The 72,089-nt window shown below is 38.3% G+C and overlaps 2 protein-coding genes across 2 annotated transcripts; both read left to right on the forward strand.

Moving 5' to 3' along the window:
* Positions 1-10,011: 10,011 nt before the first annotated feature.
* On the forward strand, positions 10,012-19,227 carry LOC307065794 (oxygen-regulated protein 1-like; the record flags this gene model as incomplete). The annotated part of the gene is made up of 3 exons (XM_079722745.1): positions 10,012-10,650; positions 11,324-11,498; positions 13,619-19,227. 3 exons carry the CDS (start codon positions 10,012-10,014, stop codon positions 19,225-19,227), a joined length of 6,423 nt encoding a protein of 2,140 aa, XP_079578871.1.
* Positions 19,228-35,813: 16,586 nt separating this feature from the next.
* On the forward strand, positions 35,814-52,513 carry LOC307065291 (uncharacterized protein; the record flags this gene model as incomplete). Its single annotated transcript, XM_079722130.1, has 6 exons — positions 35,814-35,900; positions 46,797-46,875; positions 50,980-51,055; positions 51,908-51,984; positions 52,085-52,116; positions 52,280-52,513. 6 exons carry the CDS (start codon positions 35,814-35,816, stop codon positions 52,511-52,513), a joined length of 585 nt encoding a protein of 194 aa, XP_079578256.1.
* Positions 52,514-72,089: the final 19,576 nt, after the last annotated feature.

Genomic DNA, 72,089 nt, shown 5'->3' on the forward strand with positions numbered 1-72,089 from the left:
TCTGATGAGAAATCTGCTGTCATTCAAATTGTTGTTGTCTTGTACGTAATATGTCATCTCTAGTTGCTTTCAAATTTTTTTCTTTGCCTTTAGTTTCCTGAAGTTTGATTATGATGCATCTTGGCGTGAATTTCTTTGAGTTTATTGTCTTTGGGATTCAATCAGCTTCTTGTATCATAGTTTTTCTGTTGTAAGATATGGGAAATTTTCAGCCGTTATTTCTGGGAATATTTTTTTTCAGCTCCACCTACTTTCTCTTTTTCTTCTGCAACTCTTTTTTTTTTTTCATACACACACACACTGTATTTTATTTTTACAGGAGATAAATAAACTGACACCAAGAATTGTAAATGGATGACCACAACAAAAGCAACAATGATTGCAATTACCAAACACGAAACACACTCATACTATGTCATAATATTGACATTCAGTCCAGTAATCCTCCACTGTAACAGCTCCTTTACTTTGCAGTGAACATTGATTTGTATATTTTTTGCCTCTGAGTCCTTGTGGGATTTTCTTATTTTTGTTTTTATTCTTCTGCAACTCTTGATGACCCAAATGTTAGCTCTTCTGTTATAGTCCTAGAGGTCCCTGAGGCTCTGTTAATTATTTTTTTTTTTTATTTTTTTATTTTTTTGCGGTACGCGGGCCTCTCACTGCTGTGGCCTCTCCCGTTGCGGAGCACAGGCTCCGGACGCGCAGACTCAGCGGCCATGGCTCACGGGCCCAGCCGCTCCGCGGCACGTGGGATCCTCCCAGACCAGTGCACGAACCCGTGTCCCCTGCATCGGCAGGCGGACTCTCAACCACTGCGCCACCAGGGAAGCCCTCTGTTAATTATTAAAAAATCTATTTTTTTCTGTTGTTCAGATTCCAGAGATAAAGAATCCATAAGTTATGAACTGTGCACCATTCTGAGTAATGTGATGAAATCTGACACTGTCAGCTCCATCCCACCTGAGACATGAATCATCCCTCTGTCCTGTGTGTCCCACCCATTAGTCACTTAGCAGTTGCTTGGTTATCAGGTCGACTGGTATGGTATCACAGTGCTCGTGTTCAGCTGACCCTTATTTTACTTAATAATGGCCCCAGAGCACAAGAGGAGTGATGCTGCAATTCAGATATGCCAAAGTGAAGGTTCACCAGGAACCACATTGACTGACGCTTTGATCTTGGACTCTCCAGCCTCCAGAACTGTGAGAAATTATGTCTGTTGTTTAAACCACCCACTTCATGGTATTGTTACAGCAGCCTGAACTATGACAGATGCCCGTTTCAAAATCCAGGAGATCAGTAGTGTGGGAAATTGTTTCCAAGGTAGAGACCATCCAGGTTTAACATCTAGTAATTTAACTTCATCAGAATGGACCTTACACAGAGTTCCATGTGGGCTGGATGGGAATGACAAAGGGCATGTTCCATACTAACTGCTCCAAATGATTATGCTTCCTGAGGAAATCTGAGCCCTTCCCTGGGCTCCTTGGATCTGCCTAGAGAGGTAAATTCTAGCAGTTAAAATGAGGCAGGGTTCTTCAGGCATATATATCTCTATAACACACTGCATTAAACCCAAGCAGAGGATCATTCCTTTTGCAGATACTTATCGAGTGTCTGGTGTGTACGAGGCACTGAGCTGTTTCTAGAAATTCTGAGGGAATAAATTAGTTACACTTCTGGTGCTTAATGAGCGTATTGACTAAGAAGCCACCAATGGCAGTGTGGTGACAAGTGTGTGAGAGAGAGTATATATTTATACAGATAAGTGAGCACAGTGGAGGGTATCTATTCAGCAGAGAATGCTTGCATAGTGGGAAGGCAAGGGTGAAAGAAAAGTTCCTGAGATGAGCTGAGTATTGAAGGAAGGGATGGAAAGGTGGACGGTAATGTAGGGCAGGGGGTTAGGGCTAGAGAAGGCATACTGAGTAAAAGATACAATGTGTGCAGAAGTGTGGAGCCGCATTTAAGAAATGTCAAGTGATTCAAACTGTTGAGTAAGACACATGAGATGAAATTGGAAAAGTAAGCTGGAGTCAGACCACAAACGATGTGGTACAGTAGGGTGTGGGAGTATTTACTAAAGGATGTGAGAACAATGGAAGTGTTTTAAAAGAATACTGACATGGCAAAATAAAAATTTACATTTATTGAACACATTAGGACATTAGGCACTTTGCCTAGCATGTAATATATATTTTAGTCTTTACAACGAGCCTAGAAGGTGGGTGTTTCCCGCTATTTTACGGCCAGGGAAACAGTCACAGAGGAATTAAGTGAATGGTCTGGAAGGAAGAGACAGGATTTCAACTGAGGTCTGACTTTAGAGCACACATGCTTAACCTCGGTGCACTGGCTCCCCGCGGTCTGGCTGCTTGGTCAGTGGTGACCAGACAGAATGGGACAGATATCCCCAGGTGATCTGTGTGTATGATCAAGCTTGAGAAGCGGTGGTTTAGACTTCCTACAGTGGCGTCTGCCAGAGACAAGGGATGCTGGGAAGACAGCATGGTGGCATGATTGGGCAACCGGTGTACTGGTCCCTGTTCCTGACTGGAGTCATGGGAGCGGAACGTGTGTTAGGGGGGATGCTTGGAAAGGGAGGGCCCCTTCATGCTGACTTATATGTATGAAATTTTACTTTTTCTAGAAATGCCCCAAAGGAATTCCTTTAGTTGAAATTCCTTCATTGTTGAAATAGAACCAATGGATGTGAATGGTTTATCTGACGTGGATTATAGGATTCATTAGTCCTTAGCTATTTAAGAGCAGATTATATCTAACTCCAAACTTTTAAAATTGACACTTCAATTTTGAGCTGGTAATAATGCCATTCATGCCTATTGCTACCCTGTAAACATGCATTTTTTTTTAATGATGCAATTGCCCTGTCTTTGTGTGGTGGTGATGGTTATAAATGGAGGTCTGTATCAAGTTAAACACTACTGTTTCTCCTTTCTACTCCCCTCCCTTCCTTCCCTCTGTCTTTCCTTCCTTCACTCAGTGCCTCTCTCTCTCTGCCCTCCCTCCCTTCTTCCCTCCCTCCCTTTCTTACTCGTTTTACTTTTTAATTGGTCACTTGTTACAAAGGCAGCACTTACAAGGCAAACCGTGCAGCTTTATAATCTTTTTCCTTTTGTGATCTGTTTGGAGGCAATGTCTGGCAGCACAAGCGTGAACCTGGTCCTTCTTTCCTAGAGGACCTTGTCTTTGCGGTTCAGAGCTGAGGCGGGAAGCCTGGTAAATCTGATTAGGTGAGGTATCTTCAAATCAGATTAGGCTACAGGTAGCCATCAGAGGCAGTGCGTGTCATCTGGGGACTGCATGTGGGACAAAGCCCTGAAACACGTTCAAACCCCATGATGATTAAGCAGAGCGGTGGGAGAGCTGTGTGTGCAGAAGTGTCACATCACTTCTCGGTGGTGCCTCTCTCATGTGTCCCAGTATGCTGAGTAGCCAAATTGTTACATTTACAGCCATTTTCATAGAACTACATTGATACCATAATAAGCAAGAGTGCTTACATTAAAAACAGAGGCTGATTGTATATTTTGGAGATTAATCCTTTGTCCGTTGCTTCATTTGCAAATATTTTCTCCCATTCTGAGGGTTGTCTTTTTGTCTTTTGTTTATGGTTTCCTTTGCTGTGCAAAAGCTTTAAAGTTTAAGTAGGTCCCATTTGCTTATTTTTGTTTTTATTTTCATTACTCTAGGAGGTGGGTCATAAAAGATCTTGCTGTGATTTATGTCAAAGAGTGTTTTTCCTATGTTTTCCTCTAAGAGTTTCATAGTGTCCAGTCTTATATTTAGGTCTTTAATCCATTTTGAGCTTATTTTTGTGTATGGTGTTATGTAGTATTCTTTTTTTTTTATTTTTATAAAGCTATTTATTTTTGGCCGCATTGGGTCTTCGTTGCTATGCCCTGGCTTTCTCTAGTTGTGGCAAGTGGGGGCTACTCTTTGTTGCTGTGTGGGGGCTTCTCATTGTGGTGGCTTCTCTTGTTGCAGAGCACAGGCTCTAGGTGCACGGGCTTCAGTAGTTGTGGCTAATGGGCTCTAGAAAGCAGGCTCAGTAGTTGTGGCACACAGGCTTAGTTGCTCTGTGGCATATGGGACCTTCCCGGGCCCGGGCTCAAACCCATGTCCCCTGCATTGGCAGGCAGATTCTTACTAACTGCACCACCAGGGAAGTCCTGTTAGGTAGTATTCTAATTTCATTCTTTTACATGTAGATGTCCAGTCTCTTATTGAAGAGACTGTATATTCTTTTTTTTTTTTTTTTTGCGGTATGTGGGCCTCTCACTGTTGTGGCCTCTCCCGTTGCGGAGCACAGGCGCCGGACACGCAGGCTTAACGGCCATGGCTCATGGGCCAAGCCGCTCCGCGGCATGTGGGATCCTCCCAGACCGGGGCACGAACCCGTGTCCCCGGCATCGGCAGGCGGACTCTGAACCACTGCGCCACCAGGGAAGCCCGAGACTGTATATTCTTGCCTCCTTTGTCATAGATTAGGTGACCATAGGTACATGGGTTTATCTCTGAGCTTTCTATACTGTACCATTGATCTATATTTCTGTTTCTGTGCCAGTACCATACTGTCTTGATAACTGTAGCTTTGTAATATAGTCTGAAGTGGTGTGTGTGTGTGTGTGTGTGTGTGTGTGTGTGTGTGCATGTACACACACACACACACACACAGAGTGGAATATTACTCAGCAATAAAAAGGAACGAAATTGGGTCATTTGTAGAGATGTGGATGGATCTAGAGTCTGTCATACAGAGTGAAGTAAATCAGAAAAACTAATATATATTAATGCATATATGTGGAATCTAAACAAATGGTACAGATGAACCTATTTTCAGGACAGGAATAGAAACGCACATGTAGAGAATGGATGTGTGGACACGGTGGTGGGGAAGAGGAGGGTGGGATGAATTGGGAGATTAGGTTTGACATAAATACACTACCATGTGTAAAATAGATAGCTAGTGGGAACCTGCTGTATAGCACAGGGAGCTCAGCTTGGTGCTCTCTGATGACCTAGATGGGTGGGATTGAGGGGGGGAGGGAGGCCCAAGGGGGAGGGGATATAAGTATACATAGAGCTGATTCAGTTCATTGTACAGCAGAAACTAACACAACATTGTAAAGCAATTATACTCCAATTAAAAAAAAAACCTAGAGTTTTAAAAGTAAAGCAACAAAACAAAACAAAACAAAAGCAAAAGGCTTAGGTCCTTTTCTTTTTAATGACTACCATGAGTAAATACTGACTCAGACTTGCTTATCAAAGAATGACAAAATGTCATTTTTAGCAGCGTAACAACATTTTCTCTTTAATAAAAATAAATGAGGACTTAAGGCTGTCTGGGAGGGAAATGCTTATGAATTGGTGAAGTATTTTCTCCTGAGAATGATACTAGGTAAGTAAGGTGCAATGCAAGGGCAACTAATTAGGAAGATTTCAGAAGTGTGGAGCATGCTGGGAACTGGCTTGTTTCTGGCTATGGTCCCCTTAAGGTGAATTCTGTCTGGTGATTAGCATCACCTCGGATTAAATTAATTGGCTGTACTCAATCCCTGAGTGGATGCACTAAGAATAAATCCAAAGACATTAGTTTCCTTGCACGAAACAAGCAGGTTACATATCCGGTAACATTTATGGGAATTTTTCAAACAACTTAACCCATCTTTTCCTTTGTAAGGGAAGTTTCAAGTTCTGGTAAGTACAAAACTATTTAAAATCTTTATTTTGAAAATAATCTGTTTTAGCCAGTTGTACTTTACTTTACATATCTAGCCTACATGTTTGTGTTCTGTATGTAACCATTAGAAAAACTATTTAAACACTGCTCATGTTATCTTTACCCAAATATGCAAGAAACCTTCACAATATGCTGATATTAAAGTAGGAGGGAACTTCAGTATCAGGAAATCAAGCAATACGAGTGTATTAAAATATGGGTAAAGTTTTGTTTACTTCTGATTATAAAAGCTCTATTAACTCTTTAGAGCAATCTGTGCAATACTTTAAGGAGAAAGCTGCTTGTGCTTCAGCAGTGCTGTGGCTGCCGTGTAATTCTCTTCTGAACCCTCACCCCCAAGGCCACCCCACAGCGTTATGACCTGTGAGATGAACTACTTTTTCTTGCAGCATCAGATCTGAATTACTATAGAACATTATGAATATACCTCTCTTATGTTTTGTTTTCTACTTCATTTTTCTTTCTGAATTGCTTGAATTCCTACTACATGCTAGAAAAGTAAATTAAAAATATAATTAGGACATGATGCACCTGCATCTTGTGAGTCCGTCATCTGTTTTGTCAAGTGAGTAGTGGAGAGAAGGTACAGCCCTCTTAGTAGAGGCAACTATTTAGCTCTGAGCAGCACTGATGATTCAGACCAATGAAGGCACGGATCAGCATAACAATGGTTGAACCTAGTGAAACCAAGGGTGTTAAAAAAAAAATCCGCTTTATGTTAAAAAGCAATGCAAGTATCCATGACAGGCCCGTGGTCTGACTGTAGGCAATGAAGAGCTTGCAGAGAAGTGGGGAAGATATCGTCAGGCCATTAGAAGATTTCAATATAATTTGGGCTGGAGGCAAGAGACTGTTAACTGGGTCCTTTGCTACCTCTAGGGCAGTCAGTGGTGAGGAAAGTAGAGAGCCTTAAGATCCTAGCTTCCTCTTTTCCCTCTGTCCACCTCCCCTTCTCCTCCCTCAGCATAACCTGCTGGGAGAAGAATTAGACCACTTTAAGTACTCAGTTTTTTTGTTCCCTACATAGCCCCTAAGTATCCTACTGCATTATCCGATTTCAGAGGGCAAAGAATAAACCTTGTTAACTAAAATGTATGTAAAGGAACATTAAAATTTTTTCCATCCAAATAATTCCGATTAGTCTTTAAAGCTGATTACGAAAGGTGCACAACTAAGACAGGGTAGCTAAAAGTTGTGGAGGCTGGTAGCTGTTTCACAAAAGCGGACACCCTACTGTCGAGGATGACCGACCGCGTCGCTGGTCTGCTCGCGTGCACTGGCAGAAGCTGCGCTAATCCCTGCCTTCTTCGTGGAGGGCATCCCCCCACTCTGTGCCTCTGGCATCTCAGCTGTACACAGCTCTTCCTCTGGAGACCGCCACCTCTTCCCACCCTCAGCATCTCTCCTTGATGTTTTCATGGTACCGTGACTCTTCCTCAGTTGTGCTACTGAATTACTTTGTGATTTTCCCATGGACACTGTAGGACATACATATGATGACGTCAAGGCGAAGGCTGAAACACTCCCTCTGGAACGAATCAACTTTGCACTCTGTTCCCCAGTGACGATACTGCGCACTGCATGCACAGAGATCCTTTTATTCACCCGTAACACTGACTCTTCACCATGCTCTGTGCAGTGCCCAACTCACCATAGGCTCTTAAACCCTACCCACATGTATGCAAAATCTCAACCCTCTCCAAAACTTCCCCCAGTGACTCCTAGGAGTTCCCAGAGATCCTCTTACATGCAACTAGGGCCAGAGGAACTTGTATTTTCACTTTGCTTTTGCTACAGCTTCCTCCTCAAGGTGCCTGGCAACTACCCTGCTGCAAGTACTTGCTCTGTAAATCCTCCTCCACTGCTGGGCATATGGCATCTTCCCAGGATGTGGTAACTTTAGCTTCTTCCCTTCATGCATCAGGTTCAAAACCAATGATCAGGACTGGGTAGCAGTGGGATAGGGACAATGGGGGCCATTTCTTTCCTCCAGTTGACCCTATCTTCCATGGTCTCCTTTCTGGTCCCAGCACAAAATCTCCTTTCTCTTATTTTAGCCCAAAACGAAGAAGTCAAAACCAACAAAACCCCCCAAACAAAATCCTTAGCATATCGGCTCACATAGCTGTGTTCTCAACATGACGACCAGGTCAACAGCTCTCCAAATAGTGAGATCCAGGCAGAAAACTACCGGAATTAAAAACCTCACTACGCACTTCCATATAGATAAATATAATTTCCAAAATTAGGTGAAAAATGTGTCTCAAACATTATTCATGTAAAATATTTTCAAATAAATACTAAGTAAACCAATCTAAAAAGTAGTTAGAGGCAAAGAGTTCTGAAGTCTTTTGTTTAAATACTGAAGGGATTCATCCCTTTCACAGTTGGTGAGGGCCTGGAGATTCAGGGCGTGGCACAGTTTATCAGCTAAGGATGAGGGGAGATTGAGGTTTTGCTGACTCCACTGCAAACCTGGATTCCCCAGCTCCTGATGCGCATGCCTGCTACAGCTGCCTTTAGTGTCTTAAGTGTTATCATTACTTTAAACTGCTTGGGAAGAGAGAAGGGGAGACACATCTAATTTCTAGGCTGATCTTTGAATGCATTTTCCTAAGTTACATATAAATGAGATTTGTAAATCGTATTGGAGATAAATGAAGAGTCTTAGAAAACAGCTTGCAAACATTTAACTAGGTGATTTGGGCCAGATTTATAGCTGATTTATAATGACAGACATGCCTTGTTCATCTCTGTAATACTGATCATATTTATTTAGTTTGTTCAGTTTGTCTTCAAGGCTGCAGGGCATTCTTACCCTGTCAAAAGACACCAATAATTACATTGACTTAAAACAACAGAAAATAGCCACACTATGCTACCAGTGAAAAACAAGCCCAGCATCAGATAAACCCTCCCACAAGCTGCTCAGTTGTCAGTCAGACTCTGGCTTCACTTGGAAAGTGGAAGAGAGAAAAACCTCAGTGATTGGTGAAAATGGCTCTTAAATTCCCACCCTGAAGTGCTCACTTTAGAACCACTATGGGGAGTAGCAACCAGATTGCACCATTTTAAGCAGCCCATAGTAATGTCATTCATTCTAAAAATATTTGTTTAATGCAGCGTTTCCCAAAGTAAGATTAGTAATGTGTGAGATAATTTACCTGCATGTTCTACTATCTGTAATGGAAACGTCTTACACTAACTTAACATGGCCCTTATTTAAGGATATATATGATACATTCCTTCTAGAATTTAATGTCAGGAGCCAATTTCCTCTAGATGAGTTCATTTGATTCCATCCAACAGACAATTTGAACTTTATAAACATTTCCTGTTTTCTCCCTTTTCTTTAACTGCCAGGACATGCAGAACTAAATTGATCAGGTGCAAAACTCTCTTTTCTCATTGGATGATGGTTTCTGATTTTTTTTTAACTGTTCAATAATACCTGCTAATTTTAAAGATTCACAAAATCGGGGCTTCCCTGGTGGCACAGTGGTTGAGAGTCCGCCTGCCGATGCAGGGGACATGGGTTCGTGCCCCGGTCCGGGAAGATCCCACATGCTGCAGAGCGGCTGGGCCCGTGAGCCATGGCCGCTGAGCCTGCACGTCCGCAGCCTGTGCTCCACAACGGGAGAGGCCACAACAGTGAGAGGCCCGCGTACAGCAAAAAAAAAAAAAAAAAAAAAAAAAAAAAACTTCACAAAATTTGGCAATGTATAAAAAACACAAACATTATCCATAGCTCTGCCATCAGAGATAACCACCATCAACAATGGGCTGTATATACTTCAGACTTTCTCCTTCTAGTATAATAAATATTGTACTCATTGGCAATGGCATAGCATGTGTATCCTATAAGCTGCTTTTTCACTTAGTAATAAATAGGTCATGACCATTTTTCTATGCCAATAAATAAAGTCATGTTCAACGGCTCATAGTTTTCCATGGGTGTATAAATCATGATTTATCTACCTAGGCCCTTATTAGTGTCTTTAGGTTGTTTTTAATGTTTCAATTATAAATACACTTACTTAACTGCTGCTTTTATGTCTTATTTTAAGCCCCGAAAGTTATCTTTCAAAATAGGTAGGTATAATGAATGAAGCAATGAATGAATCAATGAATGAATGAATGAAATTCGAGGAACAGCTATCGGTAGCTGGCTTTAGCATTAGCACCTAATCTTCACGGTGTGAAGATGAATAATTTCCTTCCCTCTCCAGGTCTCAACCAAAATGAGTGAAACTCCTTCCACCAGTTTTTCCACGATTCGTCGGATTTCTTCTGAAAGTCAGGCTCCTTCTCCTCGCCAGTTGGGCGTCACTCAGCCTGTCGTGGCCAAAAGGATCAGCTTCTACAAGAGCGGAGACCCGCAATTTGGCGGTGTCCGGGTGGTGCTGAACCCTCGTTCTTTCAAGACACTGGATGCTCTGCTGGATAACTTGTCGGGGAAGGTGCCCCTACCCTTCGGGGTGAGGAACATCAGCACCCCCCGAGGAAGGCACAGCATCACACGCCTGGAGGAGCTGGAGGACGGCCAGTCGTACCTGTGCTCCCACGGTAAGAAGATGCAGCCGGTGGACCTGGAAAAGGCCCGCCGGCGCCCGCTTCCCTGGCTCAGCAGCCGGGCCCTCAGCGCGCACGCGCAGCGCGCACGCGTCGCCGCCGCTTCCTCCGCTTCCGCAGCTCCCGCCGCTCCCGGCATGCTGCGCGCGCCGCGGCGGCTAGTGGTCTTCAGGAATGGCGACCCGAAGACGAGGCGCGCAGTTCTCCTGAGCAGGAGGGTCATGCAGAGCTTCGAGGTCTTTCTGCAGCACCTGACGGAGGTCATGCAGCGCCCGGTGACCAAGCTCTACGCCACGGACGGAAGGAAGGTGAGCCTCGTGAGGGACGTGATGGCGGCCCCGGGGAAGGAAGGCTTTTTCCGCGCCTGTGCGTATGCGTGCGTGCGTGCGTGCGTGCGTGCTCCCTGCTCCCCCACCCCACCGTGGCTGTTCTTCGTTTCCGGGTCAATGCAAGGAGGCGTGGGCCCCGTGGGCCTCTTTTTTTTCCCTCGCATGCGCCATTCCCTGAGTCTCGCGTTATAGAATGTGTTGGCACAGAATCTGTCTAGACGATATTTCTTTAAAAGGCGTGGCCAAGAGTGACATTCTGTTGGGTACAGAAAGCCTTTTCCTGTGACTTGTGTGTCACTTTCCCGGTCCTGGTGTGTCCGTCAGGCCCTTTCCCAGCTGGATGCTTGGGTGGGGAGGACAGGGGCATTACCGTGTACCCTTGAAAGGTTTCTTTGGTTATGATGGCAGAAGACCGGTCGGCCTGTGCCAGCTGTGGGCTGAAGACGGGTGTTGGTCTAACACCCCCTTCCCTCTCCCCCTTGGTTCTTCGGTATTTTATTTACGTCATTTGGTGCCCAGCGAGTGGTGGGTGATTATTACTTTCAAATCCAGGAGGCTATTGAGTTAATAAGTTATAAACTCACCGTATGGAAAGAACAAAACTTCGTGCTGCTCATGTCAGGACCATAACTCTTTGATTTTTCCCCCCTAGGTTCCCAGTCTCCAGGCTGTGATCCTGAGCTCTGGAGCTGTGGTGGCAGCAGGAAGGGAGCCATTTAAACCAGGAAATTATGACATCCAAAAGTACTTGCTTCCTGCTAGAGTACCGGGGATAATCTCTCACCGTGTGTACCCCAAGGGGAATGCTAGGTCAGATAGCAGAAAGAGTAAGTCACTTAAATATATAGCCCTTATTTTTAGCCCTGAGTTTTTTTTTTTTTTTAACCTCAACAACAACAAAAATTCATCTTAAATGACCGATTTCCTTCATCACAGAAAAGGAGAGGATCAAAACCTTCTAAACTGAAATTTGTTATATTTGTAGCTGGAGAGAGTCGTAGAGATCATCTGATAATTTTTTTAAAAAGATTTTTTTGAAGTTAATCAGTCAATGATATACCTGTTTAAATTGATGGGTTTTTTTTTGTTTGTTTTCTGTTTTTGTTTTTGCATCTAATACCTAGATAAAAGATCGAAGTGCCACCATTGATTTAGAGAGGAATTCTAAATTCCGTGGAATATGTCTAAGTGACTCTCTGGTAGTTGCAGAGTTTTCTCTAAATAATACCATGCAGATGATAGCTGAGCTCAGGTTATTTGATCGACGTATTTAAAAAAAATCCTGGAAATTCCCTGGCTGTCCAGTGGCTAGGACTCCACACTTCCACTGCAGAAGAGGGCACGGGTTCAAACCCTGTCCAGGGAACTAAGATCCTACATGCCGCACTGTGTGATCAAAAAAAAAAAAAAAAAAAAAAAAAAAAGAAACCTCTAACTACATACATGCTCTACTTTCTGAAGTTATTCCAGTAAAAATCACAGGCCCTTAAATCCACTTTTTATTTATTAAAAAATAAAAGGTTCATATAGCCAGTTCATGCTGGTTAACAGTACTCTGGGTTGATAGTTCCTTAGGAAATGCCGTCCAATGAGATGTTATCCTTTGGATAGGGGAGGAGTGCCTCTTGACACCCAAGAGTGTGGGATAGGCTGTAAATTCCCTTTTTCAGGCAGAGCTAATCTCATTATTTACAGTGCTCAGTATTTTAGCTCCAGGCGAACGTGTTGATTGCCATTTACACTTCCTTTTTAATTTTTATTTTATGTAAACATGGAATGATAACACATTTTAAGTGGTGTTAATTCCTTTACTTATTGCTAAACTAGGCAGACTCAACTATTCCTTAGTGTTGTTCTTTAGTTATTTCATGGATATACTAAATAGCCAATTGTTCATGTGTATGTTTCATAGGCATCAGCTGCCCAGTATCTTATGTGCAGGGTAGTGCTAGTTCACCTTGGTCATTTCATCAAAATGATTTTATTGTCTTCTGTCTGATGTGGGTTTCTGAGCATGATTTTTAATGGCTTCAGGGAATCTGAGGGCTTTGTTAAGTTTTACTTTAAAAAATGATGAGTGAGACATTTTCATTTATAATTTTGGTGAAAGTATACTAAAAATAAGAGGAAGTATCTCTAGGCTTATACTTTGAAACTAAAGTATTTAATTGATGGTAAGCATGTGCACATCTATACAAACTACTAATTTGACTGAGTTTAGAAAGCATGAGTTCCAAGGTTATCTCTAGAGGTACACATTAAAAAAAATACCTAGATATCTGGGTCTTTGACTAGATCTGTTCTCTTTTGTGACTGATATTAAATTAAATGCACGGATTATACAAAATGAATGCTAAATTAATAATTATTACTAGATTAACCTAGCCTTTAAAATACATTCTAAAAATGTTTTTACTTTCATAATGGTATAGATATCTCCCTTCGATATACACAGGTAGGAAAATGAATACCACCGTAAATTATTACTTGCTTATATGAATAGGTAAGCAGCACTCGATTAAACCCCAATTTCAGTACTGGTGAACAGAATAAAACAACAAAACCAAATCCCACAAAAATCTATTTTTGCTAGAATCCTTAGCAATTTCTACTTTATACTTTCCTTTTTAAAATTGCCTTATTAAACTCGTTAAGATTAAAATTCTGTGAATTTCCTCATTGAAGTAGAGTTATAAGTTCTCTTTTAAAGAGTAGTTTGTAGAAATGTACCAGATATTACAGTGAACTAAATTGACCCATGAATATATAGAGGTGAGAAACTTATTAACAACATCTTACTATGAAATTTAGAAAATATGTTATTTTTCATACTAATTATTTTTTGTTTTCTTTCTTTGCTGCCTCTTCTATTGGATATTTATAACTTCTCTGTCTTCCACATTATATTTTGATGTGGGGCATCTGTTACTTTTAAAAATCTTGAAAGTGAGCACACATGTACCTTCAAGCCCAAGGTCTCAAATTTATTCTGTTTCTTCTGACAAAATGCAGAGTAATGATTGCTACTCAGACCATTCTTTTGCTTCTGAAAATTACTTGGCCTTAGAAAAAAATGATTCTCAGAATTTATTGATATATCCTTCTGAAGATGATGTTGAGAAATCAATTATTTTTAATCAAGATGGTACTATGACAGTTGAGATGAAAGTTCGATTCAAGATAAAAGAGGAGGAAACCATAAAATGGACAACCACTGTCTGTAGAGCTGATCTTTCTAATAATGATGAAAAGAGTGAGATAAGCAGTTTCCCAGGAAGAACAGATGATGGATCATCTGGTTTAAAGATTACAGCATGTTCATTGTCTGCCGATGTCTCACCTCTGGAGAAAGGCAATAATCAAGAGGGCAGTTTGGCAGAGGAGATCAACAGTCCAATGAGAGATCAGGATACTGAAACTTGCAATTCTACTAGTTGGGAGAATGCTGCTGTGGACACAAATGCCACCCTGGGAACTCAGGATCAAGTGAAACATCATTTTTATAGGCCCCCTACACCTGGACCAAGGAGAGTCAGACAAAAGAAATCTGTGATAGGGAGTGTGACCTTAGTATCTGAAACTGAAGTGCAAGAGAAAATGATTGGGCAGTTTTCCTATAGTGAAGAAAGGAAAGATGGGGAAAACAAATCTGAGTATCACATGTTCACACATTCTTGCAGTAAAATGTCATCAGTATCCAACAGACCCGTACTTGTTCAAGTTGATAATAATGAGCAGGTAGAGTCATCTTTAGAAAGAAAAAAGGAAAGCAGACTGCTCAAATCAAATGCACTAAGTGCTGGTGTTGTAGAAATTACAAGTCAGAAGATATTAGAGATGTCCCATAATAATGGCTTGCCACAGACTACATCAGAAAACTCAGTTGTGGAGGAAGGTATAGTTGATAGTGTAACAGCAGACAACAAAACTAGTGTCAAGAATTTAAGAACTTATGGAAACACCAATGATAGATCCAGTCCTTTTATAGCAGATGCAACTCATTCTTCAGGTAACAACTCTGGAACTGACAAAACTATTTCAGAGACCCCAGCTTCAGTAGGATCCTCTACTGTCACCACAAGAATTGACAAACTAATTAGTGAGTTTTCTCAGTGTGGTTTAACAAAACTTCCAGAAAACGAAAAGCAGATTTCATCGTCTGTTGCCAGCAAAAAGAAGATGAAATCTCAGCAGCATATGATAAATTCCAAGCATCAGGGTGGGGAGATTGCAAGGAAAGGAATCCCCAGGAAGAGTAAAAGAATAAACACAAGAGGTAGAGTTGCACAGGAAACCATGCTGCAAGATTCACGTAGTCTCCTTAAAGGAGAGATACTTTGTGAGAAAGACCTCCATGCAAGTGATATGGTAATTGAATCAAATTATTTTTCTTCCAAAAGTAATAATGCTGTGAATTCCAGGAATCTCCCTAGAAATAAATTAAATACTATTCATAATCCTAAGGTTCAGGGACTTTTAGCCAAAAGAAAATCCAGACCACTAAACAAAGTAAACTTAGGAGGACCTACAAAAGGAGAAATTGGTCAAGGAGAAAAAGTGTTTTCCCATAATGAATTCAGATATTGCAAAAATACTTTTGAAAATCAAAATTTATTTCATATGTTTAACTTTCTTGAGCAGAAACCCAATGCTTTTTGTGGTCCACAGGCTCAAGCAGAAATAGCATCTTGGTATTTGAGAGGAACGTCAAAGAAGAGTTTAGTTTCAAAAGTTAATAATTCACACATAACTTTAAGAAGCCAGAAAAAACAAAAAGGGGATAGGTTGAAATCAGATACTATTCTAAGTAAACAACATGTCACAACCAGGGCAAATTCCTTAGCTTCTTTGAAAAAGGCTGTTTTTCCTGAGGCTATTACCCATCATTCAGTTCAAAATTATGTACAGAGATGGTTGCAGAATATAAGTTCAGATTCAGCTATGCAACCTAGACAGTCAGCTCCAATATGCACAAAGGAAAGGAGTGTGGTAGGTTATAACAGTTGTTTTCCAAGAAATAATTCCCACAAAAGTTCTGGAAAAGGAAATAATTTTGTCCTGGAAGGTAATAAACATATAACTGAAAATGCCAGTTTGACAGGAGATAATCTAGGGAAAGAGGTCAGTACATGTTTTGACAAAGATAACAGTGAAGAACTTACCAAAGATCTCTATGGGAGCCAGGTTGAATCTCTGAAGGATGCTTACTTGCTTTCCATCCATGAATATCATACTTTGTCACAGTCAGCTATTGATGATGCTAATACTAAAAGTCAGGTATCTGCTGAAAAGTCAGGACAAGAGGTAAGCCTTGTTTACAAAGACATAAACCTAGGTACAAAAGGGCAAAGTGTAGAGGCTGCCATTCAAGTAGATCTTATGGAAGAGGACACTCCAAAACACCTGTTACCAGTCTGGTTGCTTCGCCAACTGCAAGCTTTCATTCCTAGTAGTCACAAGACTCAGAATGGAGTTGTTCAAATGCCAGGTTCACTTGCAGATATTCCCTTTCCTTCTCCGATATATAATTCATCCACTAATGTTCTTCTAGCTTGGCTCGTGGTGCTAAACCTAAAGGGAGGTATGAATAGCTTCTGTCGAGGTGATGCTCACAAGACTACCAGCAGAACTTCAGAAATACTTGCGTTGTTGGAGGTTCTGAAGCACGTTGCTGTCACAGAGGAAGCAGATGACTTGAAGGCTGCTGTTGCCAGTTTAGTGGAATCAACCACAAATCACTTTGGACTCACTGAGAAAGAACAGGACATGGTTCCAATAGATCTTCCTGCAAATTGTTCTACACCCAACATTCAGATAGTTCCTAAATGCATTGAAAATGAGAAAACACAGAAAGTCTCTTTAGATGGAGGCTGTTCTGCCAGTGAGGACAGTGTCTCTGAAGTCTGTGTTTCAGAGGTGACTTGCTCTCCATGTGAGATGTGCACTGTGAATAAGACTTATCCTCCAAAAGAGACTTGGAACCTCAGTGATGATTCTTTCCCCAGTGATGGCTGTACCACGGATCAGACCTCCATGAATAAGGCTTGTTTCCTATTAGAGGTCTCTTCACTTACTGACACTGTGTCTTCTCATAAGGCTTGTGCTTATGAGGAAAACCGTATCTGTGAGATGGCTCATGCAGTTGATGAGGCCTACATTCCCATCAAAGTCTGCAATACCAGTGACTTTTTAAATTCCAAAGAAAACACATATACTGATAATTTGGAATTGACCAAAGAGTTAGAAAGAGTTGGTGAAGTTCAGAAAGACCTAAATATTTTGGCAGACCCTGGGTGTAAACATGGCTTTAGTATATTGGTGTCACACCAAAATGTCAGTAATTTAAGCCACGGTGGCTTTTTCCAAGATGCAACTGAACCAGAACTTCATAGGAAACGTAGTTCTCTAGATGAATTTGAAAACTGTTCATTAAAGAAATTTCAGGATAAAAATGCATATACATCTTTTGATAAGGAAGACTCAAAGACTTCTGAAGAACCAGGCTCAATAACCAACAGCATGACATCAAGTGAAAGAAACATTTCAGAATTGGAATCTTCTGAAGAATTAGAAAACCAGAACACTGATACCTTTAATACAAAGATAAATTCAGGAGAGCAAGCTACTGAAGAATTGATCCAAAAGGAGTTAGAGGCTAGTAAAAATTTGGAATTGATCAAAGTTTCTAGCAGGAACATTACAGAAGAAGAAGGAAGGAATGGTGTCATTTGTGAGACAATCAGTAGGAGGCTGGCAACACCACCATCTTTAGTATTTTGCTATGATTCTAAGCAAAATACTGAAAAGCAGCTCATTGAAGGAGAAACTGAAATGAGAGTAAAAAAGATGGTGGAAAGCATGGAAACTGGAAGTTTTGCAGAGTCTCTCCTTAATTTTAAAAATGACTTCAAAAGGTCAGGGACTTCTGGTTGGTCAGATTATAGACAAGACAGTGAGAATGAACAGTCATATAAAACATCCAGTGATGGTGGTGAGGAGATGGCCCAAGAGAAAGAATATAATAAAGGATTTGTCAAAAGGACGATAGAAAAACTTTATGGTAAAGCAGAGATTATGAAACCATCTTTTTTTTCTGGGTCTACACACACATCTCAGGTTTGTCCTTATGATTCTGTGGAATTTCGGGGTGCTGGGAAAATAGGTCTTTATGATTCTGAAGGTCAGTCATTTGGCTCTTCTGAACAGGTATCTAGTAATTCAACTGTGTTGCAGAAATTTCAGGAGGAAAGGCGAGATAAATGTGATTTTAATAATGTGAGGGCCAGTTACCATGGGGAAGACATCGTAGAACATGGTACTGAACAAAATGGTCATAACAGAATTTTCAGAGACATGGAAGAGGGGGTACTGATTGACAAGGGCAAGTGGCTCCTGAAAGAAAATCATTTGCTAAGAGTATCATCTCTTGAAAATTCTGGCATGTGTGGCAATGCAGACACCACATCAGTGGATACTCTACGTGATAATAACAGCAGTGAGGTACCGTATTCACATTTTGGAAATTGGGCCCCAGGCCCAAACATGGCTGAACTCTCCTCTTCAGAATTGGAGGAACTGACTCAACCTCCTGAACTGAGATGCAATTATTTTAACATGCCTCATTGTAGCGACTCTGAGCCTTTTCGCGAGGATTTGCTGGATGTTCAAAATAAAACTTGTTCTCAGGAGAGAATACCAAACCACCATGCAGAAGAGAAGTGTAATCATAGGTCAGAGAGAGTATGCACATCTGTCACTCATGTCTTCACATCTGCTGGTAACAAAGTCCATCCTGTCTCTGATGATACTATTAAAAACCAACCATTGCCTAGTAATAATGTAATTCACGGTGCACTTCAGGAAGGTGACTCTTTGGATAAACTCTATAATATTTGTGGTCAACATTGCCCAATACTAACTGTTATTAACCAGCCTGTAAATGAGGAACACCGAGGATTTGCGTATTGCAAAGATTCTGATATTGAAAATTCTTTGAGTCTCCAATTATGGATGAAAATACACCCATGTTTACTACAGTCAAACAAAAACATGTTCAGAGATAAAAACAATAAAGCAAGTAGTAGAAAAGCATTTATTGATAATGCCATTGGCAGTACATTTGACTGGCTTTATTTTAATAGCACATTTGACTTGATGGATAAAAGGAGAAAATTAAAAAGAATTAACTTCTTGGGCTTAGAGGAAGAAAATAATTTAAATAAGTTTCAATCATATTTAAAGAATTTCTTGCACGCATTGTTGCTAGTTGTGGGTCATGTGAATTCAAATATACAAGACCCCAGAAATCAGACAAATGAAATCTTTGAAGTAGTTGATGGGAATAACAACGTCGTAAATAACAGATTCCAGAACTCAAGAACAAACCTCAACCAAGTAGTAAGAGAAAATAACTATCATTGCTCCTTTGAAATGCTTGGCCAAGCCTGCCTATTTTGCCAAGTTGAGGCATCCTTAGATATCAGCAGCAGAAGCACATTAGAAATATTTTATATTTTTGAAGATGAAAATCTTTTCATTTGGGAAGAGGAAAACTGATTACATTGAACTGATCTTGAAAGCCGTGATGAATGAGAAGATCTCTCATTTCGATATCAACACGGCCTTTCTTCATGAGAAAGATGAAGCACATGGGATGGATGTGGATTAGATAACCTCTAGGAATTTGCCACTTCTTCAAAATGAGCTTACCCTAGAAATCTTGCCACTGGATTATCCAACTTGACTTTCATCATTTCTGTGTTCTTCATTTTTTCAGCAATTACAGACTCAGTTTCTATTCTGTTATTTTTGAAGTTTCTGTGTGTTTTTTTCTTGAGCATGTATAATTTCTTGTTTCTGTTATTTTTCTCCTAAGACATCATAAATGCCCTGAGGACAGGAATTATATCCCCCTCTTTTTGTTATGTTGTCAGCTTAGTGCAAAATGTGTATTGAAGATATTGGTGAATTAATGGAATAGACATAGCCTCAAATTACTTCATTTATTAATTTTAACTGCTGATTTGATAAAAGTATGATTGTAAGATCTCAACAACAATCTCATAAGTTTTTTTTTTGTGTGTGTGCCAAATGTGTTGAATCTGGTTTCCTCAGAACATCTGTCTAATGTACTTGCAAGCATTTCCATGGGAGAGGATTCACTGTTTTTCCTCATGACTAGAAAAAGATGCTGTACTACTAAGCTGGCTCTCCAGTACTTTGCCTAGAAATTAATGATCTCTTAAACATTAGTAAAATGTCAAGAAATTCAGATAGGTCAGAAAAAAATGGAAAAGTATAAGGCATGCTCTGTGAAGAAAAATGAAAGGAACTGGAATGATTTAACTTGGAAAAGAAAAGAGAAAGGTGACTTCACCCAGAGTTCTCAAAATTGAAAAAGAACTGCTGTGGAGAGAGGAACTTGACAGATTTCTTTCTGTGTCCACCTGCATTAATAAAATATTTAATTAGATATAAATAAAAACATGTTGCTTAGAAGGATAAATAAATTTGATTAGACTAAGAGCCATAAATTGTCTCTTGAATACTTGTTATTTTTGCCTGGGGCTTAACCAGGGTATCTTTTAAGGTTCCTTGTTCTTCATGACTATTTGATGGTATAGAAACAAGTCTTATAAAACGTGGAAATTTATGTCTCTTGTCTGGAACTGACTCAAAATAGAAAAATTAATGTTTTTGGAGCCACACATGGAGGTGCTAAAATAACATAAATTTGGCATTGGGGAACTAAAAGTAATTACCTATATAAGGAATACCTTTGGTTTCAGTTCAGCATGAGTCATAAATTCATAAAAAATTATGAGTTGCTATTTATTTAACCAGAGGAAGCCTACCTCTACATAGAGTATGACTTTTCTACATTGTGATGCACTCTTCTAATTGAAATATGGAAGTTATGTAAGCTTCTGTAATGAGCAATGAGAAATTTTGGTGAAATAAAAGGGCTAAAACTGTGGAGATACGCATGCACTTAGCTTTACTGCACTTTGCAGATACTGCTTTTTTCACAGATTGAAGGTTGGTGGCAACCTTGTGTCGAACAAGTGTGTCGGGCACATTTTCCCAACATTTCCACCTGTTCCCTTTGTGTCTCTGTCATATTTAGGTAATTCTTGCAGTGTTTCAAACGTTTTCATTATTAATATTTGTTGATTTGTGATTAGCGATCTTTGATATTACTGTTGCAATTTTTTTGCTTTGTATTTTAAAATTATGGCATGTATATTAGTTTTTAAAGATGCAATGCTATTACATCCTTAATAGGGTATGGTGTAAACATAACTTTTATGTGTACAGGGAAACAAAAAAATTTGTGTGACTTCCTTTATTGTGACATTCACTTTATTACAGTGGCCTAGAACCGAACCTGCAGTATCTCCCAGGTATTCCTGTGATAGAAAGGGGAGGAGAATTAACACTAAAGTTGTGCTAACTGTATACCAGGGGCTATGGTAATCTTACGGATTTATTATCTGTAACCCTTCCTCATAAAGACGCTGTGAGTTTAGCTTTGTTGCTCCCTTTTTATAGATGAGAGAACCCAGAAGCAGGGAGGTAAAGTACTTTTGTCAGTGGTGCACAGTACATGTGTTAGGATTTGAACCCAGTCCCTATGTGCTTGAAAGTCAATGCTACTTTTACTACATTTTTATTCTTCTCACGTGAGGAAGAAGGAGTACGATGTTTTAAAAATTATTAGCACTCTCCCCAGAGCAGAGAGACAAGGAAATTATTTTTCTTTTTAATTTGGAAGGAGTGATATTTAGATGTACCAAGGAGATTGGGGAAATCACTCACAACAACGAGGAGTTTTTAGGAAAATGTGGCATGTAGCATATGGTTTTTAGTAATACTACATCAAATGATGTCCTAGGAGAGCCAGGCGATATTGGGAAGAAGAAACTGGGAGTGACAGACATGAAAGGGTAATGCACGACTGTGTAATGTACTTGTCTAAAATGAACATGTTCGGAGGCACTGAATTCTGTCTGAGCTTTGGAACCAGGTCTTACTCATGTTGATATCCCAGATCTAGCGTATTACTTGGGACCTGGTAAGCACCTAGTAAATGTGTGTTGAATGGATAAGAAGTGCTTTTGAGCACTCTTTCTTTATTAACTTCGAATCCACACATGTAGAAAGATATGTAAAGATGCTGAGGGAAGAACTAAGTTTCTTATGTTTTTTGAAGCAATATTCCAATCATCTTTAAAAGAACGTGAAAATGGTTTTTTTCTTTTAAACATTCAAAGGATTTTTTCCCACAAGGCTTACATTTAAAAAACCTTGAAACGCTGTGAAATTTAGAAGACCAAATGAGACATTAGAGGAAATTTAAGAATATTGCCCAGACCTGCCCGCCTTCGAGATAAGTGCTTGCGGCAGAGGAAGGGGCGCTAGCCTGCTGCGTTCAGGGGAATGTCCCCAGGGCGGGCTGATGCAGTTCCTGCTTGCGCCCACCAGATGGCAGCTGTGCCCCGTGCGGCCGGGAGCTCAGGCCCCCTCGGGGGGAGGCTTCCCGGGCTCGCGGGAGCATCTGCAGCGCCTCAGGCCCGGGGCGGGCGGCAGTCCGGGGGCTGTTTGCTGCCGCTTCAAAGAGCTGAGGACCCAGTTGTGCAGGCAGCCCCAGGTCTTAAAGCCCGGAGGTATAGAAGTGTTCGGAATGAAAGGAAAGGCGCTGTCAGCAAGGAGTCTAAGTTCGCAAATGGAGGGGCTCTGACGGGTAACGCCGGCTGTCAAGGATCCTCGGAGCCGGCGCCAAGGAAAGCCTGGGGAGAGTGGGAGCAAAGCGCAGACGGGCCCCTACGTCGAGCGGAAGCTCAGTGAGCGAGCTGTTGGCCCGGCGGGTAGTGGTCGCGCTCACATGAAGCTGTCAGACGTCTTACCTCTTCACCTTTCAGTGATACGCAACCCGTGTCCCATTTTCAAGGTTTAGCGTGGGGTGTTGACGCCGGGGTCCACGCGGGCGGCGCTCGATTTGTCGGTTTCCTCATCCGTAAAATGGGGCCCCGTGAGGAGCCGCCTCGTGGGACGGCGGAGAGGCTCTGGCGAGAGTGGCTGTGAGGCTCGAGGCCCAGAGCTTGGCCCGGAGCACCGGCTACGTCTCGCGGCCCCCGGAGGCGATGCTCCCCATCCGGCCCCACTGAAGGCACCTTCCGTCAGGGACTCTCCGTGCTGAACCCAGCGCTTTTCAAGCTGCCGCCCAGGTGCCGGGACCTGGACCAGCGCCGCAAGAGCGGAGCCTGGCTTCTTCTGGGTGTCAGCTCTGCTGTTAAAAGCCAGGCGTGGGGAGGGCTTGTTTCCTGGGGCGATTTCGCTGGGCTCGGGAGCTCGACCCGGGCTTGGACCCCTTGCTCTCCGGGGGGACCCCCATGGCTGTGACGTCCCTCACATTTGGGGGTCGCCACACGGGGGCTGGGGGGTGGGTTCTGACTAGACCGCATCTCTGCCCCTCCCACCTGTCTTGAAGCGGTCTTTTCTTATTTATACCCTTCGTTGTAGAACACCTGTCCCCCTAGCCTCCAGGCCTTTCTCAGAGAGAATCGCTCTACGTGTAGTTTTAGTTCTGGTGTGTCTGTGCGAGCAGGGGAGTGCAGGATCTTCCCGCTCTGCCGTCTTGATCGGGAACCCCAGTTCCACATCATCTGTATGATATCGGGAACTCTTTTACAGTCACATTTAGACACAGGACGATTAGGCAGTGGCCATTCTCAGTCAAAAAGATCAAGTAATTACGTGAAGAATGACCGGGGCCAGCGGAAAGCTCTGGTTTGGTGGTTCTGTGCCTTTCCTGACTTTCGCCCTGTTCACCCGTTAGTACGCACCAGTGTGCACGGTGAACTCTGTCCCGCGTTTCACAGAACTTACGCTGCCCCTCTCCCCCTTCCAGACGTTATGGTATAGGAGGGCCTTATGGGAGTTCAGGGTGATGCTGTCTTCCTTCTGGAGGTTCACAGGGAAGGTAGCTTGATTGGCAGCCCACCAGGCGTAATTATAATGTAGACCTTGACGCGGGGCACCAGATGGGCTTAAGCTGACTGATAGGAAGAATGTGGAATGTCTTGATGGAACGGACTTAAACCCTGAGCGGCCTTGAGTGGGGTGGGAACGGGGTCCATCCACAGTGACTGCCGACTTGCAGACACTGCAGGCACCGCATGCAGCCGTGCCCGCTGGTTTCTGCCGGGCGAAAGGAACTAGCGCCAGAGGTGGGCCTGCACTGGCAGGTGGTCCGGCCCAGAAGTTTTACTTCTTTGGATGACAAATCCTTCCCCTTGCATTTTAATTTTTTAATTAAAATTATACATGTATAAATAGTTTTTAAGAACCAGGTAGAAGTACAAGGCTCAATATAAAAAAATGTAGACCACTTTCTGACCCTTTACATACGTAATTTCCACTCCACAGAGGCATTTATCTTTAAAACTTTTAGCTCTTTCTTCTATTTATGTATGTCTAAGATACCGGCATTTTTTCTGTTTTAGATCTTGTCTGTCTGTTGACATCCTCCGCCTCCACCTTCTACTTCCTGTCTCCATTCCTCCCAGTAATGTTATAATTAAAAAAATAAACACTATTCTGAACTTTTATTTTAATTACCATGCGAATATTATTCCTGAAATGAGCCTCTTAGTGTATTCTGACTATGTTTCCTTTCTTGAACTATTCTTTGTTTTCCCTGAACTTTAAAACTGACCACTGCTCACTCATTACCAAACCCTTTTCCATGGTGGTAAATCCCTATCATCATGGAAGTGCGTATCAGTTCTTCCATTGGGCCATTTTTTTCCCCTTGGGGATATTAGTTGTCTTGGAGGCATTCTTCATAAAGCCCCCTCCCACCTCACCGGACCCCTTCTCATCCAAAGCGGACCGTTGGATCTCCAGGCCTGCTGCACAGCCATCAGCTTGAAGCTTTCCTTCAGCAGTGTCCTGGCAATCTCGTTTCCTTCTCAGTATTGGATGTCCTGTTTCTGAAACCCCTGTCTTACTATTAGTTTAGGCCTTAGTTTTGATGGAACGAATTTTCTGATGGGTTATAAGGAAGAATGCATGGAGGAACTTTTCATGTCTTAAATGCTTAGAACTGCCTTTATTCTCATGCTTAATTGATAAAAATGATATAGCATTACATGTTGGAAATAGCACTTTTCATTTGTCTTCTGTCTCCTAATCCCAGTGTGAAAAGTGCTAAGCCATTCTCATTCCTGCTTCTATGTGTGTAACTTCCCCACCCTCCCTTTCCCAAAAGCTTTTCGGACCCTCTGTTTATTCTGATATTCTGAAATTTAACATAGCTGCACATTGATTTCGGCACTGTTTTCATTTTTTATGCTAAGCATTCAGTACCCATATTCTTCAGTTCTGGAATTTGTTTTATGTTATTTCTTTGATTGCCCCCCCTTCTGTTTCTTTGTTCTTTCATTTTAGAAATCCTACTATGAATATCCTCTGAAGATGATGAACCTCTGATTTAATCTCTTAATTTTCTTTTATATTTCCTTTTTAATCATTTAAAAAAATAAACCTTATTCAGATATAATTTATATTCAATAAACCCCTCAATTTCAAGTCTACAATTTAATGGCTTTTGAGATAGGCAGCCATATAACTACCATTATTATTAAGGTATAGCACATGTCCGTCACCCCCAAAAGTTCTTTTGTGCCCCTTTGCAGTCAGTCCCCTTCCCCTTTGCCAGGCCCTTGGAAACCACTGATTTGCTTTCTGTTGCTATGATATTTTTCCTGGAATTTCATGTAAATATAATCATATGATATGTAATCTTTTTTAAAAAAACTAATTAATTAATTAATTTTGGGCTGCATTGGGTCTTCGTTGCTGCGCATGGGCTTTTCTCTAGTTGCAGCGAGCGGGGGCTACTCTTCGTTGGGGTGCACAGGCTTCTCATTGCGGTGGCTTCTCTTGTTGTGGAGCATGGGCTCTAGGTGTGCAGGCTTCAGTAGTTGTGGCTCGCGGGCTCCAGAGCACAGGCTCAGTGGTTGTGGCGCACGGGCTTAGTTGCTCCGCAGCATGTGGGATCTTCCCGGACCAGGGCTCGAACCCGTGTCCCTTGCATTGGCAGGCAGATTCCTAACCACTGCGCCACCAGGGAAGCCTGATATGTAATCTTTGACGTCTGCTTCTGTCACTTAGCAGAATGCTTTTGGAATTCATTAATATTGTTGTTTGAATCAACAGTTTGTTTTTCTTCTTTGTTGAATGGTATGCCATTATATGGATATACCACAATTTGTTTATCCATTCACCGATTAAAGGACACTTGAGTTATTTCTGGATTTTGGCTATTATGAATGTAAATTATATAAACATTTATGTACAAGTCTTTTTTACAGGACATATGTTTTTATTTCTCCTAGGTAAACACCTAGCAGTGAAGTTGCTAGGATGTATGGTAATTGTATATTTAACTCTACCAGAAATTGCCAACCGCTTTCCAAGGAGCTGTACCATTTCACATCCCCACCAGCAATGTATAAGAATTCCAGTTGCTCTGTATTCTTGCTTGCACTTGGTGTTATCATCTTTTAAATTTTAACCATTCTAGTTTGTGTTTAGTGATATCTCTGTGGTTTTAATTTGCATTTCCCAAATAACTATTGATGTTTGCCATTCATATGTCTTTTATGGCACAGTGTCTTTTCAAATCTTATTTTCTATTGGGTCTTTGTAGTCTTGGAGTGGTAAGAATTCTTTATACGCTGTGGATATAACATATTCAGATCTATGTTTTGCACATATATTCTCCCAGTCTGTAGCTTGCTTTTTAATTTTCTTATTGGTGAGACTTTAAATTAGCAGAAGTTTTAAATTATGGTAAAGTTCTATTTATTTTCTTTTTATATATTTTATAAGATATATGGTTTATATCTTTCAAGTCCTATCTAAGAAATCTCTGCCCAATGATAAGACTTTCTATGTTTTCTTGTGGGAGTTTTACAGTTTTAGTTCTTATCTTGGGTCCTTTTGACTCATTTAAGGTTATTTTTTGTATATGGTAGTAGGTAAGGACCAAGGTTCATTTTATTTCATATGAATATCCATTTATTCCATCACCCTTTGTTGAAAAGACTATTCTTTTCCCATTGAAATACTTGGAATTTGGAATTGAAAAGTCTGGACTTTTGTTGAAAATCATTCAACCATGTATGTGTGGGAGTATTTCTGCACTCTCTATTTTATTTCATTGATCTGTGTGTCTATTTGTATGCCAAAACACACTGTCTTGATTACTGTAGCTTCATAATAAGCCTTGAAACCAGATAGTGCAAAATTTTCCAACTTTGTTCTCTTTCAAAATTGCTCTGTTAGTCTATCTTTTGTTTCCCTCTTCAAGACCTGCTCAACCAGCTGGAGACCAAAGCCCTGAGTGCCTCGCTTGGAGTTTTCCACCACTGCCAAGTACGCAGCCAGGGAAGTAGCCTTGGGCCTTATACTCTGGGTGTAGATAGAAACCATGAAGAGATACGGGAGCCCAGTCAGCTCAGTGCTCAGAGGCAGTGTGCAGACGAGTGCCACAGAGAACCACACACAGTGACCCTGTCCATGTGTCAAGCTGTCCATCATTGTTTTGGACTCTCACGGTGGCGTTTTGCTACTTAGGGGCAGACAGCTAAAAGAAAGTCTTTTCTGGCAGGACTAGAGAAACATTTCTCTTCCATTAGTTCTATGTCTCCTACTACTCAGAAATTATTTATTTTACGGCTACTTCTGATTTCACACAATCTTCTTCAAACAGTAGTAGCTGCGATGCAACACTCTTTTTGTTGCCTTGCTTGGAATAAGATTTCCAATGGTTTAATCACAAGTATTTGTGGTTTATATTTGGCTAACACCCACCAATATAAATTTCCTTATAGACACCACTGTCATCCAGCGACATACATAACTATGTCCTGAGGCTGATCCCGTTTCTTTCATGTTTCTTATTGCTATGTGCACGAATTGCAATCATTTAAGTGTGTAGACAGAAACAGGCACTATTTCTCTAACTTCGTACTTCAGGAGATTAACTTTCATTTATGTAAACATTTTATTCTTTGAAATTTATAAAGTTGATAATAGCATTTATACATAATTCTTAAGCAAGTTACTAGCCTATTTCATTCTTCCCCAACTATTTTTTTTCATTATTGCCTTCTACTAGTGAGAGAAATTAAGTACTAAGGAATAATATTTTGTTGGGTAGGGTCAAGTTTAGAAGAGCCACACACCATTGCAATATTTAAGCTTTTCACCCCCCAAGAACCAGTTTTCCTCCTTTGGGAATGATATTTCCCTTGCTGCAAAGGCGTGGTCTACTTGATAGAAAAGAGGTAATTCTACAGAGATGACAATGATAATAACTTTCCTTTGTTAAGTGATTTTCATGCACCAGATACTGTACTATGTGCTTAACAAATTTTAATCTTGTATAGCTCTCATAAAAACCTGAGTGTATAACTTCTGTTTTCTGAATGAAGAAACTGAGATGGAGAGGTTGTTACCTCATCTAAAACATAGTTTCAAAGTGTGGATCTCAAGGTGGTTCAGTGTGGACCTCAAGGGTTCTCCCGTTCTCTGCTCCTCACAATGATCCTATGCAAATTAACTGAAAAGTCATATACGTGGATCTAAAAAAATGATACAAGTGAATTTATTTCCATAACAGAAACAGACTCACAGATTTAGAGAATGAATTTATGGCTACTGGGGAAGCGTGTGGGGGAGGGATAGATTGGGAGTTTGGGATTGAGACCTACACACGGCTATATTAAAACAGATAACCAACAAGGACTTGCTGTACAGCACAGGGAACTCTGCTCAGTACTCTGTAATAACCTAAATGGGAAAATAATTTGAAAAAGAATAGATATATGTACATGTATAATTAAATCACTTTGCTGTACACCTGAACTAACAACATTTTTAATCAACTGTATTCCAATATAAAATAAATTTTTAAAGTCGTGTCATTCTGTGGCCAGAGATATACAGTTTAGTGTGGGGCTTCTAAGAGTGCTTCTGTCCTTCCTGTTTGGCACTGCTTGTAGGTCACTCTCTCTCTCTCTCTCTCTCTCTCTCTCTCTCTCTATATATATATATATATATATATATATATATATATATATATATAAAATGTATATATATAAATTATTTATTTTAATATATTTTTATTTATTTATTTATATTTGTTCTGTGAATTGCTAATAGTTTACTGGGAAGAACACTTGGCAAGTGATGATAAGGAACTCTGAATATATAAAGGATAATTCTAGAGAGTATTTTTATAACCACAAGTTCAAAACATTTTGTTTTGGAAGAATTCAGATGCAATTTTCCTATATCCTGATACTCCTAAAGAGCCCTTCATCTATAACAGACAATTCATTATTTAACGTTATATCGATTTTTCCTTTTACGTATTTGCCTATTTAAGAAGGTAAATGAAATATGGCACATGATAAAAATCAAAAAGAGGAGACAAAAATAAAATGAAAAATCAACGTGCCCCCAGCTCCATCTTCTAAAGTCTACTCCAAGATAGTTCCAATTTTCCCCTAAATTTTAAATGCATTTGTTAGCATGTGTAAATGTATCTGTGGATATCTTTTTTACTTACAAACTTGAGAATGTAGTATTCAAATTGTGCCATATTTTGCTTTAGTCATTCTTTTCTTTTTTTAACATCTTTATTGGAGTATAATTGCTTTACAATGGTGTGTTAGTTTCTGCTTTATAACAAAGTGAATCAGCTATATGTATACATATATCCTCATATCCCCTCCCTCTTGCATCTCCCACCCTCCCTATCCCACCCCTCTAGGTGGACACAAAGCACCAAGCTGATCTCCCTGTGCTATGCGGCTGCTTCCCACTAGCTATCTATTTTACATTTGGTAGTGTATATATGTCCACGCCACTCTCTCACTTCATCCCAGCTTACCCTTCCCCCTCCTCGTGTCCTCAAGTCCATTCTCTATGTCTGTGTCTTTATTCCTGTGCTGCCCCTAGGTTCTTCAGAACCATTTTAAATTTTTTTTTAGATTCCATATATATGTGTTAGCATACGGTATTTGTTTTTCTCTTTCTGACTTACTGACTTACTTCACCCTGTATGACAGTCTCTAGGTCCATCCACCTCACTACAAATAACTCAATTTCGCTGAATATATGGCTGTGTCCAAATATTCACTCTTCCAAGGAGTTTTTTGAAAAATGTTCTTATTACACATAGTTTGGTATCTTTGTGAGTATATTTGTACAGTAGATCATAGCAGTAAGACTGTTAGATCAAAGGGTATGTGAATTGTGAATTTTCATAGATATTGACAAATTGCCCTTCAAAAAGGATATAGGAAACTACATGAGGCCGAACAGTGTGTGAGAAGGCTCACTCTCACAGCACTAGATATTCTAAAACTAAAGATTTTGCCAATCTGATAGATGAAAAGCCATGTCTTGTTTTGATTCGCCTTTCTTTAGTTACAAGGAAGTTAAGCATATTTTCTGTTTCTTTGCTACTTGTATGTGTGTTTTAATAAATTTCTTATTCGTATTCTTGCCCATTTTTCTGTTGTGAAATCCATGTTTAGTTTTGCTTTATTGATTGTATGAGCTGTTTGTAAATGAAAGAAATTAATCCTTTTTCATTTGTGTGGCAGTTTTTTTTACCCCCAACTTAATCAGTTTAAGTTATGGCTTTTACAAGTTTTTGTTTATTTGCTGTTTAAAACAATCAAGTGTATTCAGGTATAATTTATATAAACAAAATGCACACATTTTAAGTCTACAGTGTGATGAGCTGACAACCAAGTTTACCTGTAGAGCCACCACTTCAGTCAAGACGTAGAATACTTCTATCATTCCGAATTGTTTCTTCACGCTTTTTGCAGAAAATTCCACCATCCCTGGCCCTAAGAAATAACTTATTTGTTTTTTGTTACTGCAGATAAGGTTGCCTTTCCTAGAACTTCCTGTGGCAATCGTAAAGTGTATACTCTTGTGACTAGGATTTTAATCAGCATAAAGCTTGATATTCATCCAAATCTTTCTATGTATCAGTAGTTTATGTCTTTTAATTGCTGAGTTGTATTCATTTAGGTAACACGGTTTGCATATATAGTCACTTTTTGTATTAGTTTCTGAATACTGCTGTAACAATTAACATAGTCAGAATGGCTTGCAAAAAAGGAATTTATTCTGTCATAGTTCTGGATGCTAGAAGTTGGAATTCTTCAGCTTGCAGCTGCGTATTTGCAGTCTCTGCCGGCATTCTTCTCTCTGTCTCTGTCTCTGTGTCTCCTCTCTTTTTAAAAGACTAAGACTGCCCTACTCAAGTGTGACTTCACCTTAACTAATTACATCTGCAACGATCCTGTTTCCAAATAAGGTCACATTCACAGGTACCAGGAGTAAGAACTTGAACATATCTTTTTGGGGACACAGTTTTACTCACAATAGTTCTTCTTTTGGTTCTGGAAATTCTTGCCTTTCTCGTATGCCAAATGCATTGATCACATCCCAACATTCCCCAAAGTCTTAATCATGCCAGCATCAACTTATGTCCAAAATATCACTTATCATATAATATCATATAATCATCTCAAAAAGTTTGGAATCCCATTTTTGATATCTAAATCAGGTATGGGTGAGACACTGAGCGTAATCTATCTCGGGCCCAAATTCCTCTCCATCCACAGACCTATGAAACTAGGAAACAAGTTATCTGCTTCCCAATTACAATGGTGGGACAGGCATAGACTAGATATTCCCATTCCAGATGGGAGAAATTAGAAGGAAAAAGGCAGTCACATGTCGCAAGCAAGTCTGAAACCCAGCAGGGCAAATTCCATTAGATTTAAGGGCCTGGAATAATCCTCTGTGGTTTACTGCTTTGTTCTCTGGGCCCTGCTGGGGCAGCAGCCCCCTCCTCATGGCCCCCCCAGGGTGGAAGCCCTGCCCCCTCAGCCCACCAGGGCACTGACTCCACCGTCTTTGCCCTCAGAGTCATTCTTCCTTTATTTCATCCAATTTCTGCCCTTTTCATCTGCTGGAATGAAATTCTTGAAAACCTTGCTGGTCTTCAGTGGATATCATGGGTGCTCACATCATTAGACACAAGAGTTCTCCACGGGTCTCTTCCTGGATAACTCTGTCTCTATTCCTGGCTTCTGCTGAGATGGCTGAGTGGATCCTAAGTCGCAGGCCCTTGGCTTTGTTTCCAGAACAGCGTGTCTGGATAGGTTGAGAATTTTCCATATCATCAAGTGCTGGTTCCTTTTTGCTTAACAATTTCTTCCTCAATTTATCCCTTTCCTCCTGAACTTTTACCATAAGCAGCAAGGAGAAACCAGGGCACACCTTCCACATTTTGACTGGAAATCTCAGGTAAACATGTAAGTTCATCACCTATAAGTACTATTTCCTCCACTGAATAATAGAGCACAATTCAGTCAAGTTCTCTGTCACTTTATAACAAAAATTGCCTTTACTTGAGTTTCTAATAAGAGTGTTTCTCATTTTCATCATTTCCAATAATAAGTTTCTATCATGAATGGGTATTTAATTTTGCCAGCTGCTTTTTTTTTGGTATCTATTGAGGTGATCAGATACATGTTCTCCTATTCTGTTAATGTAATGAATTACATGGATTTTTAAATGTTAAAAAGCTTTGCATTCCTGAGATAAACCTGAAGGTTGTGGTTGACTTGATTTCCTAATATTCTTTGTTAAAATATTTTCATTTATGTTCATGAGGGTTATTTCTCTGTAGTTTTCTTTTTATGCCTTTGTCTGGTTTTAGTATCAGAGTAATGCTCATCTCACATGATGAGTTGGGAACTCTTCCAAAGGATTTGTGTAGGATTGGCATTATTTGTTTCTTAAAGGTTTGGTAGAAAATTCACCATCTGGGCCTGTAGTTCTTTGTGAAAATGACTTAACTATAAATTTTAATAATTATTTTTTAAAAGATAAAGGACTATTGAAATTTCCTAGTTATTTTGTGTATGTTATGGTAATTTGAATCTTTTATCAAGCTATTTGTCCACTCCCTGCATCCTGTTTTTCTCCAGCCCATTTACTCACCCCTTCAACCCACTCTTTCAAATTGAGGCCTAATAGGGTATGAATATTAACAAGGTTTTTAGAATTTTATCTACTCACCTTCTTTCTCCCATAATGTTGCTGAGGAAGTTGTGTTAGGTGCCCTATAAATTCCTGAAATTGTGTCTCACTCTTCTCTTGGCTTCTATTTTACAAAGATTATAGGACAAGGTTTTGTACCTTCTTTCTTTAATTTCTATTGATTTTTTGGGGGGGCTAGTTATTTTTTTTAAGTTAAAAAAAATTAGTTTTGCTAACATTTCTGTGACCTGGGCCCACTTCACCAAAATCCTACCTTAAGAATGTTCTGATATTTCTTCCTTTTTGGTGTGTTGGCCTTCTTACCTCATATAGATTAGAGGCTAATGGAGGACCAAGACATCATTCTGTGATTTCCATCTACTCCTCATGACACTGGACACCCAGTAGTGACTCAATGACTTGTTGGCTATCGATTGACTGAAGATACAAACTAAAAGATGAATCTCGGTTCATGATCTTTAGATTCTGCTCCAGTTTTTACAATATTTCCTCCCAAGGTTAAGGTTTTAATGATTTAAAGAGGTAAACGGTTTAAAAACATGTGGTAAGCAGACATCATATTTCATTATTTTCATTTTTATTTCTATTCCTATACAGTTCATCCTTTTCCATCTTAGTTGTTGGAAAATGCAATTTCTTTCCCTATTGATTTGGTCCTTGTACATTTAGCAAGTATTGATTCTCCCCTGAACTCTTTTGCTGCATTTCTAAGAGAGCAAAAGCTGAAGAGCTTTATTTCATTTTATTCAAACAAGCACTAACATACTAGTTATTCTACATAAAACAGCTAAGATTTTCCCAGCTCTATAGTTTGTAATTGCAATTTAGCTTCTTCTGCTATTGTTAAAGATAGCCTATTCATCTCTTTCAATTTTTTAAAATGATGTTTTTATTTACTAACTGATTGTCTACCAAGATGATTTGGTAGCCTAACATGGCTTTTTACTATGTGTTGGAAAAATAAAGTAGAATTTCCTGTTTTAAAGTGGATTTTTAAAAATAGACATTCATTTAAATATATTTATCGTACTATATAAGTAAAATTTAAATCTAGAATTTGATTGCTATTTGAAGAATCAAGATGGGAAAATACACTTTAGTTCAAATATGGGAGAGAGAAAATCACAGCCTAAAGAGTAGAATGTTATTTAAGTCCATAGTTCTTAATTTTATGCATCATATTCTTTCTTCTTTAATATAAGCTTGAGTGTATTACCATAATTTCTCATTACTTCAGTTCTCTTACTGATCAACTCTTGATGTTCACTCCAAAGAAACGTGGCAAAATTAAATTAAAATTGTAAGAAGTAACATCATAGCACTATCAATGTGTTATGATGTTTAGTTAATCTCAGTTATGTTCACCAGGAACCATACATTTTCTAGCACTGTTTTTATTTGTTGCTGGATGATACAAAATTTATTTAACATTTGTGGAACTCAGGTTAATTTATCTATTAATTAGGAATACTTAAAACAATAAGTGAAGAAATTGTACCAGATGACTTTTGAATTCCTAACTTATCTGATTCCAATTTTTATGTTTATATAAATTATTACATAATTTTTAATTTTGGAAAATAAACACCTAAACTCAAAAGATCTTAAAAGGTATAATTCTGAATGCACATATTGGTTTGGCCAAAAAGTTTGTTTGGGTTTTTCCATAAGACGTTACAGAAAAACCTGAATGAACTTTCAGGCCAACCCAATATTATATGTCAGAGCTAAGACTATTGGAGATATTTTGTTAAAATGCTGGAAACTTGAGAGAACTTATATAGTGACTCTCTTGTTGTCCAGGCATGATCAACTATGACAACTTTATTAAAGATCTTCTAGAAATATTCTCCCAGTTACACTGTGGGAATAGTCATTTTATTGAGTATTTATTTATTTATTTTTAGAAAGGATATTCTTTTTTAAATAATTTTAATTTTTTTAAATTTTATTTTATTTTTAAATTTTATTTATTTTTGGCTGTGTTGGGTCTTCCTTGCTGCCTATGGGCTTTCTCTGGTTGTGGCGAGCGGGGACTACTCTTCCTTGCAGTGCGTAGGCTTCTCATTGCGGTGGCTTCTCTTGTTATGGAGCACGGGCTCTAGGCGCGCAGGCTTCAGTAGTTGTGGCACATGGGCTTAGTTTCTCCGTGGCATGTGGGCTCGAACCCGTGTTCCCTGCATCAGCAAGCGGATTCTTAACCACTGAGCCATCAGGGAAGCCTAAACTCTCCCAGCTTTATGATGACCTGTTTTTCTGAGTCTTCCATTTTTATAAGTTGTAATTCTCTGTGTTATTTGTGCTTCTTATAGGTGGTAAATGGAATGTTTCCATAATCACCAGTGACTTGCCAAATGCTGGGACAAGCTCACAGATTTATATTATATTTTATGGACATCATAGAAGTTCAGCCCCCATATATCTTTATGGAACAGATGGAGCTCGATTTCATGGCCATGAAGACATATTTACTGTAAGAAATAAAACTGAGCAAAACCTGGTAACATAAGGGATACAGCTAGTAGGTAGTTTGGAATGAATGCAATCTATGGAATTGAGTGCTTATTATAACAATGTGTCCTGTAGAAGATCAATCAAAAGTAATTCATGGCAGTTTTTGCTCAAGTGGGTTAAAACACCAATAAAACTGCAATACAATAAGAGACAACAGCTAGAGAGAAGTACTGGATGACCAGCATTTGCTGTTTGTATACTTATGGCTGTCAGGAGCAAGGGCTGTGCCTTTCTGTCTGAGGCTCTAACAGATGAGCCTGAAAGTCAAGGTCAAAAAGGGAAAAATAAATGATCAAATAAAGGAAGGCGAAGAAGTTGTCATCACATTATTATGTCTTGGCTGGACACATTGAGATCAAGGTCTAGGGAGAAACAGAGGTAGCAAAGATGAAGCAGGGGGGACCCGGTCACATTGTTAAACTAGAGATAGAAAGACTCACAATCAAAGGCAGGACTTGATGTCAGCCCAGCACCTTGCACTTCAGGTGCTTAACGATGTCCGTGGAACCAACGACTGGAGGTACAGAGGGATTGACTACAACCGGGTAGAGACAGAGAATAAAGTCACAATCAGAAAAAAGGGTCCTTAAGTATCTTTGATCTTCACACAATACCCCTTCCATGCGGTCCTGGGTGTTTGATTTACTACAACCTGTGTACTCAGCCCACATATGTCACAGAAGAGGTTGAGCTATCTAGAATGAAACTAATAGTTTAATTTGAACTGTTCTTTCCATACTTTCTATATGAGTCAGTATTTGAATAAACTCTTGTGTCAGTGGTCATTAACGAGTAAAAATAAAAAACGAAGGTTTTGTTGTTATTTTGCATGAGTAAGAAATAGTTTTAGAAGTGATTGTACCAAAAGAGTCTGAGCTGTTTTTGTTTTGCTATTTTATTGTTTCACATTTACTTTTAAATCAAATTATACCTTCACATGGTGTAGGGTTAATCATTAAATTTAAGGTGAATTCTGTAGTAAGATAGGAGCACCTATAACCCCCATTCCCTTTTCCTTTCCCACAGGAAACCATTTTCATAGTTTGATGCTTCTGTTTTTCTTAGCACTGCTACCTGCATTTCAGCTGTTTCTGTTGTCTTGGTCTCTCTTGCTTGACCCTGGGATTGCTACATTTATGTCTTGTTTGTAGAAGTGTTGGCTTCATTAACTTTAGTAATTTGTTGCTGATTTTGATCATAGTGTTCATTTATTCTCATGAATTGTTTTATTGTAAGGGTTTTTAAAAAGCTTTTGTTTTCCCCTTTCCTTTTCTTTTTCCTTACAGTTTCTTTGTATAGATCTTTTCTTTCCTTTTTTATTGTGGTAAAATCTACAAAACAAAATTTACCACTTTAAAGTTAACAATCCAGTGGCATATAGTACATTCACAATATTGTTCAATTATCACCACTTCCTAGTTTGGCAACATTTTAGTCACCCCCAAAAGGAAACCTCACTCTGCCGTCCCTCCCAATTCCCTTTTCCCCAGTCCCTGGCAACCTCTAATCTGCTCTCTGTCTTTAAGGATTTGCCAATTCTGGATATTTTATATAAACGGAATCATATAAAATGTGGTCTTTTGTGTCTAGCTTCTTTCACTTAGCATAATGTTTTCAAGGTTTGTCCATGTTGTAGCATGTGTCAATATTTCATTCCTTTTTATGGTTGAATAATATTTCATTGTATGGAAATACCACATTTTGTTTTTCCATTCATCTATTGATGGATATTTGTTTTTTTCCTACCCTTTGGCTATTGTGAATAATGCTGACATGAACATTTGTGTGCAAGTAATTTTTTTTTTTTTTTTTTTTTTTTTTTTTTGTGGTATGCGGGCCTCTCACTGTTGTGGCCTCTCCCGTTGCGGAGCACAGGCTCCGGACGCACAGGCTCAGCGGCCATGGCTCACGGGCCCAGCCGCTCCGCGGCATGTGGGATCCTCCCAGACCGGGGCACGAACCCGTGTCCCCTGCATCGGCAGGCGGACTCTCAACCTCTGTGCCACCAGGGAAGCCCCAAGTAATATTTTTTGAATCACTTATTTTTTTTTTTACATCTTTATTGGAGTATAATTGCTTTACAATGGTGTGTTAGTTTCTGCTGTATAACAAAGTAAATCAGTTATACACATACATATGTTCCCATATCTCTTCGCTCTTGCGTCTCTCTCCCTCCCACCCTCCCTATCCCACCCCTCTAGGTGGTCACAAAGAACCGAGCTGATCTCCCTATGCTATGCGGCTGCTTCCCACTAGCTATCTATTTTACGTTTGGTAGTGTATATATGTCCATGCCACTCTCTTGCTTTGTCCCAGCTTACCCTTCCCCCTCCCCATATCCTCAAGTCCATTCTCTAGTAGGTCTGTGTCTTTATTCCTGTCTTACCCCTAGGTTCTTCATGACATTATGTTTTTTCTTAAATTCCATATATATGTGTTAGCATACGGTATTTGTCTTTCTCTTTCTGACTTACTTCACTCTGTATGACAGACTCTAGGTCTATCCACCTCATTACAAATAGCTCAATTTCATTTCTTTTTATGGCTGAGTAATATTGCATTGTACATATGTGCCACATCTTCTTTATCCATTCATCCAATGATGGACACTTAGGTTGTTTCCAGCTCCGGGCTATTGTAAATAGAGCTGCAATGAACTTTTTGGTACATGACTCTTTTTGAATTATGGTTTTCTCAGGGTATATGCCCCGTAGTGGGATTGCTGGGTCATATGGTAGTTCTATTTTTAGTTTTTTAAGGAACCTCCATACTGTTCTCCATAGTGGCTGTACCAATTCACATTCCCACCAGCAGTGCAAGAGTGTTCCCTTTTCTCCACACCCTCTCCAGCATTTATTGTTTCTAGATTTTTTGATGATGGCCATTCTGACTGGTGTGAGATGATATCTCATTGTAGTTTTGATTTGCATTTCTCTAATGATTAATGATGTTGAGCATGATTTCATGTGTTTGTTGGCAGTCTGTATATCCTCTTTGGAGAAATATCTATTTAGGTCTTCTTCCCTTTTTTGGATTGGGTTGTTTGTTTTTTTGATATTGAGATACATGAGCTGCTTGTAAATTTTGGAGATTAATCCTTTGTCAGTTGCTTCATTTGCAAAATTTTTCTCCCAGTCTGAAGGTTGTCTTTTCATCTTGTTTATGGTTTCCTTTGCTGTGCAAAAGCTTTTAAGTTTCATTATTGCCTCTATATTTACAAGTGGTTTTGTCTCTAGTTTTCTTGTCATGTCTTTGTCTGGCTTTGGTATCAGGGTAACGCTGACCTTGTAGAATGCATTAAGAAGTGTTCCCATCTCCTCTATTTTTTAGAAGATTTTGAGATGAGTTGGTATTAATTCTTCTTTAAGTATTTGGTAGAATTCACCAGTGAAGCCAACTGTCCTAGATTTTTCTTTGTTGGGAAGTTTTTGATTACTGCTTCAGTAACTTGTTACAGGCCTCTTCAGACTTTCTTTTTCTTTTGCTTTGTTTGAGTGCATTTTGATATTTTGTGTGATTCTAAAGATTTGTCCATTTCATCTAGGTTATCTAATTTGCTGGCATAAATTGTCCATGATGTTCCTTTATAATCCTTTTTATTTCTGTAAGGTTAGTAGTAATGCCCCTATTTTCATTTATAATTTTAGTAATTTGAGTTTTCTTTTTTTTTCCTTAGGCTAGCTAAATGTTTGTAAATTTTGTTGTTTTTCTTTTTAAAGAATCAACTTTTGGTTTTGTTGATTCTACTGTTTTTCTGTTCTCTATTTTATCTCCATTCTAATTTATTCTTTCCTTTCTTCCGCTAGCTTTGCATTTAGTTTACTCCTCTTTTTTCTAGCTCCTTACGTTGTAAAGTTAGGTTATTTATCTGAGAACCTCCGGTCTCTTCCTCCTCTTCCCACTTTCCTCCTACCTGCACCCTCTTCTTCCTTCATTCTCTCCCTCCCTTCTCCTCCCCTTCCTCCTTCTCCCTCTCCTTAGAGTCTCTGGATTTATTGGATCAAAATCTCCAAAGAAGTTTTCTCTCACAGCAAGCTTGCCAGTCTAGTTGAGGGACATTCACCTGAAATGGTTTCCTCCTTTTAAGTACATTCATATTTTATGGGTTTACAGCTAAAATTTCCCTGTGACCTCTGCTTTCAGCAACATCCACTATGTTTTTGTATGTTTTTTCATTCATCTCAAGGTATTTTTAAATTTCCCTTGCAATTTCTTTGACTCATTCGTTGCTTAAGAGTATGTAGATTAATTTATACGTATTTGTGGATTATCCAGTTTTCTTTCTTGTATTTATTTCTAGTTTCATTTCATTGTAGTTAGAAAAGATACTCTGTATGATTTCAGTCTTACTCAATTTTCAAAACCTCTTTTTTGACATAACATATAGTCTATCCTGGAGAATGTTCTATGTGCACTTGAGAAAACTATGTATTCTTGCTGTTGTTGAGAGGAGCTTTCTATAAATGTCTGTTAGATCTAGTTGGTGTATAATGTTTTGCAAGTCCTCTATTTCCTTATTGGTCTTCTGTTTAGTTGTTCTTTCCATTATTCAAAGTGGGGTGTTAAAGTCTCCAACAATTATTGTAGACTATTTCTCCATTCAGTCTGTCCATTTTGCTTCATATATTTTGGCACTCTGTCATTAGGTGTATAAATTTTTATAATTCTAAAATCTTGTTGATAGATTAATTACTTTATCAAAATATAATGTCCTAATATAAGGTTTTAAAACAATGGATTTTGTGAAATTACATTGAAAGAAGTTCTCTTGGTTCCTTTATGGATCACAGTTGGAGACATTGGAACACTCTTTAAGATTCGTATTGGTCATACGAACTCTGGAGTCTCCCCTTCCTGGCGCTGTAAAGAGGTAAATACATATCAGTACTTCCATCCTTTACAAGATCCTCATAAATTCTGCTTAAGAATCAAACCTCAAGGGGGCACTTCATACCTATTGCGAGTGGATGGAGTCAAACCTGGACTTTTTAGTCAGTGTATTCCTCAAGGCAGCAACATCATGTGCCCTTATTAATAATTGTAATCCCTAATTAATTGAGGGAAGCACCTCAACCAAGCAATCCTTTTGCCTTTTTGCAAAGAAAAGAAAATACTTGGGAATCTGGATGAACTCACATTGCTTCTTGATATGGTTGCAATAATGATGAAAACGTGACTAGGAGGTTGTTACCTGCTTCAGAAGGGCTGTAAAATAGCCCATTCTTGTTGGTGAAATAATTATCTACTAGACTTGAATGCCAGCCCTCAAATTTAGTCTACTCATGCTAAGTGAGATAATGCCCCCTGAGTACTTTTAGGAGCAAAAAGAGGCTTAAATTTTCTACATTGTTCAGAATTTAAAATTTTACTTATTACTGTGATTGCCAATATTGCATGTCTTTAACACTGGATATCATGCAGCTTGTAATCCATTTTTGTGTATGGTGTATTTCCCTCTTTTGTCATTTCAGAATAAATAATCTTTAAACAAGTTCTCAAAATGCAAAGAACACTTAGTCAAACCCCTGATATTCTTGGCAAACTTGTTCCACAGTTTTATAATACATGAGAAAATTAATGAAAAATTCATGGAAGATGAGTAATCCCTTAAAAACATATTTTTCTTTCATTAGCAGAAATATACAGTTGTTAATAATGCCATCTTCTTTACATTAAAGTCACAAAAGATCCTGAAGCAGAATGAATCAATGAAACTCACTTTATGAAAATACAGAATGTAGATGTTAGATTTAAAAATTCAAAATTACTACTTGGCTTATATATGAAATAATTTTCTCTTTTATGCTATTGATATATAGAGCTTTTGAAGTATAGTATTCAAACTGATATGTAAGTGATCATATATGATAATAATATTTTTTACTTTTTCTCTCCTAGTAAGCTAAACTAATTTATGAAAATTAACACTCACCTCATTTGATTAGTAACCAATAAGCAATATTATATTCATTATGAAGCTGGGATGCTGAGACAGTGCTTAAGTGATCTGAAGAAATTATATAATATTGAAGAGGAAAGACAAAAAAATCGGGCTGAAAATTCTTGGTGTCTTTCTCTCTATGGCGAGTACTCTGTCATTGCAAGGCTACGTGTTTGCCTGAGGTTTACCTCACCTGTCCTTCCGTACCAGTGAAGAGGAGATATTCTTTTTTCTTTCTTTCTTTTTTTTTTTTTTTGAGGTACACGGGCCTCTCACTGTTGTGGCCTCTCCCGTTGCGGAGCACGGGCTCCAGACGCGCAGGCTCAGCGGCCATGGCTCACGGGCCCAGCCGCTCTGCGGCATGTGGGTTCTTCCCGGACCAGGGCACGAACCCGCGTCCCCTGCATCAGCAGGTGGACTCCCAACCACTGCGCCACCAGGGAAGCCTCCAAGAGGAGATATTCTTGATCCAAAGTCTTATTCTGAGTATATAACACCCCGTATATAATCTACCCATTTGGCAAAATTAAGATGCTAGATAATGAGTTTAGAATTTTCTGTTGAAATTTTATAATACCGTTTAGAAGTTTGAAATTAAAAATTTAAGTAAGCCAACTTGTGCCTGTAAGTTGAAGGGATTTGAATTAAAACCCTGAGTCTATTATAGCAATAATGATACAACATTTCCACAGTCCATAAAATAATCACATTACTTTTATGAACTTAATCTTGATCCTTTAAGTTTAGTTAAGGAAGATTACAAAATAAAACGTTTTGAATGGTGATTTTTTTGTATTTCTCAAATGATCTGCCTTGGACTGTAATCTAAAAACCAAATCAAATAGTGGTGGCAGCAGTGTTAACCTTGCAAACCAACGGTAATTCTGTGCGGCTCTCAGGGAGCCTTTCTAAAGTGTGATTGCTCCAGAATCACACTTGATGTGAATTTATGAATGTAAATTTCTGGGCCTTACCAAGATCCACAGAGATAGTAAGTTTAAGGATTGAAAATCTACCTTTATAACAACATGATTTTCTAAACACATTACAGTTGAAAATCTCTGATTTAAGGCATTTTAAAGACAGTAAGATTAATTTAACAGATAAAACAATACCTCACAGAAGTTTTTAAAAGAATGATAATACCCTTATCATGAAAGGCTAGATTTTAGAATCAGAAAACATATTTCTACTTTTCGATGATTTTTGGCATTCATCTGAACCTATCAGAATTTATTAACATCTTTGATTAAGTCCAGGATGAATGGATTAGATATAATATGGTATAATAGGTACCCAAATAAATAATTATAGCTTGAATTTCATTAATTGCTAGGGACCCAAGGAGCGAACTATATTAATTTGAATCTGTAGTGCATGGAATCTAAGCTCATGCTAGTGTTCTAGAAAATCACTTTAAAGTAAAAAGAAATTCATTACTAAGAGGTTGGAACAGGGAAGTCATAGATTTTTTAAAATTGTAAATATCTCTTTCTAGATAGGAAAATATTGATGGCACTTAGAAAATTTGGGAGGAAATTGGCATGTCTAGTATTTCAATATGGAGAAATTAGAAATAGAAAAATTTCAAAATAGAGAAAAGAAATGCCATTGTACTTGAGATGGCAATAAAAGAAGAAGTTAACACTTTTCTTGTCAAGTATTCAACGACTTCTACTAAAAAAAGGAAAAAGGCCTTCTTAAGTGTCAGGCTTGGATAAAAATTTTTATTTGACTCTTTTTTTTTTTTGCGGTATGCGGGCCTCTCACTGTTGTGGCCTCTCCCGTTGCGGAGCACAGTCTCCGGACACGCATGCTCAGCGGCCATGGCTCATGGGCCCAGCAGCTCTGCAGCATGTGGGATCTTCCCAGACCGGGGCACGAACCCATGTCCCCTGCATCGGCAGGTGGACTCTCAACCACTGCTCCACCAGGGAAGCCCAGTCAACTGTAGTTTTAAGTGCACAGTTCAGTAGTGCTAAGGATACTTACCTTGCTGTGCAACAGATCTCCAGAAATTTTTCACCTTGCAAAACTGAAACTCTATACTCATTGAATAACAGCTCCTCATTCTCCTTTCCCCCGTCCCTTAGTAACAATGATTCTACTTTCTATCTCTCTGGATTTGAATATATAATCGGAATCATGCAATGATTGTCTTTTTGTGAACTAGCTTATTTCACTTAGCATAATGTCCTCAAGGTTCATTCATGTTGTAGAATCTAACAAGATTTCCTTCCTTTATAAGTCTGAATAATATTCCATTGTATGTATACACCACATTTTCTTTATTCATTCATCCATTGATGGACATTTTGGTTGTTTCAAACTTTTTTGTTTTTTTACTTTTTAATTTTTTTGGCCACACCAGCACATCTTGCAGGATCTTAGTACCCTGCCCAGGGATCGAACCCGGACCCCTAGCAGTGGAAGCACAGAGTCCTAACCACTGGACCGCCAGGGAAGTCCCTCAAACTTTTGACTCTTGTGAATAATGCAGTGGGTGTCCTCTGCATACCATTGAATTGGTATCCTCAGTTCAATTCTTTGGGGTATATACTTAGCAGCAGGAATGCTGGATGATATGGAAGTTCTATTTTTAATTTTTTTAAGGAAACAGTATACCATTTTCCATAGCGATTGCACTATTTTACAACCCCACCAACAATGCACAAGGGTCCAAGTTTCTTCACATCCTTTTCAACGCTTGTTATTTTCTGTTTTTTGACAGTAACTATCCTAATGGGTGTGAGGTGATATCTCATTGTAGTTTTTTTTTTTTTTTTTTTTGCGGTAGGCGGGCCTCTCACTGTTGTGGCCTCTCCCCTTGCGGAGCACAGGCTCCGGAGCACAGGCTCAGTGGCCATGGCTCACGGGCCCAGCCGCTCCGCGGCATGTGGGATCTTCCCAGACCGGGGCACGAACCCGTGTCCCCTGCATCGGCAGGCGGACTCTCAACCACTGCGCCACCAGGGAAGCCCTTTTTTTTTTTTTTTCATTGTAGTTTTGATTTGCATTTCTCTAATGTTAAATTAGGTTGACATCGTTTCATATGCTTGTTGGTCATTTGTATATCATCTTTGTAGAAATGTTTATTCAAGTCTTTTGCTATTTTAAAATCAAGTTATTTATTTGTTGTTGAGTGAAGGAGTTCTTTGTATATTCTGGATATTAATCTCTTGTCACATATATGATTTGCAAATAGTTTCTCCAACTCATATAGCTTTGTGTTGCTATTTATTATCCTTTTTATTTTTTTTTCAACTTGAAGGACTCCCTATGGCATTTCTTGTAAGGCAGTCTACTGGAAATGAACTCCCTCAGCTTTTGTTTTATCTGGGAAAGTGTTAATTTCACCTTCATTTTTGAAGGACAGTTTCATCTGATACAGAATTCTTAGTTGGCAGGTTTTTCTTCCAGCAGTTTGAATAGATTATCCCATTGCCTTCTAGCCTGCATGATTTCTGCTCAGGAATCCACTGATAAACTTACAGAAGCTCACTGGCAGATCATGAGTCACTTTTCTCTTGCTGCTTTCAAGATTCTCTCTTTGTCTTTGACTTTTGACAATTTGATTATAGTGTGTCTTGGTTTGGGTCTCTTTAGGTTTATCTTAGTTCAGGTTCATTGATCTTGAATTTGTATGTCCATAAAAGCTCTTTGCCCCTTTCTCTCTCTCTCTTCTCCTTCTGTGACTCCTACAATGCATATACTATTCCGTTTGAGGGTATTCCAAAAGTCCCTTAGGTTCTCTTCACTTTTCTTCACTTTGTTTCTTTTTCCTCCCATTTTGATGGAGTCCCCTCTTCATTATGCATTGGACTGGGTGCTGCAGCTTCTTATCTGGTATTCAGAATTTTCAGAGAAGTATTCTAGTCCATACACTGTGTTTAAAATGGTGTCTCCATGAGGAATGAGGGCTTGCTTCTCCTTAGTCCACCATCTTGCTGAAGTCATTCCCAATTGTCTGATTTTTACACCTACTTTTATATTGTTAAATGAGGATTACTATATACACTTGACCCTGAGCAACACAGGAGGTTAGGGGCACTGACCCCCATGCAGTTGAAAATCTGCATATAACTTTACAGTTGACCCTCCACATCCATGGTTCCGCATCCGAGGATCCAACCAAACTGCGCTGATTCTGCAGTGCTGTAGTGCATATTTATTGAAAAAAAATCATGTATAAGTGGACCTATGAAGTTTAAACCTGTGCTGTTCATGGATTGACTGTGTAACAACTTTCATTGTCAAATTTAGAAACTGAATATGTTATTTTTTTTTACTAATATTAATATGTAAGTAATATTTAATTTTTTTAACTGAGTAAATTATAGAGGGCCCATTGTATTTTAGTTATCTCAGCTTTCTGTGATAATCCAAATAGTTTTAAGTATATCAGCATATTTGCATTACGTTTCCTCTTTTTTTCTTAGCATTCTCTACATCAATCATCATAAATATTGTAACTCATGATTTTCTTTGCTAGTATTTTCTATTATTGCATAGGATGTCCTCCTTTTCTAGCAGATCTCTTTCATGATAAAGAGATGGCAGTGTTATCCATTAACCTTTATCAGGCATTGACTCTATTCTTTGTAAATAAATGCTAATGGCTTTATCTGTTACTTACATTGTTTATAGTCCACTTATGCAGAGGCAGAGTGATTGCAAAGGAAGGTAGTATTATTACCTATCAGAGGAACTGAGCTCTAATCCTGGTTCTGTGCCTCACTGTTCTTTATCTGTAGAGTGGATATGTTTTTTTTCTCACTGAGCGACTTTTAAGGATAAAATATCGCTATGTGTGAAAATATTTCAAAACATATAAGACTCTGAAATGCAAAGCTTATTTTTTGTTTTTGAATTATTTTTCAACCGCTATGCTACATCAAGTATTTTCTTGCATTTTAACCTGTATCATTATCGTAGGTTTTATCAAAAGAACTCTGGCTCCTCACTTTTGCCCATATTCTGAATACACAAACCACTGGAGCACAAACATGAACAGTTTTGATTGTAGCAGTGCATTGGGACATTGTTCCAGATAAATGTTATAAATTTTCAATAATGTTTGCATCAATATTCTAAAATTACTTTAGAAACATTATTTTTGCAAATGACCCATAAACATTGCTAAAAAATTCCATTCAGGACAGATAAGAGTTTGTTAAATTCAAATGAGTGGAAACATTTAGTATACTTTATAATTATTACATTTATATTATCATTATTTGAAAACATATTTGTAGAGAGTCCTCAAATTTATGCTTTTATAATGAAAAATGGGCAAGAAGGAAGAATTAGAAAACTTGTTATTATGTTCTATAAATTAATATTATTGTTTTACCTTCACTGTCTTAATTTAGACAGATTTGTGTATTTACTGAATGAACCTAATCCCTTTCACAATGAATTTTTTCTGTATCTTAATTTATACTCATTAGAAATCAGACTCATAGTCTGGATCTAACTATACTTTTTTGATTTGTTACAGATTGACACCTTCTCCCTAGAAGCCATGAACCTTGAGAATTTGTACAAGATTGTCATAGGCCATGATGGGCTTGGACCAGGTAAGAGTCTTCCATAGGTAGATATTCAAGGTCTGATTCTGCTCTGTTCATGTGAAGTCCTGTACAAATCTAGAAAATAATTGTGGAAAACTCATAACAAACTGATCTCTAAGTATTGACTATCTGAAATTAAAATATTGTCCCAAATATTCTTTAAATTTTAAGTGGATATATTGTTTTTCAAAATTATGTAGGCTTTTTAAGTGGATGCTCTGCCTAGAAAGCTAGAAAGAATGATGCATAAAAACTGGGGGAATTTGGGATTTATACGCTGTGGCACGTGGCAATATTCCAGAATTCTGCTGGAGGACATAGCAGCAGTGTCCTCTGACAGTGACAGTCCATTAAGTGCTAATGATGGTGCCAGCAGTGGCACCTTCAGGAGACTGTCCTGGCAGCCTTGCTGTGTTTTCTGCTGCCATTTTGTTCATGCTTCTATCTCAGTTTTCCCAACATTTTTGTGAGATGACCAGTATTTTCATTTTCTGCTGCTGTATAAGATTGCCATAAGATAAACAAAATCCTTTAACAAAAGTGCATATACCACAAAAAGCATAAAAAAAACCCCAAACATGAAACAAGACAATAAACTCTTTTACTTAAAAGTGTCAACATAAAACTTTCAAAATGTTAAGAACAAAGTTCTCATACCAATATATAGTGGACATGTGTTTAAATAATGAGGGAATTAGCCAGTTGACAAAGCTGGTTCAAAAGACATTACACAAAACTGAAAAATATATTCTTATAATCAGTGAAACAAAAAGAATGACAAATAAGATTGATAAATTAAATTAAAGATATGGCTAATGTCCTAAGATAATAAAAACATAACTTTGAGGTTATTTTCTCTCTTGGGCAAAATTCATTTATATTTTGACCAGACCCAAGTCTTTTGCATCTTATTTTTCTGTCAGTTGACAACTAATTTTAAAGAAATTGGGCTTCGATCCACAGTAAATACTAAGGTAATATTCCAGTTCTGCAAGGAGTCAGGCAGGATTGTAGGACAGTGAATGCTCTGGTACAACAATAAAAGGATGTGTTAATATGCCCAACTAACACTTATATGGCAACTAATTCAATTTTGTAAATATATTTGGTTGAGCATCTCTTCATGTGCCTCTTGGCCATCTGTATGTCTTCTTTGGAGAAATGTCTATTTAGGTCTTCTACCCATTTTTTGGTTGGGTTTTTTGTTTTTTTAATATTGAGCTGCATGAGCTATTTATATATTTTGGAGATTAATCCTTTGTCCACTGATTCATTTGCAAATATTTTCTTCCATTCTGAGGGTTGTCTTTTCATTTTGTTTATAGTTTCCTTTGCTATGCAAAAGCTTTTAGTTTCATTAGGTCCCATTTGTTTATTTTTGCTTTTATTTACATTACTCTAGAAGGTGGGTCAAAAAAGATCTTACTGTGATTTATGTCAAAGTGTGTTCTTCCTATGTTTTCCTCTAAGAGTTTTATAGTGTCCGGTCTTACATTTAGGTCTTCAATCCATTTTGAGTTTATTTTTGTGTATGGTGTTAGGGAGTGTTCTAATTTCATTCTTTTACATGTAGCTGTCCAGTTTTCCCAGCACCACTTATTGAAGAGACTGTCTTTTCTCCATTGTATATCCTTGCCTCCTTTGTCATAGATTAGTTGACCATAGGTGCGTAAGTCTATCTCCAGGCTTTCTATCCTGTTCCATTGATCTATATTTCTGTTTTTGTGCCAGTACCATGTTGTCTTGATTACTGTAGCTTTGTAGTATTAGTCTGAAGTCAGCAAGTCTGATTCCTCCAGCTGCGTTTTTTTCCCTCAAGATTGCTTTGGCTATTTGGGGTCTTTTGTGTCTCCCTACAAACTTTGAGATTTTTTGTTCTAGTTCCGTAAAAAATGCCATTGATAATTTGACAGGGATTGCATTGAACCTGTAGATTGCTTTGGGTAGTAGAGTCATTTTCACAATATTGATTCTTCCAATCCAAGAACATTGTATGTCTCTTCATCTGTTTTGTCATCTTTGATTTCTTTCATCAGTGTCTTATAGTTTCCTGAGTACAGGCCTTTTACCTCCTTAGGTAGGTTTATTCCTAGGTATTTTATTCTTTCTTTTGCAATGGTGAATGGCATTGTTTCCTTAATTTCTCTTTCTGATCTTTTGTTGTTAGTATATAGGAATGCAAGAGATTTCTGTGCATTATTTTGTATCCTACAACTTTACCAAATTCATTGATTAGCTTTAGTAGTGTTCTGGTGGCATCTTTAGGATTATCTATGTATAGTATCATGTCATCTGCAAACAGTGACAGTTTTACTTCTTCTTTTCCAATTTGTATTCCATTTTTTTTTTTTTTTTTTTTTTTGTGGTACGTGGGCCTATCACTGTTGTGGCCTCTCCCGTTGCAGAGCACAGGCTCCGGATGTTCAGGCTCAGTGGCCATGGCTCACAGGCCTAGCCACTCTGTGGCATGTGGGATCCTCCCAGACCGGGGCATGAACCCGTGTCCCCTGCATTGGCAGGCGGACTCTCAACCACTGCCCCACCGGGGAAGCCCCCTTTTATTTCTTTTTCTTCTCTGATTGCCATGGCTAGGACTTCCAAAACTATGTTGAATAATAGTGGCAAGAATGGACATCCTTGCCTTGTTCCTGATCTTAGAGGAAATGGTTTCAGTTTTTCACAATTGAGAATGATGTTTGCTGTGGCTTTGCTGTATATGGCATTTATTATGTTGAGGTAGGTTCCCTCTATGCCCCCTTTCTGGAGAGTTTTTATCATAAATGGGTGATCAGTTTTGTCAAAAGCTTTTTCTGCATCTACTGAGATGATCATATGGTTTTTATCCTTCAATTTGTTAATATGTGTATCACATTGATTGATTTGCATATATTAAAGAATTGTTGCATCTCCGGGATAAATCCCATTTGATCATGGTGTATGATCCTTTTAATGTGTCGTTGGATTCTGTTTGCTAGTATTTTGTTGAGGATTTTTGCATCCATATTCATCACTGATATTGGTCTGTAATTTTCTTTTTTTTGTAGTATCTTTGTCTGGTTTTAGTATTAATGGTGGCCTCATAGAATGAGTTTGGGAGTGTTCCTTCCTCTGCAATTTTTTTGGAAGAGTTTGAGAAGGATGTGTGTTAGCTCTTCTCTAAATGTTTGATAGAATTCACCTCTGAAGCTGTGTGGTCCTGGACTTTTGTTTGTTGGAAGATTTTAAATCAGAGTTTCAATTTCATCACTTGTGATTGGTCTGTTCATGTTTTCTGTTTCTTCCTGGTTCAGTCTTGTAAGGTTATACCTTTCTAAGAATTTGTCCATTTCTTCCAGGTTGTCCATTTTATTGGCATAGAATAGCTTGTAGTAGTCTCTTATGATGCTTCTATTTCTGTGGTGTCTGTTGTAACTTCTCCTTTTTCATTTCTAATTTTATTGATTTGAGTCCTCTCCCTCTTTTTCTTTTTCTTTTCTTTTTTTTTTTTTTTTTGCGGTACGTGGGCCTCTCACTGCTGTGGCCTCTCCCGTTGTGGAGCACAGGCTCTGGACGCGCAGGCCCAGTGGCCATGGCTCACGGACCCAGCCACTCCGCGGCACGTGGGATCCTCCCAGACCGGGGCACGAAGAATCGTTAATTTTTCTAGCATATATATACACATACATATATAATTAATTAATGTAGACTTGGTCCAGATTTGAACTTTAATAACTTTCTATGTGTATGCATTTTGGATATCGACAGTATTGCTAACTCATCAGATATATATTTTTTGGAAGATGTTAGGTCCAGGTTTATAAATGCAGTTTATGAAATGAAGAGCAATTGCAGAATTGTTCTCTTTTCAATGTTTGGAAAATCATATTGAAGTAGATACTGAAAACACAAAGCCTTGAAATATGCTGTGCTTTTGTTACATGTATAGGAAATATTTTTAAATGCCTCTTACAGTTTACCTCTCTTGTATCTTGCTTTATTTGAAGCATTAAAGCTTAAAGGTGAACAAGACCTTTATACATTTGGAAGCTAGGGCCTCTTTCTCAAAACTTCCAGTAACACCTGGTCCATATATATACACACCACATTTTTCTTTCTTTAATTTGTGTTTAGGAAACGGCTGGTTTCTTGATGATGTTGTAATCAAGGATCCCACCATGAACCACAAATATGCCTTTTTCTGCCACAGGCTTGTAAGCATGCTTTGCATTGAACAAATTCATTTCATATTAGTCAGTTCCAAGTTTATGTATTTTGGAGAAATGGATAGTTTATTCAATCATTCCTGGTCACCAATGCTTTGTTGGGTAACTGTTTTGAACATTAATTTTAGGGGCTGCTTCTTCTATTTAGAAAGATATCCATTATGTTTTCTATCATTCCTGATGATACAAATTTAAATCTTTTTTGGTAAACTAATATAGATTTTAAAAATATGATTTCTCTTTCTTCATCAATAAGGAGAATGAAAATCTCGGGTAAGAAAAGTTGTTCCCTTTAGACTGAGTCTCAAATAGCTCAAAGATAATAAACGTACAAAATAAATGTTGCATGGGACTTTTTATACAACCATGACATTGCTGACCTACGGTCACTAAGTCTTGATTCTTGGGTTATTGTCCCAACAGTAGTGATAAGTTTGCTCTTTTTTTCAACACTCTCCTTACAACCAATAATAGTTGTACATTAAATAACTGGCTATAGTTTGACCTGTAGTTGGTGGCCAAAAAACAGGATAAAATAAATTGTCCAGTGGATGTAAAATCTATGACTTTGGCAGGCTAACTGGTTGAGTAATTCACTTGTGAGTTAGGAAAAAACATATTTCATCCTTACCTGTTAGCAGCTTCTCCTATCTCTCTTGAACTCTCATAATCATTTAAAGTGTTTCCTTCTCCAATTTCTAGTCTGCTTTCACCAGTTAGGTATCTATGGCTTTTTCTAACTCCTGTATCCAATATTTCTGACTCGGCTAGATAATTGCCAGTGGTTAGTGTAAATATAAATTCAGAATATACTTGATAAATTTTTCTTTCCACAGATGGCTGGATCAAGGGGAAAATAATGGTAAAATTGTCAGAGAACTGTATGCCAGGGATAACAGTATCATCTCTGCAAGTGAGTGTCAGACATTTGCTGGAAAATTATGTTTCATGATGATTGAGGAAAGCATGGCTCTGCTGAAATTAATGCTCCTCTCTCTCCTTTATGTCCTCAGGGAAGAAGCTGGAAGTTAAGAGAAAAGAAACAGTAAGATTTTACTTTCGGCCTTAAATCAGTTGGTACAAAACAGTGTTCGAACAGCTATTTGATGTGTTAAGACAGTATATAATGTTTAGTAAGGGGTGTTTCCTAGTTATTTCTTCTGTTTTCTCATACTGGTGTTGTTTGTTTGTTTTGATTTTCTATATAGTGGGCTGTGGAAAGCTGGGAGTTTATGAAAGGAAATACTCTTCAGTTCTATGTCTGCATCCAGATGGTACAGCTGATGCAGTTGGAGAGAAGACAGGCAAATATGGTAAAATCACTGGGCAAAGAATATGGTGCCGTGGCAATTTTGGGAGCTAGAGGAAAGCAGGTTTCCAGACCCAGCTTAAAGTTTGCTTTTTATTTCTCAGACAGCTTTATACCAGTCTTAGACCATTGAAATGATTCACTATCTACATTAATACAAATGGTCAATAGACAACAGACTCTAAACCTGGGCAGACAATACAATTATGCAGACAACACACCATGAAAAAACTTACATTTAGTATTACTTACATGAAGAATAAAATGTAGGCAACTAACAAAGTGTTCATAAAAAAAAGCAGTTGTAGCTCTTGAATTGTATGGCCATTTGAGGAATTCAGGTGGTTCTACTAAACACCGAGTACCTGTTATGTCAGAGCACCATGTTGAATAATTTGAGGACCACAGAAATGGCAAAGACATTATTTGGAATTCCAGAGACTCATAATCTGATACAGAAGACAAACACATACAACAGTTCTAATAATGGCTGGCTGTTTATAGTGTCATAATGAAAATACAGAGGGAAAACTAGGCAAAGAGAAATTGGATTTGTTGTTTAATATCAGCATGTCATGAAGCCATGACCATAAAAATCAATGAAGAAGGAGTAAGCCGATAATGGTAGACTTTCACCATGAACCCAAACCTCCAACTCCTCTTGAAATTTACACCTTCACTATTTAAACAAAATTTGCCTGCTGCATCTATGGATGTAACCTTGCTGTACTTTGTTAGAAACTGCCATTCAAATAGCCTCTAGGATGTGCAGGAGACATTAACCTATAGCATTTCCCCAAAATGTAACCTCCACCTCATATTAGAGATCCCAGGGAATAATCCAACTTTCTCTTCTATGAAAATATGTGGGAATCTAAGAATATGTCCTAGTAGCTTCTCTTTTCAAAATGAGTCTATTTCTTAGACATTTTTCTTACCTATCGGTTTCCATTTGGGATCACTTATCTACTTAGATCAGTCAGAATGGTCCTTCATATCCTGCTCCCCGGGGCCCCTGGTGCCAATGCTGATGCTCTTTTTCCTTATTGAATATAGTAGACTGTATTTCCAAATGTGGTCACAGAAATGTCTTCCATTGTTAAATCAGAAACTGAAGGATCTAAGTTTTAGCCTACTTGCAGAAAACACAAGAGCACTGAGTCAAAGACCAAGACCATTATTTCTCAGAGCAAATGCAGCAGCCAGAACAACATCTTACACTGGTTCCCCAAGCCCCCATCTCACTGTATCACGAAGTGAGGGCCTGATGTTACGACCATATGTAGGTGGGTACATTAAAGGAGAGAAATCCCCAAGTTAGGAAACTCTGATTTTATACAGAGTTGCCCATTCTTCCTTCTAGAGAAAGAGAAACAAAGTGAGATACAGAGACAGAGAGGACCTACCATTATTCTGGAATCTAAACAAATCTTCTCCAGGGAAGGGAAGGAAAGGTCTTTATCTTTACTCCCCTGGAATGTTGAGAGAGAGGGAAAGAGGGAGAGAAGTAGAAACCTAAGCGTTACTATGCTGGAATGTTTCCGTATACAAACATTTGCAAATGCCTTTATTCAGAAGCACTGGACCATGCAGGAAAATGACAAATGTAGGGAGAATTGTCTTCTAACACTCACCCCAAGAAGCTGGTTTATAAAGGGAACCTACCACTCCCACATCAAGAAGTGGAGCGACTTCCTCATCCCTCACTGGGTCAGCCCTTTGTACAGGTTTTGACTAATAAAATGCAGATGAACCAACTCTGTAACTCCCAAGGTCTGCATCTTCTACCTGCACTTCTTGGATTAGCCCTTCATGGCAGCTAGCCCTCATCATAAGAATAAGCCCAGAGAGCTCTGCAGAGAGGCTCCCTGGGAAAGAAGTGGTGCTCTGACAGCCCCAGTTGGATTTCTGTCCTGCAGCCAGCACTGACACCCAGGTGTGTGAGTCTCTGTGTAGAACGAACTAACCAGTAGATGATGAAAATAGAGAAACTTTTACCCTTAAATGTTCCCAGCATCTAAATATGGTAGTCCTGTAATACACAGAGTAGAATGAGCAGTCCTAAAAAAGGCAGGTGCAGGATAGGATGAGTAATTTTCTTCAGCATAACTGATATTTACAGCAGGAGGTCTTTTATGTGTGATAATTACTTGCAGCATTATTTCCTGATGTTATGCACAGTGTCCCGTAAATTCATCCTCATGAATCAGTTTTCACATGCCTGGAAAGTATTGTGATGAACAATGCTGACCCATGAACATCTTTCACGAAAATATTTTAAGAATATGTCTCAGATACATTGGCTTAAATTTTCACTCCACAAAAAATGTTGTTTTATCACCATGTGCCAATCCTCTATTTTGTTATCAAGCTGGTTGTGAATTTAGCTATTTCCATACTCAGAGAGTTAGAATGCTCATTTCTTTGAGAGCTGCTGAACCATTTCTTGGCAATAGTGGACCTAAAAGCAGATACTCAGCATGAGAAGACCTTTGAAATACCACAGGGGGCTTCATTTTATGATTACAAGTTCTTAAGTATAAAAAACAACACTGTACCAACATTGACAATGGCAATCAAAAACAAGTCTGCTTGGGCTTCCCTGGTGGCGCAGTGGTTGAAAGTCCGCCTGCCGATGCAGTAGACACGGGTTTGTGCCCCGGTCCGGGAAGATCCCACATGCCGCGGAATGACTGGGCCCGTGGGCCATGGCCGCTGGGCCTGCGTATCCGGAGCCTGTGCTCCGCAACGGGAGAGGCCACAACAGTGAGAGGCCCACATACCGCAAAAAACAAAACAAAAAACAAGTCTTTTTGTCTTTGGTGTGGGATCCTAGAACTGAAAGGAAGGACCAGACAACCAAAGTAAATCAGTTTTTAGCTCTAAACCATTGATGGCTGCTCTATGTCAGGGCGCAGTACCCTGCTTTTGCTTCCAACATCCTGCTTTTGCTCCTGGCTCTTCAGATTTAGCAGTCGGGACTTTTTGGTCTTTTTGTATCTTTTGTCCAGAATTTGCCCCAACTGTGCATGCACGCAGTTATTTTTAGTCCCATATAGTTTCTTTGTGTTTTTGTTCCTTGAGGAGAGGTGTGTCCAGGCGCAAGCATTTCAGCACTGCAGCAAAGGGTCCCAGGTTCCAACCTGTCTCAGTAGTGGGTCTTTTTAGTCAAAATGCATGTGCTTTTTTGCTCTTAGGATATAGTACAGATGCATAACAACAGGCATATTATTGTTCACTTTCACTGTATCTGACCAGAAGTCCCTGGGCTGGAATGACTTTACTTTTGAAAATAGAATGGTAACAATTATCTTAATTACCCTCATTTACATAGAGCCTATGATAAGTCTTGCTTACGATCTCCAAAGGAATTTAAGATGCAGCCCATGTTACTATAACTTAAATACCTAACAGTGCCTCCGTCCTGGTAGCAACTCAACAAATGCTGATTGTATAAATTGAATTGAATAAAAGCACTAATGTTTCCAATGTGTCTGCCATTATATATTTCTCATAGGCAAACACATTTATGTTTAACCAAGCAATGCTGATCGGATAACAAACAAACGTTTCTATTTCTGTTGCCATAGAATTGTTATGCTGTAGGAATAAGTCACTTTAACAGACTCGGGTGGAGTAGGGATTCAAGTTAGCATGAATGCAAACAGTGTGCCGTTCACCAGCAACAACTGTAAGCTTGTCAATTTAAAGAAGAAAAGCCTCAAAACAACATGGGTGGAACTTGTCACTACACATGAATACAAAGGGAAAAAAGGTGTAGGATTTGTAGGAAAGACAAGCTGAAGAGTGACCAGTATATCAAAGACAGTGCACACACAGATACACCCTATACTGGTAGGATCCTTGTTTGTGGGTGAGGGTCTAGTTTGTAGAAACTAGGAATGATTCTCTCATCTCAGATTTATCTAATTTTGCCTCTTCACTCAAAATATATTTCTACACATGCAAATAATTAAAAAGTTAAAGACTATTCATATTTTGACCAATTTGCTTATGAAACATATAGATGGGCTAGGTATATACAGTGCTAGACCAGTGGGTTGAAAAGTATAAAATTCATAAGACATACTTAGTTTCATACAAATAATGATAAATCATGTTTTTAGTGGGTCTGTGTCTCTGTCAATGAAAAAAATTAATCAATAGTCAATATAAGAAAGAAATAGAAAATAGAAAATACAGTCCGAGCCAAACTGAGGACTGTAGTCCGGGAGACGGCCTCTCGGAGAGCTCTGAGAACTGTTCCAAAGAGGTAAGTGGGGGAGGTCAGTGTGTGTGTGATTTTGGAGGAGGGGTACCGTGCAGTCAAATCTGAATCCCAGCAGAAGTTTGCTGCTGGTTACAAGGAAGAGACATCTTAGTTAATGTTTTTAGTGTTATTCGAAGTATGGGAAGATGCAAAAATCCAGGTTCATAAAAAATTTCTCCTGAACATATCTAACCACCTGAAGGTCTGTTCTGCAGTTTTCCCAGAGCACAGAGTGCCTCATCCTGATCTTCGCCCTGAACTCCTTTCAGGATGTACTGTAAGTCAGTGGCTGTGGTGGCTAATGACTTGACTCTTGTAGAACTGGATGGTGGGCAACATTCTTTATTTTACAATCCCCTCCCTTTTGGTCTTAATTTTGACCCAGGTTTGGAAGGCATTTAGTGATCAATTTGTCCCATGGTGCTAGGAACGCTCATTCCCAGGTCAGGTGAGGATTTCGTCGATAAGCCAATCAGTGCTGTTCCTGGATTAGGCCCTGTTAACAGTAACCAAAAGCCTCTCGGCCGCCTGTCCTACTAGTATGTTATGGTCCAGGAAATGCTTTCCTCTCATTGCTTCCTCCCATAGCTAGAGTTACACGGTTACAATCATTGATCTTATAGAACTATATATTTGGTTGATTGTTTCAAGTTGCCTAGTCATCATTAATTTTATCTGAGGCTTAGTCACACATTTGGTAATGCAAGAACCAGTAATCTCGTAAAATAGGCAAGTAATGTAGCTAATAACATGAATATGGTCATAAGTAAGTATTTAAGCTAAGAACTTAGGTGCAGCCCAGGGTGTCCCCAGGTCCTCTGGTCAGTTCTGCACTAATTGCTCTCTTGAAGGGAAATGGTATATTGGCCTTTTACATGAAGTTCACCAAAGATGTCTGCATGTACAGGGTGAGTGGTGGGTCATCGGGACCCCTTATAGGATTGAGAAAGAAATGTTATCTTCTAAAGACTTATAAGGCTAACTCCAGAAGGAGAAAAATTGATCTTTATGGTTGAGCAGGTATTTCTGCCATTGGGGAGGTCTGGTTAATACATAATGAAGATGCACAACACACACTAGAAGGCAAAGAGAAAGCCAAAGGGCAGAGAAAAAGTTTTATTTTAAATTTTTCTTGTCTTGCCTTAAAATGTGAATTTTTATTTCATCACCTCTGGACTGTGAACTTCACAAGTGCTTCTTAGTTCTGGGATGGCTAGAGGGGGCTGGAGCTGGATAATTCCCTTCCCCTAGTTCAATTGGGCTCTGATAATACCTAAAAAGATTAGGCTCTGGGTAACTAGTTTTTCCTATGTTAAGAAGAACAGAGTGAAGCCCTGAAGTAGTGGTTAAACCTGAGTGTTCTTACGCTGGGTGTGATAAAGAGTTGAGGAAAGAAGTGAGAGGACAAAGAAGGGTATGAGCTAAATGTGGTGAACTGGGGAATGAGCAAGATCTATCCATCAAAGTCCCTCTGCCTTTGGAGGTAGGATGCTCTGGGAGGACACCTCTCACATGAGGGTCTTATGACCTGCTTCATGGGAAGGTCAGGAAGCCCTTCCTGCACCTGCCAGCTTGAAATATTCAGTACACCAAGGTGCCATATTTTTGGGTAGTGTGTCCTAAACCCGATCACCTGGAATGGTGAATTTTACAGGGAATAATCCCATTTTTCATTATCAAAAGGAGAGGAAAAGACATTACATGAAGAAATTATGAGATCAGAAATTAGCAAAACAGAGAAATTTTTTTAGAGCTAACAAAACATTTATTGAGTTTCTTCCTTATTCTCCTGAGTTTAGTGCCTTTTCTCTCCCCAAACCCAAGGAATTCACCTTTATCATGCTGACCTTACATATTATATTATTATTTGTATATGGGGTTGTGTCCTCTACTTGGCCATGGACAAATCAAAGCCAGAGTTTTATTATATCCATAACAAGAACAAAAGGTAGAAGTTGCTTAATTTATATTTATATTATAAGAGAGAGATGGACAACAGACATTTGGTTCTTACCTACAAGAAACTCACATTGGAGGGCAGAGATCAGAATGCAATTATCTTTTACAAATAAAATAATAGATGCTATTGGAAATTTTAATTCATGCTCACAAAACTTATTTTCTAGAACTCTTAAATCTTATAAGAAAACCTTTTAAAGCAACAAAAGGTGAAAAAAGTGAAATGATTTCTAATATTAGATTATAAATGCCGTGAAAGCGAGGTGATTTTGGTGATCTGAAGGGTGTATAGACCACTCCTATAATTTATAATCATCTAATTCTTGAATGCTTTGCTCTACAGTCTTTGAGTAATTTGTGTGAACTCTGTTTACCGGTGAAAATTGGTTTACGTTTAAATGGAAACGGACTTGTAAGAATTGCCCTCTTTTTCATCAATATTTTAGAGTGTTTTCCAAAAGGGAAATCTCACATTTCAGCATCCCCTATTCACTTACAGAGGTGGGCAGTATGGAGGGAATCAGCACACACTGCACTCAGCTTACATGCAGCTTCTCTGAGATTCAGAGCCCTTTGTCCTCTTTCTCAGCTAATCACATGGTCCCTGTTTCTGGATCTTATGGAACAGGGTGAAGCATCTTCTAGATTTGTCATGAGGACTTGAAAATGAAGCAAAATTATATTCTTGTGAAATGACTGGTTTTAAATTCTGTCCTTCAGTGTTTGCTCATATCTATGAAATAATGTTCTATTGATTGTAGGGTACAGGAGACACTGACTGTCATTTTAAAATTAAGAAGAACTTGGAAAATGCATGTATAAGCCTGGAATCTGCAAAGAGCCCAGGGTTGTTTGTTGGACTTCAGGCAGATAGACAGGCAAAACCAGTTGCGTATACCGAGAATGGGAATGTTTTCTTCTATCCACAAGTCATCAAATGTACGTTTACCCTGAAATACTTCCGTTTTGGTTTGCTTTGCGATGGTTTGTGGACAGTGTCTGACAATCTCATCGTATTTTCCTATTTGTTATTCTAGAAACAGTGAAAAACACCACAATGAAGACCCTTGCCTCAAATTCTCAGATATTTAATGTTAGGTATAGAGTTTTTGCTACATTAAGCTCCTTTATAGTTTTTTAAATTGGGTGTGTGCATTTTTTTAAATTGGGTGTGTGTGTGTGTGTGTGTGTGCGTGTGCACTTGTATTTTGTTATTTAAGGATGTCTCCGTATACACTGAGAGGAGATGGGGCTGTTAGAGACATTCTCAACTTCATTGCTATTAATTTTTAATATTCATAGTGTAAAAGGAGATAAAAATATCAACACTAATGGGATTTGAATTAAAAATAGGATTTGGGACAAAAGTCTAAGGATAGGACAGAAATGTGAATATTTTGAAACTGGTTTCTCTCATATTTAAGTTCAGATTATCTAGCAAATTGAAGTAAGGATCTGAGGAATTTATTTAAACAGTTTAAGCTTAGAATGTATTTGCCTGAACAAAGCTTAATGAGGTAACTCTATTGTGTTCTTAAATTACCTCAAATCTCAGTTTACTATCTAATTTTTACCTGATTTAGTTCCATGGATTTTGGCTTAATCAAAATCTAGATGATTTTCTTAGTCAGTCTGACTCTTATTTAACTTCTCTTTTCTTAGCAAGGTCTACCTATACTTTATAGGGAGACATATAAAATTCTGTAAGTTTTAAAATATATATCCTATCAGATGGGTGATATATAAATATAATATATATCTTTAGGGTAATATACTATATCTATATATCTTTATTTATATTATATATCATTGTATATAGTTATATATACAATATCCTATAGAAGATAGTTTAAAATAAGAATATGATAGTTTAAAATAAAAATATAATGAGCTTGATTTAACATGATGGTGTATCTGGCCCTGTTCTTTGTGTTATCGGCATCAATTCCTTCTCAGCCTTTAGTTGCCATATTTAAAATTTTGCAAATTTTTGGGCTAGTACACCTTAACTGACTGCCACCCACACCCACTCCCTCCACCCTCTGTTTCCCACAGGCTGGCACAGAGTGGCACTCCTACTCAACAAAATGGGTTTGCCATCTGTCTCTGGAGCTCTTGAGAGACAGCAGAAAGACCCAGGGTGGAGTAGTCGAGAAAGCAGGGAGAAATAGCTAGCAGGGGACAGCAGCCGTGCTGGAAGAGCACGGAGGAGAAGGAGGGCTGACACAGAGGAAGGGGCAGTGGGGAAAAGATGAGCAAGAAGAGACAGCAATAATTTAGAAAAGGAGAAGAGTAGAAGAAAAATAATTGTTATTTGTGGCAATAAACGAGAGAGACCATAAAAGGCGGTGTTTGCCTAGTTAGGGTATCAGTACAAACAGAACAAATAGAAACCAAGTCATTCTTTTTTATAGGCTCTACAATTTAGTTCTTTCACTAGAGCATGGATGATTTGACTTTTCTTCTCTGTAGAGCAGCTGTGTTGTCTTGGTGAAGCCAACTAACATGGGAGAGCTTTGGTTTCTGTGTCTGTGTAACCCAGATAGCAGCAGTAACTTCCCTCTCTCCCCTGGAGAGCTGGTGAGGATCAAACGAGTAACTGTATATGAAAGTTCTTGTTTCAGTAATAATAGTTAACATTTGTGGGCAGTTCTTTTAATGCAGATGCTGCAAAGCATGGGTTATCTCATTTTATGTCACTTTGAAAAGTAGGTATACTATTTTTATTGTGTTTTGAAACTGCACTCTTATTATTTGATAATGTTTTTGAAAAAATAATTGACTATCCCAGTGATGTGAATTAACTTTAAAAGCTTATAGCCAATAGAGCTGGGACTGATTCTTTTGATGCTATGTTGATTAAACTGGTTGATAGACATCTGTAATCTGTTTATATAATTGATTTTCTCCCTTTATTATTTTTATTATACAAATAATACATGGAATTGTGGAAAGTTTTGAAAATTTGCTCATGTAAAAATCTATCCAGAGATAAAAACTATTTACATTTTGAGGTATATATTTTCATGATTTATTTTTCTATGAAGTTATCAACTTTTTTCTATAAATATACTCAAAGTGTTTATATTTTTAAACATAAAATTGGGCTGCAGTCTTGTATATGTAAAACAATTTTATCTGCCTTTTTATTTTAAAAATGATTTTCATCAATACACATAGATTTGTACCATATTTTCAAATGAGTTTCATTGATGCATTTATTACAAATTATTTAACCAATCCCCTGATGTTGGATATTTTATTGTTTAATTTTTGTTATTATAAACAATCTGGGATGATCATTTACGTACATACATATTTTTGTAGTAGACTGAAATTTTTTCTTAGCATAAATTACCAGAAGAGGAATTGTTTGCTCAATTTAGGTACAATAGACCTTTTAAATCTGAATGTCCCATAGCGATACTAGCAGTCTCAGCGATGAGAAGTGGGGCTTTGGCACTAGTTGTCAGTCCTGTGGTGAATCACCTAAAGGTTCTCGTTTGTCTTGGCTGTACAGAGAGCTTCCTCTTGTGCTGAGTTTGGACTATTAGGTATCATGCTTAGATCTTAGAGTTTATCCTTAGATTAGATGCAAATACATGATGGTACTATTTGACAAAACTCATTGAAATTATTATATGTAAATTCTATCTCAATAAAGCTGATTTAAAATTTAAAAAAGATCAATGATCACAGATCACCATAACAAATATAATGATAATGATAACGTTTAAAATACTGTGAGAATTACCAAAATGTTTCACAGAGACATGAAGTGAGCAAATGCTCTTGGAAAAATGCCACCAATAGACTTGCTCAATGCAGGGTTGCCACAAAACTTCAATTTGTAAAAAATGCAGTATCTTCAAAGTGCAGTAAAGCAAAGTGCAATAAAATGAAGTATGCCTGTTTTTCTTTTTTTAGAACAGTTTTGGGTTCTCAGCAAAATCGAGGGGAAGGTACAGAGATTTCCCATATACCTCCTGCCCCACAAATGCATAGCCTTTCCCATCAACATCCCCCATCAGACGGTACATCTGTTACAAACTGATGAACCTACCTTGACACATCATAATCACTCAAAGTCCATAGTTAACATTACAGTTCATTTTTGGTGTTGTACATTCTGTGGGTTTGGACAAATGTATGATGACATGCATCAATCATTATGGTATCTACAGAATATTTTCACTGACCTAAGAATCCTCACATTAATTGATTTTTGAATATAGAATCAGCCTTGCATACCTGGGATAAATCCCCCTTGATACTGGTATATTAATATTTTTATAGATTGTTGGATTCAATTTGCTAATATCTTGTTGAGGATTTCTACATTGGTGTTCATCAGAGGTATTGGTCTATAGTTTTATTTTCTTGTGATGCTTTGTCTGGTTTTGGTATTAGGGTAATGCTGGCCTCATAGAATGAGTTCTGAAGTATTCCCTTTGCTTTCATCCTCTGAAAGAAATTTTGGATAATTGGAATTGGTATAATTTCTTCCTTAAATGTTTGATAGCATTCTTCAACGAACCATCTGGGCTTGATGCTTTCTGTTTTAGAAGATTATCAAGTATTGGTTCAGTTTCTTTAATGGATACCAGCTACTGGATATTCAAATTGTCTACTTCTTGTGTGAACTTCAATGAATTGTGTTTTTCAAGGAATTGCTCCATTTCATCTAGGTTATCAAATCTGTGGGTATAGAGTTGTTCATTGTATTCCTTTATTATCCTTTTAATGTCCATAGGATATATAGTGATGCCCCCTCTTTCATTTCTGATGTTAGCAATTTGTGTTTTTTCACTTTTTTCTTAGTTAGCCTGACTCGAGGCTTATCGATTTTATTCATCTTTTCAAAGAGCCAGCTTTTGGTTTCATTGATTTTCTCTATTGACTTTCTGTTCTGTCTCCATTGGTTTCTGCTCTACGTCATTACGGTGTGTCTTTTACAACTTAAATAGACTTTGTAGGTTCTCGGAAGACAAGAGATACCTCTCATTCCCTCTTTTAATCTTTTATCGACAAATTACTTAACTTCTCTGTGACTTGGTTTCTTCATCTACAATTTGGTTAGGATTTGGTTTAATTAATTAATTGTGTATTGAGACTTTATAATAAAAGCCATTTATTCTACTACTATTTAGCTGGTGCAGCAAAACTTCTTCATTTCCTCTTTCATAAATTTACATTTACAGTACTATGAACCTTATGTATAGGAGAAAGTGTGAAGAGATCTGACTTCATGTGCTTACTATTGCAACCATGGAGACGGTTCTCAATGGATTATCTGGGTATATGGATGATTTGAAAGTTCTGTTCATTCTTACTGTTCCAGATAATAAGCCCATCCTTACAATTCCATATAAGACCACACTGTGCCAGGTATCATTTAAAGAATGTTTAATCGATGTAACTTGTGACTTTTCCTTAACTTCAGTGTCCTGTTACTTTTTTAGAACATCTAGGTAATAGTGAACATATCTGAGTTTTATAGGTATCATAACAGAGCCTTAAATTATGCACTGTAATTATGCATAATAATCCTTTTGCTCTAATTCCAGCCCAGTTTTATGGTATTAGGCATCCTCTGTATACAAATTGTGAGGCTCTGGGTATTAGTAACATGAAAAAATGCAGCACCAAAGATATGGTTCAGATGTTACATTTTTTATTGCACTAAGAGGAATTTCAGGTTCAAGATTTATGGAAGTTTTTATTGAAATATGTTTGGAAAATTCATTTTTGCTTCATGCTTGTCTTCTAAGATCACTCATGTTTCAAAATCTAAATGAAATACTGTTATATACTTGATTCATCAGATCTTGAGTATGTATATTATGTTCTTATTTTGGAAAATATGGAAAAATATGTTTTGGATAATAAAATAGACTTCCTGGATTGAAAATACATATGCCGTAATAACATGACCCATTGCTATTTTGTAAGTTGTAACTGTTTTAATTTTTAAGTAGCTGGTATTAAATAAAACAAAAGTTTTTTTTTTTTTTTTTTTTTCCACTGGTTCACGTTGTAGAATTGCAGCCATTTTGTCTGGTGGATCTTGATACTATTAAGCTTTTGCATATAATGAGACACTAGCAGAAGTGGATAAATGAATCATTTAATTCCAGCTATATGTGTAATACTGTACATACATTTTGATAGTATTTCCAGCTAGACAATTCTGGCTTTTTGACCTTCATCACAGGTTTTATTTTATGTTATAGTGGATATATTTTCACATTCCTTTATCAACTGTGAAAGTGAGACAAAGAGCATACCAGTAAGAGTTACTCCAATTCAGAGTAGGTTGTGAATCCACTGGAGGGCCATTTGGTACTTGGGTTTTGGACCTCCATCTGTAACCTACCTGGCCCAGAGGCAGAGCATACAGCCTTCTGCAGAGGACAGGAAGCTCCTGAAAGACCTTTCCAGAAAATATCTTCCAAGCCCTGAATTTCCTTCTATTAAGGCAACTATCATGTTTATAATAAAATATTGACATTGTTTTTGAGGGTGAGGTAGAATCTTGAGCAGCCAGTGGTGGGGGTGGTAGAGAGATGAAAGATGCTTATCCCATTTCACAATCTGCTTAGGTTGACCCTGTTGTGCAACCCTTTCTGTGCCTGCCTCTAATTTCTAGATGGTCACATTAATTGTTTTCTTCTCTGTCCTCCCTAGGGACTCTGTGCATGTGTCTATTATAGCACTCATCAATATATACCAGAGGTCATTGTTTACATATTCTCCTTCTGGGCTGCAGCCCCATCAATGTCAAAGCCATGTCTTATGCGTTGATTTATTCTTATGCTTATGGCAATGACTGCAAGAGTTTATCTTGTCTTTGTAAATCCTGGGTTTCTACATTATTTATAAATAACATAGACACTTAATTATGGGTTCCTTAATTGGACAATAATAAAATGGACCCTAAATTATATTTAGAATCTTTTTTGATGGTTTTCCTCTCCAAGTGTTTGTTTACCTTAAGTGGACATATTTCTAGTTATTTCTGATCTTCCTTGTAATATTTTAAAGTTCCTTTATTAACATCAATCTCCAGTGTCTATGTCTTGCATTATAAATAAACCATATGGAAAAACTTCTGTTTTATAGGGTTTGATGTTTAAAAGCTTATTATTGTCTAAAGTGATATAATACTTGCAGGATATAAATGACAATATGGTCATGCGCAGTCCTTCAGACACTAGTATTGTATGGTCTGTGCCAGCATTCTACATGACTAAGTGCTGCTAATTTCCATTAGCCATACCTATGAGGTTGTTATGCCTTTTCACGCCAACATATATTTTATGAACCACCTTAAATTATTGACTGCATTGTGGTATTAAGAAGTAGCTGCTATTATTTATTATTATGTACAATCAGACATCTATATAGTTTTTTGTCACTGATGAGGCCTCTAAAATCTGACAATCATAGTATGAATTACTACCATTAAATAATGACTGTACTATGCCTGATCATTAAAAATGAAACACAGACAACTTGAACTTTGAAATCCTAAATACAGATAGCGCTCATGAGCATATACTATGAAATTGGGCTCATTATTCAGCTAGGTTGGAGATATCTTTTTTTGAACAAGACACAAAAACAGCTTGCTTCTAAATAAAAGGCAGAAAAATAGCTAATGCTTTCTTCACTTATATGTATACTTCTTTCATTTTCACATTTCAGTAGAGTCACATGAAGTATTGTTTGAATGACGTTTTCATCAGTTTTCCCTTTTGATGAAGGCAATGTACATTATCAAAGGAATTCCAATTTAGAACCTATAAGAAAAACATCTTGAATAAGTCATCTGATTCATACTGTGGCATTAAATTATTGCTTGGATTTACAAAGCAGTGAATAGATTTATTAGGAATACCACTCATGTGCAACCTGCTGCTATAAAAAATCATTTTCTGGTCACTATGTAATACAGAGTAAAGAGATTTGACTATGCATTGAGGTGGAAACAATAGCAAAACTTAAACTTGCAGAGCTGAACATATGGTGAGTTTTCTGAGAAGAAACAAGTGGTTTTGAGAGGGTAGAATCTTTTAAAATCTTAATTTCAGTTGGCAGAGAAAACCCAGCGGGTATGTCTGCAGCACCCAGCCAAGAGGAGGAAAAGATCCTTGAGTTGATAAACCAGCAAGAAATGCCACCAGAACCTGAGGCCAGAGGAGCTTTTCTTTCTTCAACTGCAAGTGAGAAACAGCTGTTTTTCTTCTTTTGGTTTGTCTGTTTGCACTTCTTTTTTTGTGGCCACCTCAGGGAGAACACCGAATTATTTTTATAATAATATAGGTGACATTATACCACTTGAACTTGCTTTTAAGATGTTACCTAGCTTTTTCATGCTTTGGTTTTATAGTGCAAAGAATATGTATATTTTAAAATGTGTTTATTTCTTTCCCTTGAATTCAGTGTTCACTCTAGAACAATACTTGAAGGTAGTAGTAAATTATAACATCCTATGGGACTATCACTTAAAAATATTTTATGAATATGTTTTATGAATAACAACAAATTCTCACCAAAGTCTAAGCAACAACAAAAATAACCTCCGCCATTTCCCTGCTATAGAAACTGAGGCATGAAGAAAGTACTCTAGGCCACAGAGGTCTGAATTTTTAGTCCGTCTCTTAGTATGTTTGATTATTTTTCTTACTCTTAAATGTATTAAATTCCATCTGACTGAGAAGTAAAATGAATGCTTTCTGACAGATTCTGTGCATCAGAGTTTAGTCATCTTTGGGCAAAATTAAATCGTGACCACTGTCTCTGAACCATTTTTTTTTAAACCTATCTTGAGAGAAAGATATAATGTTATCTTTTAAAAAAGTGCTTTTTGAAAATTAGTTACTGGGTGTGCTCTCTTTTCTCTCAGACAGTAACAGAAAATAGATGTCTCTTGCTGACAACCCAGGGTTACCGTCACATCAACCAGAGGGAAGGGAAGTTAGCCTTTTGATTTTTGTTGCATTGGACTAGGCCCAGTTTTATTTACTTATTTATTTTTGGCTGCGTTGAGTCTTCATAGCTTCACGAGGGCTTTCTCTAATTGTGGCGAGCGGGGGCTACTCTTTGTTGCAGTGCGTGGGCTTCTCATTGCGGTGACTTCTCTTGTTGCGGATCACGGGCTGTAGGCGCGTGGCCTTCATAGTTGTGACACGCAGGCTCAGTAGTTGTGGCTCATGGGCTCTAGAGCACAGGCTCAGTAGTTGTGGCACACGGGCTTAGTTGTTCCATGGCATGTGGGATCTTCCCGGACCAGGGCTCGAACCCGTGTCCCCTGCATTGGCAGGTGGATTCTTAACCACTGCGCCACCAGGGAACTCCCAAGGCCCAGTTTTATATTTCTATATCATGGCATGAATCCATGGAGCAATGTGACAAATCACACTGCATGAGAAACATGAACTTAGTTAAATTTTTCACAGAAGGAGAATTTAATCTTGTGTCAGGAAGTAAGGGCAACTAAATCTGGGAAAGCCACCTGAAGTAAAATTTTCCTTGGTTGAAAATAGCATGCTAACTGAAATTCCTAGGAATATTTTTTTTTTGAGTAGCAAAATGCTTAACAGAAAATCTTTTATATATTTTATGCAGATTTTTTCTGGCAGAAACATTTAAAAATGTTACCATTGTTAATTTTTTTTTAAGTTTAAGGTGTACAACATGTTGATTTGATACATTTATATATTGCAATATAATTGCCATTGTAGCATTAGCTAACACCTCTACAATGTCGTTTATTTACTTCTTCTCTGTGATGGGAATAATTAAGATCTAGTCTCCCAGTAAGTTTGATGTTTATAATAAAATATCATTGTCTATAATCAAAATAATGTACACGAGATCTCCAGGTCTTATTTGCAAGTTTGTACCTTAAATATTTCTCTTATTATCCCCCTCCTCCCAACCCCTGTCCTTGGTGACCACCATTTTACTTTCTGATTTCACGGGTTCAGGTTTTTTTAGCTTCCACATATAAGTGCTATCATATTTGTCTCTGTCTGACATACCTTACTCAGCATAATGTCCTCAAGGTCCATCGTGTTGCTGCAAACGGCAGGATTTCCTTTTTTCTCATGGCTGAATAATATTTTATATACATTATTATTTATGTATTATATATGTTTTTTGCTCTCTATTCATCTGTTTAGGGGCACTTAGATTTTTTCCACATCTTGGTTATTTTGAATAATGCTGCAATAAACATGGGAGTACATATATCTCTTTGACATCCTGTTTTCATTTCCATTGGGTAAATAACCAGAAGTGGAATTGCTGGATTGTATGGCAGTTCTATTTTTAACTTCTTGAGAAACCTCCATACTGTTTTCTATAGTTACTGCACCAATTTACATTCCCACCAACAGTGCACAAGTGTTCCCTTTTCTTTTCTTTTTTTTTTTAACATCTTTATTGGAGTGTAATTGCTTTACAATGGTGTAGAGCTTCTGCTGTATAACAAAGTGAATCATCTATACATATACATATATAACCATATGCCCTCCCTCTTGTGTCTCCCTCCCACCCTCCCTATCCCACCCCTCTAGGTGGTCACAAAGCACGAGGCTGATCTCCCTGTGCTATGCGGCTGCTTCCCACTAGCTATCCATTTTACGTTTGGTAGTGTATATATGTCCATGCCACTCTCTCACTTCGTCCCAGCTTACCCTTCCCCCTCCCCATGTCCTCAAGTCCATTCTCTACATCTGCGTCTTTATACCTGTCCTGCCCCTAGGTTCTTCAGAACCATTTCTTTTTCTTTTTCTTTTTTTTTTAGATTTCATATATATGTGTTAGCATACGGTATTTAATTTTCTCTTTCTGACTTACTTCATTCTGTATGACAGACTCCAGGTCCATCCACCTCACTACAAATAACTCAATTTTGTTTCTTTTTATGGCTGAGTAATATTCCATTGTATATATGTGCCACATCTTCTTTTTCCATTCATCTGTCAATGGGCACTTAGGTTGCTTCCATGTCCTGGTTATTGTAAATAGAGCTGCAGTGAACATTGTGGTACATTACTCTGTTTGAATTATGGTTTTCTCAGGGTATATGCCCAGTAGTGGGATTGCTGGGTCATATGGTAGTTTTATTTTTAGTTTTTTAAAGAACCTCCATACTGTTCTCTATAGTGGCTGTATCAATTTACATTCCCACCAACAGTGCAAGAGTGTTCCATTTTCTCCACACCCTCTCCGGCATTTATTGTTTGTAGATTTTTTGATAATGGCCATTCTGCCCGGTGTGAGGAGATACCTCATTATAGTTTTGATTTGTATTTCTCTAATGATTAGTGATGTTGAGCATCCTTTCATGTGTTTGTTGGCAATCTGTGTATCTTCTTTGGAGAAATGTCTATTTAGGTCATCTAGCCGTTTTTGGATTGGGTAGTTTGTTTTTTTGATATTGAGCTGCATGAGCTGCTTGTATATTGTGGAGATTAATCCTCTGTCAGTTGCTTCATTTGCAAATATTTTCTTCCATTCTGAGGGTTGTCTTTTGGTCTTGTTTATGGTTTCCTTTGTTGTGCAAAAGCTTTGAAGTTTCATTAGGTCCCATTTGTTTATTTTTGTTTTTATTTCCATTTCTCTAGGAGGTGGGTCCAAAAGGATCTTGCTGTGATTTATGTCATAGAGTGTTCTGCCTATGTTTTTCTCTAAGAGTTTTATAGTGTCTGGCCTTATATTTAGGTCTTTAATCAATTTTGAGTTTATTTCTGTGTATGGTGTTAAGGCGTATTCTAATTTTATTCTTTTACATATAGCTGTCCAGTTTTCCCAGCACCAGTTATTGAAGAGGCTGTTTTTTCTCCGTTGTATATTCTTGCCTCCTTTATCAAAGATAAGGTGACCATATGTGCATGGGTTTACCTCTGGGCTTTCTATCCTGTTCCATTGATCTATAGTTCTGTTTTTGTGCCAGTACCATACTGTCTTGATGACTGTAGCTTTGTAGTATAATCTGAAGTCCGGGAGCCTGATTCCTCCAGCTCCATTTTTCTTTCTCAAGATTGCTTTAGCTATTTGGGGTCTTTTGTGTTTCCACACAAATTTTGCAATTTTTTGTTCTAGTTCTGTGAAAAATGCCATTGGTAGTTTGATAGGGGTTGCATTGAATCTGTAGATTGCTTTGGGTAGTATAGTCATTTTCACAATGTTGATTCTTCCAATCCAAGAACATGGTATATCCTTCCATCTGTTTATATCATCCTTAATTTCTTTCATCAGAGTCTTATAGTTTTCTGCATACAGGTCTTTTGTCTCCTTAGGTAGGTTTATTCCTTAGGTAAGTATTTTATTCTTTTTGTTGCAGTGGTAAATGAGAGTGTTTCCTTAATTTCTCTTTCAGATTTTTCATCATTAGTGTATAGGAATGCAAGAGATTTCTGTGCATTAATTTTGTATCCTGCTACTTTACCAAATTCATTGATTAGCTCTAGTAGTTTTCTGACAAAATCATATATAGTATCATGTCATCTGTAAACAGTGACAGTTTTACTTCTTCTTTTCCGATTTGGATTCCTTTTATTTCTTTTTCTTCTCTGATTGCTGTGGCTAAAATTTCCAAAAATATGTTGAATAATAGTGGTGAGAGTGGGCAACCTTGTCTTGTTCCTGATCTTGGTGGAAATGGTTTCAGTTTTTCACCATTGAGAATGATGTTGGCTGTGGGTTTGTCATATATGGCCTTTATTATGCTGAGGTAGGTTTCCTCTATGCCTACTTTCTGCAGGGTTTTTTTTTTTATCATAAAAGTGTGTTGAATTTTATCAAAAGCTTTTTCTGCATCTATTGAGATGATCATATGGTTTTTCTCCTTCAATTGGTTAATATGGTGTATCACATTGATTGATTTGTGTATATTGAAAAATCCTTGCATTCCTGGAACAAACCCCACTTGATCATGGTGTATGATCCTTTTAATATGCTGTTGGATTCTGTGTGCTAGTATTTTGTTGAGGATGTTTGTATCTATGCTCATCAGTGATATTGACCAGTAGTTTTCTTTTTACGTGACATCTCTGTCTGGTTTTGGTATCAGGGTGATGGTGGCCTTGTGAAATGAGTTGGGAGTGTTCCCCCTCTGCTGTATTTTGGAAGAGTTTGAGAAGGATAGGTGTTAGCTCTTCTCTAAATGCTTGAATTTGCCTGTGAATCCATCTGGTCCTGGGCTTTTGTTTGTTGGAAGGTTTTTTTTTTGTTTGTTTTGTGGTATGCGGACCTCTCACTGTTGTGACCTCTCCCGTTGCGGAGCACAGGCTCTGGATGCGCAGGCTCAGCAGCCATGGCTCACGGGCCTAGCCACTCCGCGGCATGTGGGATATTCCCGGACCGGGGCACGAACCCGTGTCCCCTGCATCGGCAGGCAGACTCTCAACCACTGCATCACCGGGGAAGCCCTGTTGGAAGGTTTTTAATCACAGTTTCAATTTCAGTG

The sequence above is a fragment of the Hyperoodon ampullatus genome (assembly GCF_949752795.1).
Source record: "Hyperoodon ampullatus genome assembly, chromosome: 17".
In the NCBI taxonomy this organism is placed as follows: domain Eukaryota; kingdom Metazoa; phylum Chordata; class Mammalia; order Artiodactyla; family Ziphiidae; genus Hyperoodon; species Hyperoodon ampullatus.